The sequence below is a fragment of the Phragmites australis genome, chromosome 13 (genome assembly GCF_958298935.1).
Source record: "Phragmites australis chromosome 13, lpPhrAust1.1, whole genome shotgun sequence".
Lineage (NCBI taxonomy): Eukaryota > Viridiplantae > Streptophyta > Magnoliopsida > Poales > Poaceae > Phragmites > Phragmites australis.
This window is the reverse complement of record NC_084933.1, coordinates 23,208,855-23,279,415: the sequence shown is the minus strand read 5'-3', so window position 1 is coordinate 23,279,415 and position 70,561 is coordinate 23,208,855. Positions and strand designations below refer to the sequence as shown.

At 43.7% G+C, this 70,561-nt stretch overlaps 6 protein-coding genes across 6 annotated transcripts; 2 read left to right on the top strand and 4 right to left on the bottom strand.

The window, feature by feature from the left end:
* Positions 1 to 10,252: 10,252 nt before the first annotated feature.
* LOC133889328 (remorin-like) lies at positions 10,253 to 17,882 on the top strand. Its single transcript, XM_062329846.1, has 5 exons — positions 10,253 to 10,605; positions 16,472 to 16,531; positions 16,612 to 16,699; positions 17,101 to 17,182; positions 17,416 to 17,882. Exons 1-5 carry the CDS (start codon positions 10,398 to 10,400, stop codon positions 17,614 to 17,616), a joined length of 639 nt encoding a protein of 212 aa, XP_062185830.1. The 5' UTR covers positions 10,253 to 10,397; the 3' UTR covers positions 17,617 to 17,882.
* Positions 17,883 to 26,172: 8,290 nt separating this feature from the next.
* LOC133888056 (transcription factor MYB17-like) lies at positions 26,173 to 27,589 on the bottom strand. Its single transcript, XM_062328161.1, has 3 exons — positions 27,256 to 27,589; positions 27,024 to 27,153; positions 26,173 to 26,773 (listed from the first exon to the last, which is right to left on the bottom strand). The coding sequence occupies exons 1-3, from the start codon at positions 27,386 to 27,388 to the stop codon at positions 26,173 to 26,175; spliced, it is 864 nt and encodes a 287-aa protein (XP_062184145.1). The 5' UTR covers positions 27,389 to 27,589.
* A 1,467-nt stretch (positions 27,590 to 29,056) lies between these two features.
* On the bottom strand, positions 29,057 to 35,392 carry LOC133888054 (DEAD-box ATP-dependent RNA helicase 6). The gene is made up of 10 exons (XM_062328159.1): positions 34,865 to 35,392; positions 34,036 to 34,096; positions 33,262 to 33,496; positions 32,930 to 33,168; positions 32,063 to 32,314; positions 31,771 to 31,951; positions 30,660 to 30,748; positions 30,342 to 30,415; positions 30,105 to 30,257; positions 29,057 to 29,617 (listed from the first exon to the last, which is right to left on the bottom strand). Exons 1-9 carry the CDS (start codon positions 35,134 to 35,136, stop codon positions 30,179 to 30,181), a joined length of 1,482 nt encoding a protein of 493 aa, XP_062184143.1. The 5' UTR covers positions 35,137 to 35,392; the 3' UTR covers positions 29,057 to 29,617; positions 30,105 to 30,178.
* A 1,701-nt stretch (positions 35,393 to 37,093) lies between these two features.
* Positions 37,094 to 39,633, bottom strand: LOC133888055 (transcription factor LAF1-like). The gene is made up of 3 exons (XM_062328160.1): positions 39,375 to 39,633; positions 38,957 to 39,086; positions 37,094 to 37,997 (listed from the first exon to the last, which is right to left on the bottom strand). Exons 1-3 carry the CDS (start codon positions 39,508 to 39,510, stop codon positions 37,391 to 37,393), a joined length of 873 nt encoding a protein of 290 aa, XP_062184144.1. The 5' UTR covers positions 39,511 to 39,633; the 3' UTR covers positions 37,094 to 37,390.
* A 25,677-nt stretch (positions 39,634 to 65,310) lies between these two features.
* On the top strand, positions 65,311 to 66,446 carry LOC133889078 (LIM domain-containing protein PLIM2b-like). The gene is made up of 5 exons (XM_062329533.1): positions 65,311 to 65,461; positions 65,647 to 65,755; positions 65,847 to 65,875; positions 65,982 to 66,071; positions 66,194 to 66,446. Exons 1-5 carry the CDS (start codon positions 65,336 to 65,338, stop codon positions 66,443 to 66,445), a joined length of 606 nt encoding a protein of 201 aa, XP_062185517.1. The 5' UTR covers positions 65,311 to 65,335; the 3' UTR covers position 66,446.
* Positions 66,447 to 66,934: 488 nt separating this feature from the next.
* On the bottom strand, positions 66,935 to 68,565 carry LOC133888783 ((+)-neomenthol dehydrogenase-like). Its single transcript, XM_062329147.1, has 4 exons — positions 68,167 to 68,565; positions 68,012 to 68,081; positions 67,585 to 67,778; positions 66,935 to 67,492 (listed from the first exon to the last, which is right to left on the bottom strand). Exons 1-4 carry the CDS (start codon positions 68,515 to 68,517, stop codon positions 67,106 to 67,108), a joined length of 1,002 nt encoding a protein of 333 aa, XP_062185131.1. The 5' UTR covers positions 68,518 to 68,565; the 3' UTR covers positions 66,935 to 67,105.
* Positions 68,566 to 70,561: the final 1,996 nt, after the last annotated feature.

Genomic DNA, 70,561 nt, shown 5'->3' with positions numbered 1-70,561 from the left:
CTCCAGGGCAAATAAGGTCATGACACCTAATTGTTCTATTGAAAATATCATTGACTAGACAATTTACTAAGTTCTCAACTAGTTATTAGAACATGAACAGAGGTCTCAAAAATCAAACAACATCATCCTGGACTATGTTGCTGTACCGAATCAGAGCAAGCACATTTACTGAACAGAACTAGCTCTATGCTGCCAAGACTGAGATAAACAAAATGGACAATAAGATTCAAAAGGAGTACTAACAATAGCAAACAAGCTGAATCAAATTCTATGTCCAGAATCAACTATAGTTAGCAACCTCTGAAGTAGCAGCAACACATTACCCTGTGATCAGAATAATAACAGTTAGCACCCTGAAAATTCAACACAAGAGATGTGTCTCGGTACAGAAATACGGAACAGTGGGAAACACAATGAGAATCACCAAGGGCTATCACAAGTATCAAAGAACTAGATAATCATAGATCTAGACTATTGTACTTAGTAAATTGTCCAGTCTCAGTATACCAATTCATCATCAAGCATCTATGAATATGTAACAGTATTGTCTAGAACAGAAAAGAGGGGAAAAACTCACAAAGTGACTTGTTAAAAAGCACATATGACCGAGGCAAGGCAGTCACTAAATCCATTGTCCCAGAAATCCAATCACCCGCTAGTTGTTGCCGGTGAGAGGGAAGATGGAGATACAACGCCTCAACCACATAGCCACTGCAAGTGCTGATGAGCCTTGGCACACACAGCTCCAAACGGCACCAATACACGGGCTCCTCCACCCAATCCCTATCAGCTCAAAATCACCAAGCCAAAGCCCGAGCTCCACTCAGCTCAAGCACAAGACGTGATTCCTAGAACTGAAAGAGAAAACCAGTGAGAATAAAGAGGATGGAGAGTTTTTCCAATCTCGCACCCACAGAAGAAGGATGCAGTCTACTAATAGTTGCATCCATGTCGTCCAGCACCCCACGAACCCCTGAAGGGATTGGGCATGCGATTACGCTGCCACCACAATCGAAACGGCCATTGCCACCTCTCACGCTAATATCTCCTTTTCCCCACCATTTTCCTAGTTGAACCAAGTCCCAGGTCTTATATGCATCATGGCATGGGCCTAAGCTCAACAAACAAATGGGCTAGCCGGTCCAACAAGGGAAAAAGCCCAAAAATATTAAAATTCATATTTTCCTCAGTAGAAAAAAGGTAGAAATTTTTCGTACATTGAACATTTTTTTCATTAGGGCTCAATGTAAAACATGAGCATAAATGTAACACCCTGTGTTTAGCATATTGTATAATTACAGAATTAGCTCCAAATTAAAACTTTTTGAGGATAACTAAGTAAGCTAGTACATGTACAGGGATGTGTATGTATGCCAGTACATACACCTTCACACATGTTGGAGGTATGGAGTTGACTAGTTGTTCCAAAGTTTACCAGTGCAAATTCTAGCAAGATCACTGCATTAGGTTGACTGTCATGCATTATTGGATTTTATGATTCTTTGTGTGGAGGTTTGAATTGAATGTCTCTCAATTCAAACCTACTCTTAGACTCTGATCAGCTTAAATCAAATTATCTCCAAGCTCGGAGATCCAGATTAAATCAACTCCAAATAAATAATTGAAGTTGATCTTAATCCAAAGTCAAGTTCCAAATTGAATTATTCCAAAGATATGTTTGATTCTTTTTCTCTTTTTCTCTCTTTCTTTTTCTCCTCCAAATTCTCAGTGGGCCGGTTCTATTTTCTTTCTTTCCACAGCCTAAACCGGCCTCTTTCCCTCTTTCTTTTGGGTGCGGCCCACGCCGGCACCCGCGGCCCACCCGGCCGCCCTCCTCCCCTCCCGCGCACCTGGGCCGTCTCACGGCCCAGCTTCGTGCGCGCCCAGCCGAAGGCGCCTCTGGCCATGCCGCCTTCTCTGATGCCGACCCCGCTGCCGCGCGTCGACCATCGCCGCACGCCCCTCTTCCCTCTCCTCTCTCCCTTCTCTCCCCGCCAACGCTGCAGGCCACGTTGCCAACCGCCGCTCTTCGCGGGACAGCTCCGCCCTGAGCCCATGCCTCTCCCTTCTCTCTGCCCCTGCCCCGGCCACTGCGCTGGCGCCGCAGTACACGTGCTGGCGGTAGCCTGCCGCGCGTCGGCCGACCACAAGCCACCGCCACCGCGTCGCGTGCCTCGCTGCACTCCACTGCTCGCCGTCGACCCGCGGTGGACACCCGCGCCCGCTCACATGTCCCTCGCCCTCGCCTTAGTGCCGCCTCCCCTCCCAGCTATAAATAGCAGGCCAGCGCTCCCTCCTTATCCCTTTCACCACATCCACCACCGCCGCCCCGTTTCTCGCCTCGCCACTGCTCGCCGTCGACCATACGCCATCGCCGACGAGCTGCCGAGGAGGACCTTAAGCCGACGCTGCCCGCGTGCCACCATCCGTTGGTCCGGAAAGCTCGACGGGAGCTGCCTTCGCGCGAAGCCCGAGCCGCCGTCATTCGTCGTCCCCACCGCCGATCGCAGCCGCCGCTTGCCGCCGTCCGACCTCACTGGTGAGCCCCGTAGCCTCCCTAGAGTCCCTAGGCTAGCTAGGTAGGCCACCCCATGCGCCAATTTGGCTGATAGCTGCACGCCGACGCGTTTGTGGTTCCGCCACCGCGTCTGGTCGCCGCCGGCGCGTGCGTATGAGTAGTGTGGTCACCGGCCATCGTGCCGTGTGTTAAAGAGGCTCCATGCCTCTTTTTCTTGCAGGTTGGCCCCTTTCCCGTACAGGGGAGGTGCCGCCCGTTTCTCTCCGCGCTTTGTTCCCCCTCCGGCGATGAACTGGCATCGTTTCCGCCACCGGCTGCCGTCGAGGTGCCCCCTGCCGAGTCCGCCAGTTCTCAAAGTTGGCCGGCATGCCTTCGTCATTGTGAAGCTTTGGCCGGAACACTTTTCCGGTGAGCTCTCTGGTGCGCACCGCCGCAAGATTGCTCGCCGCCGGCCAAACTTCTCCCTCTCCACCGTCCGCTCGCGTAGGCACGCGCGCACGCCCGCGCGCACGCCAAACTGGCCAACGGGCCGTGGCCTGGCTTGGCCAGACCGGCCTCGGCTCGGCCCAACGGCCGTCTCGGCCCGTGCACCGCTAGCTCGGCCCAAGCAGCCAACCGCCAGCGGGCCAGGCCTCAGCAGGCCGGCCCAGCTCCAGTAGCCCATTTAGCAGCCAGTCCAAATACTCTGTAGGCCGCACTGCGCGAGCCCATTACTGTAGATCCAGGCTCGGCCCATCCAGGCCCGGGTGGAGCCCAAGTGGGCCCCACCTGGTCACTGTTCATATGGGCCCCTTTCACTGTTCAGTGGGCCCCACATATGAATAGTATCTTTTTCATATTTTCCTGAGTTAAATCTTCCAGGAGCCGTAACTTCTCCGTTCTGGCTCCGATTTTGGCGTTTCTTTCGCCGAAATTCCTTAAAAATCAAGATCTACTCATTGGCCAACTTGTGTTGTCTGTTAGGGCTTGTTTGGCTTTCAATTGGTGTTAATCGATTCTTCTTTAGTTTAGCCGTATTGATCGTAATTGTGAATTGCAGAGGAGCAAGAGCAGGAACAAGGACATTTGTTTTGCGAGATCTGTGCTAGGATTATTCGGGCTGAGGAGGATCCTGACTTTGACCAAAATCAAGAGGAAAACTCCGGAGAAGGCAAGTCCTATTTTCCTTGATCATATTGAACCTATGTTTTCCGATAATCTACATGCTCAACTAAAACTGGGAATACTACTGCATGTGCTATGTATTACGCTTTTACAATTGTTTGTAGTAGTTAATCCTATCAACACTTGCCATGCCATAACTAACTTCACCCAGAATACATATCACCCTAGGATTACCTATTGTTATTTATATTAACGATGGAAAACGTCTTGATATCTAGCATGCTTAGGATTGAATACGTCTCCTCATAGGCGTTGCTTTTAAAACTACATCTCCTCGGGGATGATGAATTATCATTATCCAATGACAAGTCATATACCATGAATCCTTGATGGATATGAATTTCGTGATGGATGTGAGATCCTTGTCGGTGTGTGGAATATGGTGGGTGGTGTGTAAAAATTAGTGAAAACTGTTTTGGCGGGGGCAGGTAGAGTAGTCCTCTGTGGGAAGGGATGCTCTTGGGGGCATGTGGTATTGTGGGAATACTCGTGCTGGGAGATGCCCACCCCGGCCGCTTAAGGACCGAGTCATTGCGGCCCGTCTAGCCTAGCCACTACGTACAACCATGCGTCCTGTATGGGCAGGACTTGACTTTCCTTTCACTGGACTGGGTCGGACATCATACCAGGAGGCTGAGAGCAACGAGCAGGCAAGTACTATCCTGTCCCGCATGCTTGGAGGTTTCTAGTACCGGCCAAGGCTTAAAAAGGGATGCTGGCCTTCGGAAGCATGCAGCTCTGGTACTTGGGCGTGTCTCGTGGAAAAGCCCGGCAGGAAAGGTGTTATGGAGAGTCTCGGTATGATTCGCTCCCCTGCATGCAACCGTGGGAGGCTGAGCATATCGCGTGGGTAAAGTTGTACAACCTCTGCAGAGTGTAAAACTATTCGAATAGCCGTGTCCACGGTTATGGACATGCGAAAGCAGCAATCGCGTTGACTAGACTCAGGGTGCGTGTGTCTTGATGAGTGAGTGTGTGGACTAGATGTCCGTATGTTAATGTTCCTGGCTCGATCCGCCAGAAGCTGTGTGGTACTAGAGGTACACCAGTTGTGATAAAAGGGACTGCGGAGTGAGGTATAGCCCCTCCCAGGACCGAAAACTCCCAGATAAAACTTGTTACTGGTTTTGAACTATTAAAACGGTTTTAAAGTTAATCATTGATGATACAACTGAATACCTGCATAAATTGCTTTACGCTAAAACTATTCCGTAAAGCCTTATCCTTGAAATACTTCATTATGCATCTATCAAACCCTTGAAAGTAGTATAGGGCTTGCTGAGTACCTTTTGTACTCACTCTTGTTGTCATTCAGATGAAGAAGATAATGCCGACTTTGCCGGGGGCGAAGCCGGAGACGAAGAGTAGTCTAAGTGTCGTGTTCGCACCCTCGCTGCTTGTGGCTTGGATCCTTTTTCCGCTGTGCTTTTCATGAAGGCCGCTAGGCCATATTTGTAAGAGACAATATGGTTTGTAACTTAAAGTACACTGTACGTTAATGTATTGTACGAAGTTTGACTGTGATACTACAACTGTTGTACTGTGCGTATCAGCTACGTAATCCAGGGACTGATACAGGAGGCACAGGAGACCCCGGCAACGCGGGTCTTACAATAAAGATCATCACCCATTTGACTAGAAAGTTCTTGTCCAAATCTCATGAAGGAAAAGGAGGCAAAATAAAGCCGAGAAAAGGCTCTTCACCTGATTACAGTAACCAACATCAGGAACGTGAACAAGAAGGCAGTCGTTTCATGACTGCAAATCAAGTGCTATTGACATGGCAAGTGAAGCTGAAAACACAGGCTAGTGTTTTCAACTTACTTGATTACATTGATGCCAATCTCAAAGCTACCATGCAGGCGCCGCTTAAAGAGGCAATGCTGTCCACGCTGGACAAAGGTGCAGCATTAGCAATGACGTTGTCATGCCACCAGCGTCTCTAACGCCACCTTGGCCAAGGCGTCCACAGCCTGCGAGGTAGAGTCCTCGCCGAATTCGAAACATGGCATCTCTGATACCAATCTGTCATGATCCTTGATCATAATAGGGGAGTAAACATCCGTCAAGAGGAGCCAGGTGACGCCAGTTGCTAGGATGAGAAATTTAGACTATAGATGAGGAAGATGAAGATTAAGATGAGACTAGATTAATTCTTCTTACTTGATTATATTGATGCACAATTGCCCCTTTATATAGAGAGGGGAGAATTACAATCCTAAATCAACTCTAAATTCTAATTTACCAAAGTTATCTCTTATTAAATTGGAAACTAAATTAAACTTATCTTCTAACCAAATCAAATTCAACTCCTACTAAACTTATCCCCTAATTAAATGGCAAGCTATGATCTCCTACCATAATATCTACTAAACTCTCACTACAGCAACTCTGGTACTATTAATGTAAGTGAATAGTAATTCTGTATGTGAACAATAATCTATGCACATCACACCTAACTTACTTAACTCTTGCTCATGACATTATGATCTTTGATCATAACAAGGGGTAAACATTCGCTGAAAGGATAGCTGGGCGATCTCAGCTGCAAGGGATGAGATATTTAGATTATAGATGACGGAGACGAATATTAAAGGATGACTAGATTGATCCTGCTTTCTTGATTATAATGATGCACGGCTGTCCCTTTATATAGAGAGGAGATATTACAATCCTAAATCAACTTTAAATCCTAATTTATCAAACTTATCTTCTATTAAATTGAAAACTAAATCAAACTTATCTCCTAACCAAATCAAAATCAACTCATACTAAACTTATCTCCTAATAAAATGGTAAACCATGATTTTCTACCATAACATCTATTAAACTCACGCTACAACAACTATGGTACTGTTCATGTGAGCGAATAATAATTCTTCATGTGAACAGTAATCTCTGCACTTCACGCCTACTTACTTAACTCTTGCCCGTGACATCCCCATTTGTCAAGGCAAGTCTGCCTGTTGGAGACTTCGATCGAACCTAAACCACCGAAGATTGATCTGCTGTCTTTTTTCAGACAACATATAATATGTTCAGTATGCATACAAGTCTACTTTACCCATTTCAGACACTGTTGGATGCAACTAAAAGTTTCTGTTTGGAACGCGTTGTTGTCGGCAGAATCTCCAGCTATGCATAATTAGAAATAGCTGGCACCGGGAACAAAGGAAATCCAGGTGACTTGGCTCATAAAACATTAGTCTCCAGATCATAGCGCCATCTGTAAACCCCTGCCTGAATATAAACAGCACATTCAGAACATCTTTATCAAGGAAAAGCAACGAACAATTCAGCCCAGGCACCGAAATTCACATTTTCTAAACATCGTGCGGTCATCAGAACGGTAGAACAGTTGGGAAGCGAGAAGAAATCTCCAGAAGGCACCACGACAAGTTGGGCCAGGTGGTGCTGGCGCGCAGCTGAAAACAACCCTCCCTTGACTCCAAACTGATTGAATGCCGAAGCAGCCAACAGATATAGGTGAGAGTCTGACGAATTCCAAATGTCCAGGGAGTCAAGGGATGCATGATCTAATAAGAGCCTGATAATTTGTCAAAAAAATAATAAGAGTCTGATGAATTCCAAATGTCCAGGCATGTGGCTGCAACGTTTGCAGCGTATCAACATGGATATGAAGCTTGATTTTTAAATAAAATACACATCAATTTCTAAAGCAATTGCATCAGAGATGGAAAATGGGATTGGTGTCATACCGACACGCGTCGCTTTCGAGCTGCGATGCCCTGCGATGCATCCAACACGCCGTAGGGACCCGCGACGATGTAGATGCAAGATTTTTAAAGCTTCCCTGCACGCAACTTGCCTGCCTTATGTGTTTCAGTATCAGTGGTAAATAAATTCGGGCCTATCAAGCAGTAGCCTTTAAACTGATGCGTGCCAAGCCATATATCTATCTTAGGTCTTGTTTGGACATCTTAGTTTCAAAATCAGAGTCATACAGTAACACTGTTTAAAAAAATGTCATAGGTGGAGTTTCTAAAACTCTAAAATGACCATAGTTTTTGGCAATATTATAGTTTTCGAAACTACAAGATTTGCTATATCCAAACGCTTCTGAGTTTTCCAAAACCAAAGCATTTTGCAAAACCAGTATTTTTCCAAAACTAAAAAAACTTTGTATACAAATAGGACCTTACTGTGTTTTCTTCAGTTTGGTTAAAGAGAAGACAACGGGGCATCACCGTATCAGAACCAAAAGAAGACAGCGAAAGACGATGATACTATAACACAAGGAGACTTTCTTTTATGAAGAAAGTACAATTGTCGATCTCCATACTATGATAGGACGAGACTGTGATGCATACGTAGTCCTGAATCCATGCGTTGGTATGGAAGTCATTAGAAGGAAATACTGATTGTTTAAGTAAGGTTCACTTGCGTGCAACGCATTAATCTGTTTATCTCTGCCGGGTTGGCAATAATTGAACGCATCGCGTAGCTGTGGCCGCACTCACCGGTCACCAGCAAAGCATCTCCTGTTCTTGTCCATTTGTCTGCTAAATGATTTGTTCCAGCACAGTGTTGGAAAGTTGCACAGGACGCCCTTGTTTTTGAACGACAAGATCTAGTTGGCCAGCTATTATTATTTGACTTGGCAACGGTACAGCTACCACCCGGATCAAAACTCCGATAAAGTCCAGTAACAACTGATGTACTGCATTTGTTTTACTGAACCATGGAGCTCGGCCATATTTTTTCATGGATATGATCATCACAGTTCACACAAAAACAATGAGGAACTACTTTTTTTTGTCAATATTCTAATCCAAACGGGCCCAGATTTTTTCTTTTTGCAGAGGCGTCGCGTACTACCAAACAAGTACGCACAAAACATATTCTGACAAACGTTCGTGTTTGTCCTGCTTAGAACACGAGGGTTCTCATCTTGTTCAACCTGGTTACCAGAGGTAACCGAGCCCCGGGCGTGGTCATGGCCCGCGCCGCAAGTGGATGAGCCCGTCCGACTCGCGCGCAGAACCGCGCAATTTGCCGTGCCGAAAGCGCCGCGGAGTACGCTTGTCGGCCGCTGCACCCGGACGTGTGCGCGCACCCCGCTCCTCGGGGAACGGCCAGGTTGGTGTTTGCCGTCGTCCCTGCCCGGCGGTAGCAGCCGTGGGATGGACGCGTTTAGGCGACCAATAGCCGATCGGCGTGGCTACAAGCTACGGAGCGCCCAATGGCGCGCGGCTTTAAAATCACCGATGGTCCTGGCCCCCCAGCCCACGCCGGCATCACCGTCCACATTGATGCCGCCCCGGGTACGTGCGGCGGCACGTTTACCCCGCTAGTTGCAGACCCGGCCGACCGCGTGCTCCGAATCGCAAGGCTGGGTGGCCGTGGGACGATGCGAACGTTGCGTAATGGTGGCGATGCGCGTCGTGCAACGGCCACCAGAATCGCCGCGCTCACGGGATCCGACCTCCCAGCGCCGCGGGGCGCGGTGGGGGCCGCTCGTCACAGTGCAGCTACGCTGGCCGCACCGCTGGGATCCCACGCGATGCGCCCGCGCGGCCACTAGGGTCCATCCATGCACCGGGCCGTGTCGCCGTCACGTATGCGCCCATGGTTTCTTGCCGACTCTTTTTTTACTTTTTCTTGAGAAGGTACGCACGTAACTCATGCATACCAACCTCACACCGCACAAAGCTCGAGTATTTGCATACACACGCGCAAGAGGGAATCGAAGCAACATAAGCCTTCGACTACACGCCTTCAAAGCTCGAGTATTTGCATAAACAAACCACGTCGATAGAGAATTGATCGCAAGTTTTTGATTCAGTAGACTGATTATTTTCCAGAAACACACAAAACATTTAGTTTTTATTTTCCAAAGAGTTAACACCATTTATTTCCCAGTGAAAGCACTAGTAACATTTTTTAACCAAAATTCACTGATATTTTCCAAAAATAAGTTTCTCACGAGTAACTACTCAGTACTTTGGTTTTCGTACTCCGCGGATAATGCGCGTGTTGATCAACACTAACCCAGCCAAAATCCTCCATGCACAAGGACACTGCACGTAGCACCTTACCCACCTTGTCAAAGGCTTACTCCACCATCCAGGCTATAGGGTAAGTACATTTCAAGACAACTTAATTGACAATTTTTATAATAAATTATTTTTTAGCTACTTATAGTAATTTCATAACGTCTTAAATTGTGCTTGAAACAAATGAATATTATGAGTTATGTGATAATAATAACTTATTCAATAGTGCGTGAATAGTCTCGTAATCCTAATTTTTAATTTATGATATTGTTGTTTTACGAAACAACGACATATTATTTTCACCTCTTATCTCTCCTCCACGCCACTTTAAATTTTATCCTACCGAGATATTACATAAGATGACCTATGATACAGCTGATGTAACAACTTACTTCCCTAAAACTATCCTGTAACAACTTACTTCCCTAAAACTGTCCCGGAACCAACGGAAGCTTGAGCCCTACACCCCAATTCCGGAGAATGCGAGGCCCTTTCTGTCAGAAACACACTGCCCACCCTAGCTCCAGCTTCGCCCAGACACGACCAACAGTTAAACCGGTCGGTATTAGTACGCGCCACCACTCTCGCACGCTGCACGCACAGCGCAGCTAGCTCCCACCCCGCACACTCGACAGCAACAGCTAAGCTAAGCTAAGCCCACCACCAAACACCCCGCCGCGAGCTAGAGGGTGCTGAACATGGGTGAGGAGGAGGCCAAGAAGGTGGAGGTCGAGGGCGGGGCGGCAGAGGTGACCCCGGAGCCCGAGGCGGCAGCGGCGACCCCGGCTCCGGCACCCGCGGAGCCGGAGGCTGAGGCGGCCAAGGAGGACGTCGCAGAGGAGAAGGTCGTCATCCCCGCGCCCGAGCCGCCGGCCGACGACTCCAAGGCTCTGGCCATCGTCGAGAGTGAGTACTGCTTGCTCTGCCTGATTTGCTCTTGTTTGGTCAAGGATTGCTATGGAAAGGTGTTGGTGTACGGGTGTGCGCGCCGTGTGCGTGTGCTACGAATTAGGAGCAACTTTTCCTCTATGTGTTTGGTTCGTCTCTGTACTTTCTGGCAGTTGTACACTGTCAGTACTAGGTACTTCTGATCCTTGTACGTTGCCTTGCTTCTCCCTTTCTGGCTTGTTGTTTATCGTTGACATGATAATTTTATTCTTGTTGTGAAACCTCTATCATAATTCGATTATTTTTGTTGGAAAACATATTTCTTCTTAGGAATTCAAAATCCTTTGTGTTGTTTGCAAATATCAACTGTTTTGGGCTGTCCCCTTTGCTCGTGAAAATTCACACGCAAACATCTCTTTGCATGTGAAATTTTATTGGAACCATCTGTAAACTTCTAAATATCTAAGCCAAGTTTGCGTGTGAATTTTCCATCTTGCTAAATGGTAGGACTAGATCAGAAGAAAAAAAGTGGATTTCAGGACGACATAAGTTGCTATTCTGGGGGGTCCAATAGAAGGCTTTAGTTGTTTGATGCTAGACGAGTAGTACTAACTTGCTTACAATTTATCTTTAGTGAAATTTCAGATTGTAACTCAGAAAAGACGGTATTTGGAACTTTCCTGAATTCTTCACTTCCCCCCACATTTGCTTTTTTCTTTATCCGCAGTCTACTCTTCACTTTCTTCTATCTTTATGCATCTCAGTTTCCTTTTAACACTATAAAGTTTTATGCTCGGAGAAAAAAGAATCAATCAGAAACAAAGGCACACAAAGAACAACTTTCCACCGAGCCTTGGTTCTTTCGTATAGATTATCTGACCGTTCTTGCCTATTTCTTCAAATCATGTCGGAATTAGGAATTGTTTCGGTGTTACAAGGGCCAAAATTCTGTTAATTTCTCCTACCTTTTCTATTGAATTTAGATTAGTGCACGCCACTTGTGCAGATATCGTGATTTCTTAAAAAGGTATGATAAAATAAATTTTACTCGTATCCTTCCTCTGAAAAGAGTACAGTTATCATTGAAATGGCACATCGCAGTTGGTTTCTGGCGTACGTCTTCAAAGATTGTTGGATTATGTTTTGAATTCTTGTTGGGCCATATCTTGTAAGCTATAAGGAGAAACGCTCATTGTAATCCCATATCCTATAGTGAAGATAGTCGATTGATGCCCGTGTTTTTTTCCCGCAAGGGTTTTCCACTCCACGTAAAAATCGTGTCATGTGTTTGATCCTTTCGTGCCTTGATTTCTAACAAAGATGTACACCAGTTCGTTGCATAGTTGGGCAAATATTGGAAATTCAATGTACGGCACTAGATTTAAGTGTTGGTTGGCTACTTAAACACAAACAAGCAATCAACGGAATATAATGGGTTGCTAAATATGAGCTGGCAAATCAGGCAACTTTCGGTGTCCTCGTGTTTAAATTACCTCGTTTGTTGTGCCGATCCATCTTTTTGCAATCTTTTATCCAACAAACCCAATTATCCGTGAATAAACAGCACCTTGCAGGATCTATCTTCCTTTTTGAAGGGAAGAATACTCTGCAAGTTGCCCCGATAATTAGAAATTTGATAAACCTTGTGTCCCGCACATACAGTTAATTAACCAATACCAACCCATATTCTGAACATTCTTAATCACAGCACAAATACATAGATGAAGATTAACATCATACAAAATTGCAATAGTTAGTTTTATGAAATTAACTTGCACTAAGTAGCTGGAGACCCGGTCAAGAATCTTCAAAAGATGGGCCATTGGTCACTAGATGCTCAAAGTTGGTATAGTATATCATCATTGGACCATTCCTTGCCCAAAAGAGCTGGAGTAGGTCTCTACTTTCCTTTTTTATGTTAGGAATTTAGCGGAAGTATCACCAGGATCATCAAGCCAAGTACAAGATCAATACACAAGACACGATGTTTTTTAACGAGGTTCGGCCAAGTTGCCTACATCCTCGGGGCATGACTACGGGCGTTCCTCCCCAACTGTTTCTGTCTTGCCATGGTTACAATGGTGGTGCCTTCTATTTAAAGGCCCGGAATTAGAGTTCGACTACAACTCTAATCCTAATCCCACCCAATTACAACTCAAGTCTATCTGTAACCTACCATGTACACATATTCGACACATATTCCAACAAACTCCACCTTGACGAATATGCACGCCAACTTGAGTCTGCCATGTGTGAACCTCCGTGTACCTAGACTTGAGCCGTTTATCTCTACTGCTCATCCTGAACAGTCCGACGAGGATGCCTCGCCGCTAGGAATGTATTTCGCAAAATTTGCAGCTCCCACCTTCATGACTTCACCTTTCAACTTGTATTGATGACCTCCCATCTTCTCACCTATCATCACAGTCTTGCCATCCTGCATCACATTTAAGGTCTTCTTATCTGACATCGCCTGATATAGCCAACCTTCTCCATGCAGAAATCCAAGCGATATTAGATTCTTCCTAAGTCCTGGCACATGCCGCACACCCTCAAGTAGCACTTCTTGTCCATCATACATCTTTAGTTTGATATTGCCGACTCCCATAACACGGTAACCCGTGTCATCTCCTAAGCGAGCAAGACCAAAATCACCTTCAGAGTATGAAGAGAATCACTCCTTGTTTGATGTTGCATGATATGAACTCACCGAATCTAACAGCCATGCTTCACCACAAGACTTTTCACTTGATAGTACGAGAAGATCACCATCGCTATCCGAGTCATCTTTCTTGGAAACCACAATATTTGCCACGCCCTTCTTCAGTTCTGGACAATCTTTCCTTACATGTCCCCAATCCTTGCATTTATAGCACTGTGGTCCCTTCTTCTTCTTTTTCTTGTTAGTCTCCCTGCCTCGATCACCTTTGACGAAAAAAGCATCTCCAGATGAACTCTCACCAGCATTGTTCTTCCTCCTTTGTTCATGAGCAAACAACGCCGCAAGAATATCATCTACTTTGACTGCCTCTTTACCATACGTCAATGTTGTGACCAAGTGCTCATAAGACCTTGGCAAGGAACACAGAAGAATAATCGCCTTGTCTTCATCATCAATTTTCAGCTCCACCTTCATAAGATTAGCGACAACTTGATTAAAGACGTTTACGTGCTCAGCAAGATCTGACCCCTCCTGCATCTTCAGCCCATACAGTTTTTGCTTCAGATACAGCTTCCGAGTCAATGTCTTGGATATGAATTGATCATCTAATTTATCCCAAATCTTCTTAGGTGATGTTTCATCCATGACATGGTACATGATCTGATCGGAGAGACACAACCTTATTGTCGCCACCGCTTGTGCTTGCATCTCTTCCCACTTGTCATCATCTACCGTGACTGGCTTCTTGTCGCTAAGAGCCTTCAGGATCCCCTGCTGCGCCAGCAAGTCCTTCACTCTTGTTTGCCAAAGCCCAAAGTTGCCAGTCCCGTCAAATCTCATCACCTCGAATTTGGAAGCCATCGACGCCATCTGCCTGTTGCCGCAGACCGCCGAATCCCGCTCACGTGTGCTGAACGCGCCTCCGCACGCTCGTACCTGCGCCCCGCGTGGACGCACCGCCACGCCGAACCGCGCGTATGCCCGCCTCGTACACCGCCCGTGCACGATCTGCCGCTCTCAAGCCCCGTCGACTGCCACGCCGCTTGCACACGACGAAGCCGACCCGCTCGATCGCCACCCGCCGTTCGCCGTCAACCGTCACAAGTAACAGTTCACGAACAGCACAATTGCAATTTTTCCACAATCCTATAGACTTCTACTTCCGTTGCCTCTGCGTTCTCTGCGCTTCTTTTGCTGTACTTTGTTGCCTGGACCCCACGCCTCATATTTATGTGCAGCGGAGAGAACATTACGAATCCAACCAGAACTAGACTTCCAACCAACCAACCGTGACCGACTAGTACTGGAAAAGAGTCCGGATTCGATCCCGAACTGTATCGCTCAGCCTCATAAATTGAGTCGTCCGATCCCATCACTACCCGTGACTTCCTTTTTTTTTATGCCGCCGAGAGCACCTCCTGCCCAGCCCGAGTACTCTCCACGTCCTGTGCCCGCACGCCAGCAGCGCCGGCCGACCAATCACATACACCTGCATGCAGCCACAGCTGGCCCGCATCTGACCGAACTGATCTGGACTCCAATTTTTTATTCTCTCACGCATGCATGAACCAGGAGTCAATAGTTTTTCCCTTTTTTATTCTCTCTCACGTGTGACATGGCTCCCAGCATGCAAAGATTCTGTCCCCAGCACATAACGTCAATGACCATGCAACATACATACTTGATTTTTTAATCCAAGTAATCCTAGCATGTATGAGTATGACCGATGCATATGATGCATGCATCTTTTTTTTGAATTACCGTGCCATGCACATCTGACCGCATGCAAAACATGGGACCCACATGTCCACATGCAGCACGTGAACCTCCACCTTTTTCCTGTGTGCTTGTGGACTGCCGCTGCATTTTGCATTAACTCCTGCGTGCTTCAGGATTTGCGCCCGATTCTGCCTTGCTGTGTGGCGCCGTCTCCGACCTGGACTCAGTCCCGTCGCGTCACGTACTGTCCACAGCTGCCCAAGCCAAACACGATTGCCTGGTCCGTCATGGCGCCGAACTCGCCACGCGCCTGGGCCGCGCCAAACTGGCTGGCTGCTGCTGCGCAACCCGTCCACAAGCACCCACGCTGCTTCACAATCCTGAACGTCTTTGCAACCTCCGAAGTCCACCATGGCTTTCGCCACCGCTGTCGCTGCTCCACCTTGAGCAAACAACAGTCGCTCCGATCTAGATTGACCGCCCGTCAATCAAACCGTGAGTCGAAGCCGCCGCCTTGTCCGTAACGTCTTCCCGCCGCACCGTCGAATCTGGTCGTCACGTCTGACCGACCCCTATCGAACAGCAGCCCCCAGCCGCTATCAACATGATCTCCACGTCTGGACGGATCCCCATTGATGCAGCCCATCGGATGGTTCAAGCCGCGCATGCTCGAAGTGTCCGAATCCACCGATCGAGTCGTCGATCGCCGCCATGCTCCACCTTGCGCCGTCCTTCTACAGACCCGTGCAAGCTTTGCGCGGTGTGGAACATATCATCGTGCCTTTCCTTGATCTTTCAACATGGCTCTGATACCACTCGTTAGGAATTTAGCGAAAGTATCACCAGGATCATCAAGCCAAGCACAAGATCAACACACAAGACACGATGTTTTTTAACGAGGTTCGGCCAAGTTGCCTACATCCTCGGGGCATGACTACGGGCGCTCCTCCCCAACTGTTTCTGTCTTGCCATGGTTACAACGGTGGTGCCTTCTATTTAAAGGCCCGGAATTAGAGTTCGACTACAACTCTAATCCTAATCCCACCCAATTACAACTCAAGTCTATCTGTAACCTACCATGTACACATATTCGACACATATTCCAACATTTTAGTTGGTGTAATTTAGAAGAAGATTAATCCTACACAACTCACAAGTAGGGACGTACTAGTCAAATGAAAGCAAGGGAAATGCTGGAACCAGACTCTTGCAGTCTGACTCGCTGCACACGCTAGCTGGGCAGAAGTTACACAAAGAACCTCCATAGAAATATGTTGGATTTGGCAATCTGTCCGATTATCTAACTATTCAGAAGTAGAGCCTGCATGCTCCTGCAAAGATAGTAGCATAGTGGTGTAGATTATGCATTGCTCTGGAATGCTAATGGGTTGCATCAGATAATTGATCGCTACATTGACAGGTGCTAGCTTCTTACTTCAATAAAAAGGATGTTCAGAAAATCTTGTTCACTCATACAGAATTCTCCATTTTTCTGCTTACCAGAGGTTGCCGATGAACCTGCTGCTGAGAAAACTGAGAAGAAAGGGGGTTCCAACGACAGAGGTAAGTATTGAATAATTTCGGTTATGTTCTTGTTACTGAGTACAACTATGCCTACTAACAACCTAAAAATTGGTCTCCAGATATCGCTCTTGCAAGGGTGGAAACAGAGAAGAGGAACTCTTTGATCAGAGCATGGGAGGAGAATGAGAAGACAAAATCTGAGAACAAGTATGTTGCGGACTTCTTCAGTTATAGTAGATGTACATCAGTATGCCTTCTTCAATGGAACCATTATTTATCTGTTATAGTAGATTTACATGTTGTCAAAGCATTCTTCGGTCATTTATAATTCTGTCATCCAGAGAATCAGAAGCTCTGTGCAGTTTGCTGTAAATGATATTTCTAGCACTAAACCCAGGACTGTGTGGATATATAAAACCTATTTAATTCAGACCGTAATGAAAAAAAAAGCTTTAGAGGTAGTAGGATTACAGAGGTTGTAAACTGGGACATTATATGAAAACATTGCACATCTATGTATACTCTTGGAATCCACTGAAAGTTGATATATTTGGTAAGCAATTGATGTGGAAATTCTTAGTTTGAATTAATTGGCACAATTGTGGCAGGGCTGCTAAGAAATTATCTGCTATTCTTGCATGGGAGAACACAAAGAAAGCGAACATTGAAGCTCAACTGAAGAAGATTGAGGTAATTTCATTTTCTCTCTTTTACCTTTTTCTTCGAAGGAAGAATTTTGTTCTCGTCTGGTTCTGTGCAGTGATTAAATTTTTTACATTTCTCATATATGATTAGGGGCTTGACTAACTGACAACAATTGTAACGAAAAGGATAACTTCAGTAGAACTAATCAACTAAATATGCCCTTTTCTCAAATATGACATCCTTTGAATTAAATCTTATACAATTATGCACACATCCAGGAGCAACTGGAAAAGAAGAAAGCTGAATACGCCGAGAAGATGAAGAACAAGGCTGCAATCGTCCACAAGGAAGCCGAAGAGAAGCGAGCGATGGTCGAGGCAAAGCGCGGCGAGGAAGTCCTGAAGGCCGAGGAGATGGCTGCCAAGTACCGCGCCACCGGCAACGCACCCAAGAAACTCATAGGGTGCTTCGGGGCCTAAGAAACGTTCCAAGTCACGAGGGGTAAATATTGAAAATGTCCATCTGCGGTTGCTTGCTTCTTTCACCGTATCAAGTGTGTAGTGTGTCTTCAGCGCAAGGAAGTCGTTCCTGGTGTGTAAAGTCTACTGTTTCTGTATATACACATTACTTCCAAGACAGAAGTTTGGTGGTGTACATCTTGATGCTTGACAAGTAACATTCTTATGTGTAGTTAAGAGGTCACATTGTTGTTGTTGTTGACATTTAAGCAGACATTTTGTTCTTCTCCTGGTGTTTGTTTTGCATCTTCCATTGTTACTGTATTTAATTGTGTATCTATGAGCATCTCTCACGTTCTTTCTATCCATAATTTTTCTAAGGACTTGAATGACTGAACAATCCCCTGTCTCTGACAGTCTGACAACCTCGCTACTGAACTGGGTCAGGTTTGGAAACCAGGTAGGCAAATAGATGAAAATTGATAGCAACAAACAGGCTTCAGTAGATTGTGCGTACCATCATGTTCTTCTGTTTGGTACCCTATCGACGTATCAGATCCGCCTGTCAAAGTCAGGACGCATAGAAGTTCATTGCCCGCTGGCACTTCAGGATCGAATTTTGGGATGATTGTATTAGGGCTAACGGGGGCTCGTCGAATTTGGCTGTTCGGTTTCGTCTCTTATCATCAGCATCCATGTGGCCTAGATGGGCCGAAAAATTGAGCTTGTAAAGCGGGTCTGAATGTGTTGCTGAGCTGCACTGTGATGTGGTACTCGCTCGGGCTGAAAGTTTGATGGGCCTCTCAAGTGTCTGGGCTTGGAAGGAATTTTGTCTAGTGAGATGCGCACTGGGCACTGGCAACTCGGCTCCTGTTTTCTTCGAGATCACCAAGGGTTCACGTACACGCCCATACACTAGTGCCACCACCACGTTACCTTACCGCAAAGCTATGGTCAATTTTTATAGATCCTATTTAAAAAGGTTTTTATGAGATTTTATTTATGTTATTTATTTCGTGGTCTAATGATTAGGCTGAAGAGTAGAGAGAGTGTAAACATATGTCATCAAGGGGAGAGGGTCTTTCATAAGACAGGTCCTATACAATTTGTTTCCTGATCCCTCAATTTACCTTGTTACTTGCACCAGCATACTCTTCGCTCAACTTTATCAATATGTCGTCTTCATCCTTCCTTTTAAGCTTTGTTTGACTTCAATGTGCATATGTAGGATCATCCTTGGCTTTGTCCGACCTCCTCGATTGTTTGGCACCATGCACCTCGCCTAGATCCGATCATCCTGTTGTCGGTTGCCAAGTTGTATCCATTACCTGCATAATATTACATAAGCAAACATATATCTTCAATTCCATTATAGATTGGTTCATAATCAAAATCATCAATTAAATCACACCTCAGATAAATCGTGAATGCAAGATGGTCCGACGTGCACATCTCCTGAACGCGAATCATCCGGCGTGTGCAACTTTTCAGACCACACAACCTGAAATCCTCTCTACATAAAATACTCTGGCGTGCTCATCAACCTATCGCTGGAACATCTGGCGAGCACAACTTTGCCAGACCCAAGTTTTGCAACTTATCTGCAAGAAATGTTCTGATAATCTCTCTAGCGTTCATATCCAGCATCGCAGGACCATCCGATAAGCACTTGGCCCACCATAGCCAACTTGCAGGCTCTCTGCAAGAAATACTCCAATGTATATATCTCTCGATCACCGAATCATCCGGCGTGCACTTGAATTTTTGTTTTGAGTTGCATTACTCTAGCGTGTATTTGGTCTGAACGTCAGACCATCCGATACATTTATTTTCAGAGCACCAAATCATTCGGCGTGTACAATCTTCCTAAACTCAGAACCGCCGACTCCAATTATTTTATTACTTTAGTTAGTTAAGATCATTATTTTGGTTTCATAATTTTCACTGTTTACTAAAAATCATTAAACCAAAACAACATACTCATCAATCACTCATCACAAACCAAGTAAGACATATTTTAACTTGATTTTTTATAAACAGTGTTGTGTATAAACTGTACAGTGCTATATGAATCGCATAATACCTATTCACCGTTTACCACGGCATTTAACAAGTGCGAGCGGGAGAATCATCATATGCACGCAGACAATGATCCTAAAGCAGACCTGCATCCTGCTGATGAAACCGTAGGCAGAGACTGGCCAAATACACATCATGTTTTCCCTTCCGTCAGAGGTAGACGACAGCAGTAAATGTACTCCTCGTCGTGCCGGTCCCAGCTTATCCGGCCGGTGCACCTGCGGCCCTGGACGGCGCGGGAACGAGTCAAAACAGAGCCACCCACTGCTCGTCGTGGACCCTTCGCTGTCGCTTGGTCGTGGACTCACGACCGAAAAGTGAAACGTGAACTCGGCTGAAGTAATAACTTGATCGGTGGAACCATATACCATCGCCGCCATCAGATCCAAATCAGAGTCTATGGTGTGTTTTGTTACTCGCATCAGAGATATTTAATTAGATCCGTATATATATTCTCACTAAGAATGTAGTTTGGTTTTCTGCATATACTATTCTTTCATATATTTGGGGATGCACATACGGTTAGAATCTAGTCCGATGGATACTTTCGGATTGAATTTCTCTATAAAGCTTGACCCAGCATATATATTGCATCCGCTACAGTTTTAAGTACAGGATAACTACATCCACATATATAGATAACTAAATATATTTATATAGTCATTACATCCGTAAGTGTAGGATTATTACATCTATCTTTACATACAAATAAATAATCTTCTTTTTAATAATTGTATCCAGTCAAACTTATTCTACCCTTTTAAAATATGCACTGTAGCTATTAAAAAAAACATACTAATAACCAAACACATCCCTACTAGACGGCACAGATCCTGAATCACCGGGCCACCGGGCGCTGCACGTACGTACGTATGCATGCATATCGACGGCACATGCGTGTTACGTTGGTCCCAGTACGGCACCCAAATCTGCTCGGTTAAAATCGCATCGAGATTTATTTTGCATGCATGGAAATTACTCGTGGATTACTTACTGTTCAGGAATGCATGGTTGATGGTTGTCCAGTGCATAGGTGATTCCACGTCTATCTATTATCTTAATATTTAAGATAAAAAAAGCATCTACATTCGTTCTTAAAATCACGAAATTAATATTTTAATTAAAAAGAAAAAATCGGTTATTAGTGACACGATATGAGTGATCCATCACTAATACCGGTAATCCATCGTTATTAATGACAGGTGATAAACGGTATTAGTGACGAGTTTTGTACCTGTCACTCTTGTCATGTCATTAATGATAGATTACTAGTGATGGATAATGATCTATCGCTAATAAGGTTATTAGTGATAGGTCGTAACCGTACGTTACCAATATTTAATCATTAGTGATAGGTTGTAATCGTGATCCGTCATTATTGACTGAACATTTGTGACGGATTATAATCTTAACCCGTCACTAATGACTGATGAATATTTTTTCGTATTTTTCAGGAAAAAAGTTAAAAAATATTTTGTTCACCTGAGCCATCCTAACGCTGGCCCATCTCATATGACTCACAAGCCACGCTTCTTTCACCTTGTTTTCAAGTTCGTGTTCCATGAGAATCAAATATGTGACCTTCTCCTCGTGTGGGTAGCCATCTTATCACCTCTGCTATCACGTAGTTGTGATAGAAACCGGATAGTTTATCCTTTTAACATTATTTGCCAAAGATTATTAGTAACGCATTATAACTATGACCCGTCATTAATGACTAATTTTACCAAATTTTGTCAAATTTCATTGAGATTTATAATGTTGCTAAATGATCTTAAATGAAAACTTTTTCAACTACAAGGTTGAAAATCTTGCCAAGTTCTACAATGTTCATATAAAGTTTATCTCCATCCGACTCCGTATGAAAAAGTTTATGTCCAACCTGTATAGTGTTCAGTAAAACAGCCATAACTTTTGCATTCGGTGTCTGATTTCAACGTTTAACCTCTACTTTCAAAGCTAACAAGGAGGCATATCCAAAAAATACACATTTTTAGACATGTACCTTTCTTGACCTTAAAAAGGCTCAGAAGACCCTTGACAGAATCTCTGAAGTTTTTCGTCGAAAATTGACCTTCTCCAATTTACTGAAATTTTTTTGAAACATAGTGCTACATCTGAAAATTAGTGCTTCATAGACGTTTCATCAATCCGAGTTACCAAACTCACAATAAAAATCTTCGAATTTACAATTTTCAACTTTGTGACCCTATATATGTCTTTTTCAATGATTCCTACTAGTTTTACACTAGATCCAGCATTTCAGTTTGTGGCACTATGTGTAGTTCTTTCGACAGTCTTTATATATTTATTTGTGCATCTATATGGCTTTAAATAAAAAAAAATGGTCAAATACAAAGTTGTAGACCTCGTCGAGGGCTACAATTTTCATATAAAATTTTTCTCTATCTAAATTAGTATAAAAAGTTATAATTTTTTACCCAACCAGTCACTAATGAGCGTGCCCTATCTACCCATCACTAATGACTGACTCATTAGTGACGGGTCTTTAGGTAACCCATCACTAATAAGTGTGCTCTCTCTACCCGTCCCTAAAGACTACATCATTAATGACGAGTTTTGAGGTCACCCATCACTAATGAGTGTGCTATCTCTACTCGTCACTAATGATTCTATCATTAATGATGAGCTTTGAGGTCACCACTCACTAATGAGTGTGATCTCTCTATCTGTCACTAATGACTCCATTATTAATGATAGATTTTGAGATGACCCGTCACTACTATCTCTAGTGGCGAGTTGTTCCCTCATCGTCACTAATAACTCCTCATTAGTGACGGCTGGCATGCGGCCATGGCGGGCTCTGAAGTGGATTCAGCAACGGCTGGCTCCAGCCACATACATCCTCGATGTCACCAGTCCATTCAATGGTTCAAGGCTTCAAGCAGAGATCGTTCCTGTTGCGGATAACAAACGAAGAGGAGGGAGAAAATAGATCGTCGATTAACGAAGCAGCGGGCTATACTGCAACAATTGATACGGTGGCGACGACTTTATCCCTGTTGTACAAAAGTCATCACCATGTAACGCGGTGTTCGGAACTATCCAAATAATATTCTAATTAATCATTAAATAGATCAATTCTATAATTATGACTATAATAATTAATCAAAATATCAATCTGGTACTCTCGGAATGTGTTTTGTGTCTAAAACCAGAATACACGCCTTTACAACATACGTCATCACAACAAAGCTTAATAGAGAGCGAATAATTAAAACTATATTATAAGTCTTTGAGTATTAACAATTTCTAATAATTTACAACAAAAGAGAGCTATGAGTACAATAAAACATGCATCACCTAGCAAAAAAGAAACTACGCAGCGGAAGAAAACATCCATCAATAACAAAAGATAGGTGGAGCTATATGCTCTTAGGCTCCACCCTGAAATAGTGTCAACCAAGTAGTTTGCACTACTCATCCCCATCACCTACATCGACAGGCGTGAAGTAGCTCAGCACTAACTCCTTCGTATTGGTTGCACATAAAAGAGCAGCGTGAGTACGAAGGTACTTGCAAGAGTTAATTCATAATTTATATATATAAATAACTCGATTCCAAGAATCATGTATTTGGATGTTAGCGAGGAAACAGTCACATGATTAAGTAAATTCAAGAGCAAAAGTTAATTTGAACATAGTAATCTGAGCATCTATACTTAACCATACACATATATCCCTCATATCCTGTAAGCATCAACATCATAAATATCTGTAACAGAACCATCATAAACATATATGTGAATAAAACCATCTCAAATATATCTGTGAGTAGAATAATCTCAACCACATCCCAACATACCATACTACATCATTCTATATTCGTAACTCTACGATCGATGTGGATAGACAGAATCATGCTCATAACCAAGATTGTGACAATCAAATTGTTTTTACACCATGCAGAAGGTACTCTTTTACCCACATGATAAGATGACCATTCGGTTTGTTCGACCCGCTAAAATCCACACAAGGGGTATTCATGACAAACTTTTTCAAATAAGGCCTAACCATTTGAACAGACATCTCTAGGTGTGGGGGTCATCTAGAACTACTCCTAAAGTACACGAGATATCCCTACAAACCTATTATGCTCATAAAACCTAAGATGTGCAACCCAAAGGGTCACTGCTATATAAGGTATCCGACTCATTCTTCTCATAAATGGATATGTTGTTAGTACGAAAAGTGCTAAAGCCAACGACACGAATAAATGATTCTTACACTACGTGAAAAAAGTCATTAGTGACGGGTGAAAACTGGCATTAGTGACAGGTCACGTACCCGTCACTCTTATCGTATCACTAATGATAGGTCATTGAGTGACGGGTGATGATCCGTCACTACTAAGGTCATTATTGACAGGTCATAACCGTGACCCGTAACCGTGACCCATCACTATTGACTGAATATTAGTAACGGGTTATAATCTTGATACGTCACTAATGACCGATGAAAATTTTTCGTATTTTATGGACAAAAAAAGTAAAAAAATATTTTTTTTCACCCGAGCTATCCCAACGCAGGCTCATCCCATATGCCTCACAAGTCATATTTTTTTCACATTATTTTCAAGTTTGCGTTCCATGGGAATCAAACCCGTGACCTCCACCTCGCGTGTGTAGTCACCTTACCACATCTGCTATCATGTAGTTGTGATAGAAACAGGATATTTTATCCTTTTAACCTTCTTTGCTGAAAGTTATTAGTGACGTGTCATAACTATGATCTGTCACTAATGATTAATTTTGTCAAATTTCGTCGAGGGTTATAATTTGATAGGTGATCCGGAGTGAATTCGGTAAAGCCGGCATAACTTTTGCATACAGACTCCGATTTTGATGTTTTTTTACTCCACGGATATCTAAAAAAAGTTACATCCGTTTCTCCCCGACTTTGTCAGGTTCGGAGAATTTTTTGATGCCAGAAACGGCTTGAAATATTGAGTTCTCGCCAAGTTTTTGCACCGTTTTCGAAACACGCGTTTGTGTCCATAGCCACCACACCTTACATCAAACTTGAGCAAAAATGTACAGTAATTCCTATTCTAGTGCTGCTGGAGTGGGAAAAAAATAAGAGAAAATAAAATAAAAATAAAAATATTTGTGAATACCGTCATTAGTGACTGAAGTTGATTATTAGTGATGGATTACAAGTTGACCCATCACTAATGACTGGTATAGGACGACACGTCACTAATAAGTGGATCATTAGTGATGGATCAAGTTGTGATCATATATAAAAGTTATATCCGTTTTACCGAATTCACTCCGGATCACTTATAGATGTCCGTAGAGTAAAAAAAAAACATCAAAATCGTAGTCCATATGAAAAAGTTATATTCATCTTACCGAATTCACTCCGAATCATCTATCAAATTATGACCATCGACGAAATTTAGAAAAATTAATCATTAGTGATGGATCATAGTTATGACACGTCATTAATGACCTTCGGTAAAAAATATTAAAAAGATAAAATATCCGGTTTCTATCACAACTACATGACAGCAGAGGTGGTAAGGTGGCTACATACGCGAGGAGGAGGTCGCGGGTTCAATTCCCATGAAACGCAAACTTAAAAATAATGTGAAAAAAGTATAGGTTGCGAGACATGGGATGAGACAGCGTTGGGATGGCTCGAGTAAAAAAAAACTATTTTTTTTTTTACTTTTTTCATGTCAAAAAATATGAAAAATGTTCATAGATCACTAGTAACGGGTCAAGATTACAACACATCACTAATGTTTAGTCAACAGTGATGGGTCACAGTTTCAACCCATCACTAATGACTGAACATTGGTAATAGATTACGGTTATAACCCATCACCAATGACCTCAGTAATAATAGACATCACACGTCACTAATAACCTATTATTAGTGACGCGATAAGAGTGACGAATACAAGATCCGTCACTAATACCAGTTATCACCTATTACTAATAACTTTTTTTTTTCACGTAGTTTATAACTTCACATATCCTTATACATCCATGTTCTATCTCAACAATCTATTTTCCCTACTTAATATTCATCTATCTCTTAATTCTCTAAATATTTATAATTCTTTTCACCTATACTTTCTATACAAATCTTAACTCAAATACAGTTCAGGATTTTTGAAACTACAGAAGTTAGAGCATGCACACAACACAAACCGCGTCTGTCTACAGACAGAAGTATTCGAAGTCAACATCATTCACTACAGTAATGACACGGCTAGCTCTAGCTAGAGCAGTCGCAAAAACCTCTTGCTCTAGGGTACAGACTACAAAGTACTGTCACGCGCCAACTCCTGCATGCATCTGCCCGTCGCGTACAGGCACGTACATATATACGCTACTGTTCCACAAGACAAACCCTTTGTGATGCATGTAGAGTATGTACGTACGCGTACGCATGCACGTAGAAACGCATGCCCAGTGCGGTCACGTCGTCAGCTACTCTGGTGAGACTGATGAGAGCTAAGCGCTAGTTACTCGAACGGCGTGAACAGGCAGGACGCCTCGGCGAGCACGTCGGCCGGCGGGAACACCGAGAACGCGCCGAGCCGGCCGTGCAACAGCGCGAACTCCTCCACCGCCAGGTCTAGGAACGCCTGGTACTCGTCCGCCGCCTCAGTCGCGATGGTGGACGTCGCAGCCGAGGAGCCATCGCCGGGCGCAGGCAAAGCTGGCAGACCGACTGCACTCGCTGCCGGGTCCGGACCTTGTCCCTGCACAACGGAGCTGCGGAAGGACTCCCCAACCTCGGAGTTCCAGAGGCGCAGGAAGATGTCGGGGGCCGCATGCTCGGCACCCGCGACGGTGGACGATGACGAGGAAGCGGTGGGGCCGGAGGTGATCGTTGTTGTGATCGAGGACGAGAGGATGGAGAGGCGCGCCTCGGCCTCGAGGCGGGCGGTCTCCCACTGGGCCATGTGGCGCGCGGCGGGGCAGGCCGCCGCGGCGAGCCGCGTGGCGGCGGCGTCCTCGCCGAGCGCCTCCTGGCGGAGCTGCTTCTTGAGGTGCGTGTTCCAGTAGTTCTTGATCTCGTTGTCCGTCCGGCCCGGCAGCTGCGCCGCGATCATGGACCACCTGAGATCACAACGATCTAGCGTGAGCGAGGCGTAGCACACACAGTGCACCGATCCATTTACTATTTGCTGGCCTGCGTAGTGCTCTGGATGCTCAATATATGAATGCAGATGAGTGAATACATGCATGATGCATCACTGATCATTGAATGGGTACACAAGATAGCATGCAGTAACTGAAGAGAACCACTTTTAACCCAATTGACCCCACGTACGTATATTGCTTTGAATGTGTGGAGAGTTGGACTCACTTGTTGCCGACGATGGCGTGGAGCTGGAGGATGGAGTTGTGCTCCTCCGGGGTGAAGGGCCCGCGCTTGATGTCCGGGCGCAGGTAGTTCGTCCACCGCAGCCGGCAGCTCTTGCCGCACCGGTTCAGCCCTGCGCGCACGCACGCACAGCCCACTTCGCCTCAGCCCAAAATTGCTCAACCGAAGCCAACACAACGCGGCGCGCGGGCACAAACCGCCCAAGGAAACGTACCCGCGAGCTTGGGGAGTAGGCGCCAGCTGCCGGATCCGTTTGCCTGGACGTAGTCAACGAGCAGCTTGTCCTCCTCGGGCGTCCACGGGCCCTTCTTGATCCCCTTGCTGTCGCAGCACGGAGTCCTCCCCATGGGCGCCGCCTTCGCCTCGTCTGGAACGGATCGGTCTCTTTCCTTCCCCTCGGTGGCGTCGGAGGCCACAGGAGCGAGCGAGTGAGCGAAGTGAGGCTGAGAGGAGCCGTGGCCATAAATGCCGAGACGGATTTATAGGCCGAGGAGGATCCCGGTGGCCATAAATGCCTCGGATTTCCACCTGCTCTGCTGCAACAACGAGAGAGGGGGAAGGCATCAATTATGAGAGATCGACGACGGGCAGAGGCATGCATTTAATAGGGGCGAGGTGCTTTCTTGCAAGTACGCCGAGGGGGTCATGGGACTTTGAATGCGGTAGGGGACGACCGGTTGTCTGTTGTTGCACGTCATACGACTGCCTTCTTGCCTACGAAATTAGTACCAACGCAGTCAGAATAGTCAAATTTACCGACCACCAAAATGCTTGTGCTGGCGCAGTTGGCATGCACAAAAACCGCCAGAAAAACGAGATGACCGGCCGGCTTGAATCGTTTCACCACACGGCTTTAGTTTTGTTGATGATTGATCCAGTGCACAGCGCTGGCGCGCAAGCACAGAGTCTGTACAGCAAGCGAAGCACAGGATTAGAGATGGGCAGGACTGCACTGCAGTTATTTAATACTTGGGGGATCGGTGGATGGGGCCGCGACGTGAAGAAGCGGAGGTAGCGGCCATAAATGAGGTGGTGCGCTCCGCTCGGCGCTCTCCTCCTCTGCCACAGCCACTGCCACTGCCACTGCCACACGGGCGCGGCTCGGATTTTGGTGCGGGCGGGCAAAGGAGCAGGGCGGAGCAGGGGGGCGAACGAAATAAATGCGTCGAGGGGTAGAGCGATCGGGCAACGGGCACGGCCGCCGCCCCAGCTGCACCTGCGCTGCCGTGCCGTGGCGGTGGCAGTGGCAGTGGGAAGGCGTCGTGGTGAAAAGCAGCACGGCAACACGGTGATTTTACGGGACAGGGAATCGTGGAGGGGTGGGCCTGAGCCCTGAAGCAGAGCGTGACATGCGGAGTGCTAAGGTGATGGACTGACTGATGGGACCTTCCGCTTTTCGTCTTTGTCTTGCCTGGTGCCAATATTGCAGCCCCGTTTCGTGAGCGACGGGGTGGCGCCGGCGCGCGTGGGGGAATGTGGGATGAAGTCTTGAGACTGTCGCATGGGGGGAGAGGTGTCACCTGTTATTGCTCTTTCCTTTCATGAGATGTTCTTGTTGTCCAGCGCAAAGATTGCGGATGAGACGGAATCGTCCAACAGCCCAAGAATAAGTCCATGTAAAAAGTCAATCTAATCATATGTAATAGTACAAATCTATACCATTTACCACTTAATATATAAGACCCTAATGGGTCATGAGCTCTCAAGCTCATCCGAGACATCCACTTTCTCATTTCATCCATGTGGTTTCTTTACCCCAACAGCCATCTTTGCGGATGAGACGGAAGAAAGACGCCATTTGAGGGCATGCAAGAATGCTCCCACCATCGGAGCCGGGTAAAAGTGTCAAACAGATTCAAATGTAGAACCTGTCAGACTTCCCACATAAGCCAGCAAGTAGCACCCATAAGAAAGACAGAACATCAAAGCATCTAACAAAAAAATTGGGATTTCTTGTGGGCATGTTTGATTCGGAATTCGAACGGTAGGTACACTCCTGCGTAGCATGATATGAATGCAAAATCCAACCAACTATTCGGGGGCCTACTTTTTTTCATCCCCAAGGAAAACAGAGGATCAGCAGGGAGTACAGAACCACAATAAAAGTCGAAAAAAAAGGAAACGAAAATCCTGATCCGGGTAAACACTCTAGTACATCAACCCAATCTAGATATCACAAGACTGCCATATCAGAATGCATATAGTGATGTAAATACAAAATGTTGGATAATGAAAATCTAATAGTGCGTCCAAGATCTATAGTTTGACACTGCATGTGGACACTGCACGGCTCAGCCGCTCAGGTGGAATGATCCATTTGTTTGCGCCAGGGTAACAATGCAGAAGGTAACACGGTTAAAATGTCCTGTAGAAACGGCCCGCCGATACATTGCCGAACACAAGACATCTGACAAACTTAGAGAAAACAGCCTGGGAACAAGTCTTTTTAGCAACATTAACTAATGTCACATCACTGAGTCGAATATAGATGAGTTTGGCTACATGCCACCAGGTAGTGCCCCACGCACCATGCAACTTTGGGTTAAAATATATCATAAGAGAAAATGGAATGCAACCTGCAACGTGAATAGAGATGAGTCAACCACAGTACCCAAATATATACTACTTTGGAAGACTTCACAAAAAAGACAACCATGTATGAAACGGTCTGTTCAAAACTAAAGAATTCTCAAATGATACAATAATATGATAACTTGATAGGAGATATTCGCACCAATAGCCTGGCAAAATTTAGAGCCATGCGTAAACTTGTAAACAGTTATGTACTACTACTAGTGCTTTCCTTATAAATTTTGGGATATGGTGTGGCACATGATATCCTGACATCATATGCACTACTGTCCATGGACAAAAAAAAATTCTGCATTGAAATGCCCTAACTCCCATCACCAACAACCTAGGTTGTGAAGCGTATGGAGTGGTCCACAGAAGAAAATCAGCAGCCACGATCACTAATAACTGATTTTCTTATGAGACTACAAATGTAACAACTTATACAGGTGACAGAGACATGGAATATAGACAGAGAATAAGCATTTGTACCTGGTGTGCTGATATTTACACAAGCTGTCTTATTACTTCCAGAGAGTGGGATACAAGATGACTCTGTCCAATCACTATTGACAATATATAGCTCGGTCTATCTGAGGAGGTATTGGTTTTATCTCTGTTCCAAGTTCTTGCTCAATCCGATACCTGTACCCAACAAAAAAAAATTATGCTATTGTAAAAAAATGGACACAGACAATATCTTCAACAGTTACAAGAGAGACTGCATACAAGTTGAAGCGATCCTCATAGGTAATCAAATTCACAGCCAGACCAAGGTGGCCAAATCTCCCAGATCTACCAACCTATAAAAGAATACATCGTCAAGGAAACTGTAAACACACACAAAGAAGTGAAGCAATACATCATCCCATGCCAATTTGTTCATTCAACATGGCTAAGGAAAAACAGTAGAAACTATGACATGGATAAAAGGAATTCAGTTCTACTAGGTGACATGCACTGATTTTTTCTACTATGTCCACTCAAATGCCTATGACCATCAAAGTTTGAACATCAAACTCAAATCTCAGTTCATTCAATGCATACCCTGTGAAGATATGTTTCTGAGTTCTTGGGGAAATCAAAGTTGATAACAACATTTACAGCTTGGATATCTATTCCCCTTGTAAAAAGATCTGCAAAGGGAAAAACAATGTTAGAACCAGAGATCAAATAACAATCCACTTTTCTAAAATGAAAAGATATATCCAAAACGAAAATAACAGCCTTGGTATATTGTTGAGAGCAAGACATTCCATGAACTATAACAGTTCATAAGCTAATCTTTAACAAGCAACTAAAAAATCGACCAGCCTAGGAGGAACTAGGTGGCATTGTAAATAAGAATAGACTCGAACTTGGGTGGTCTAGGTGTACATCCACACCCTCAACCAACTGAGCTAAGCTTAACAAAGAGAAGCAATTGCTTTGTTCTTTTCTATTTCATGTCTTAGGAGTGGAAAAATATTCAGGATTTCGAGGCAAGACAATCAGACAACTATATCTCCAAAAAAAGAGCACTCTCACCTCATTTGGTGTAGGCTACAATTTACAGGACTGAAATCTTGTTCATTCACAGGTCATTAACGTTAAGGATGGTGGTTAAGGAGACAAATTAATTCAATGAGGTAGCAAGAACACAACTTTAATAGAGGCATACGTTCAATTTGTGTTTTTTCTTAATATGTGTACTCAAGTCTAAAAACCATAATAAAAAAGGAGGGAAATAAAGAGCAAAGAAAGCATGAAGTCCAATAAATGGATCATCAACGCAAAAAACCGATGATGTAATCTTTAATGGGAATAAACAAATGGATTGGATCTAGAGTCACTCCAAATGGTGTGTTATTTTAAGGCCCAGGAGCATTTCAGTTACAACATTTCAGGTTATCTCTTCATCTGTGAAATGCACGTGAATGAACTGGTGAGCTGCATTAAGGTCGTAACACATTGGTTGGGTGGGCGTGGATGGGGGAATAGAAATCACCAGATCAAATTTGTAATCAAATATTTACAAATATAGTATAGGTTATGAGTGCAGAAGGAAATTATTTAGCCACAAAAATATTGTCATTCAGTCAAAAAGGAAAGAAAGAAAGAAAGAAAGAAAGAAAGAAAGAAAGAAAAAGGCAGAGCCTAAAAGAGGAAAGTATGATACCTGTACACACAAGGTTCCTACATGCACCATTGCGGAAATCATGAAAAACCCTATTACGATGGTCTTGCAGCATTTTAGCATGGATGTAGAAGCAAGAGTAACCAATCTCCGTAATCTTCTTTGCCAACAGTTCAACACGATTTACAGAATTACAGAATATTATTGATTGGTTAATTTGCAGCTGCATCAAAAAGAGCATATACGCATTAGTTACATATTATTGTATTCAAGTTACAAAACATAGACATGCATATAAGTATGAACTAAAGGTGTTTATAGAAGGGGGGGAAACCTTGGAAAAGAGAGTATTAAGACAATGAACTTTCTGCCTTTCTTCAACAAAAGCATAGAACTGAGTAATTCCCTTAAGCGTAAGTTCATCCATAAGGTTAATAACATAAGGTTTAGGCAGAAATTTGTCCTTGAATTCCTTGACAGTCACAGGAAATGTTGCTGAGAACATCAAAACCTGCCGATTCGATGGAAGGTATCGAATCAACTGCTCAATAGAAGGTTGGAATTCAGGAGAAAGAAGCTTGTCTGCCTACAAGGGAAAAAAATCAGCTGTAAGAACACATGCCTATTTATTGACAAATCTCCTACCACAGTACCAATTCAAACTTAACTCCTTAGTATTGTTCCTCACTTTTTTATCAAAGGTTTTTCTAGTCTGCTTTGCAATTTTTATACATAATACAGAATGCAATATGGGCATAGACTCATAGTCCATGCAATCAGATTTTCCCATTTTGGTTCAGTCTTACCATCATAATAGAGTAATTGCTAATACTATCTGTTTGGGAAGGAACTAGGAACAACCAGAAACATAGAAGGCAATTTATGAATCTAATTAGACACGACTGCAAAACTAAATAATTGCATGGCCCATTTAACTGAGAACAAGGCTAAGAAGGCAAATGAAACTGCCAAGAGTACAGAACGCGCTAGTAATTGTCATCAAGTGTTGAAAAACAATGTAAATGTTGTGCTTTCATATTGGTTATGTGCTTATGCTCAAGGATAATAAGCAGAATCATATAACACAATACCCATATAACACAATACCATAAAAAAATTAGAAAGGATTGTGAAAATAAGGTGTCAGTTTATTTAAGAACACAAGCAACCCCACATGACAACAAAACTGACGGTGCGATACCTCATCCATTATAAGCATCGAACAATCCTTCAGAATGCAAATGCCTTTCTTTGTAAGGTCCAAAATGCGACCAGGTGTCCCAACAAGTAAATGAACAGGTTGATAAAGACGAATAATATCATCCTTTAGGCTGGTTCCTCCAGTAGTGACCATTACTTGAATCTTCAAGTGTTTCCCAAGTTCTTTGCAGACTTGTGAAGTTTGTAAAGCCAGCTCCCTTGTGGGAACCAATATGACAACTGAATATGAGAAGAAGAAAAATTAGAACTTAAATGATCACATCAATCATGAACCCCATGCGGGATAAGACAGAATCTTGCATAGAAAAACACCTTGAATAGCATCTTTGTCTTGATCAATTTTTTCTAGTGCAGGTATACAAAATGCAGCTGTTTTGCCAGTTCCATTTTTCGCTCTTGCAAGAATGTCACTACCAGTTAATGCAATAGGAATGCTTTCTTCTTGGATAGGAGAAGGCCTTTCAAATCCTTTCTCATATATCCCCATAAGTAGTTCACGTTTCAGGAAATAGTCTTCGAATTCATTTCCCTTAGTTGCAGTAACATCCTGCACAAAGAATTATTTAGAAAGGAAGAGAGATAGATAAATTCACATGGCGCACCTCACCAAGAAATTGAAAAAACACATTGCATACAATGAGTCAAAAGGAACAAAAAGATAAACTTGACACTTAACTCAGTCAACAATGTATTCTTAAAAAGAATGTAGATGAGTTGAATTATATTAGATGAAAATTCTGAATGGGGTTTCAGCTTTGGACAATAGATAGATGTATACATAGTAGTGTAGAGACCAGATAATCTGTTAAGCAAATATCCTCATTTCATCATCCAATATTTAATCCCACAGTACTGAGATAGCATTGTTTGTAATGAACACAATAACAAGAGATACTTTTAACTGTTAATTTATAATTCATGACTGAAAACGTAGATGGTGCATGAAAAATACAAAGTATCCCTAGGTAAATCTTTACGAGAATGAGATGTTAAAGATGGCAATTACGTCAATAAATCGGCCAGTCCATAGCAATCATTACTATCTAGTACTGACATGGATCGAGAAGAAGAGGGGAGGGGGGTTACCTCTGTCCTGTAACGTGTATCTGTAGGTGGAAGCTTCAGTTGGGCCTTCCAATCTTGTGAACTACAAAAGGATAAACTTTAACATCTGCCCTTCTATTATATAAATTATAGCATATGTCACGAAGGTCCAAAGAAGAACTGAACTGCAGTTGTCGCCAATTCAACATGTAATAGCCTCCAACTATAACTACAACATCATAAGATATTTTCAAATTGCAACTACTAAATTGTAGAATGCATCAGCGTCACCCTAGTTTTAGTTACAACAGGACTAACGGGCTGCATCATGCACAACATGGTGGTCATCACGGACCACAAAACAGCCATTTCTACCCGGCGTCACATAAAGTACTTCCAACTGCTAACTATGTCAATGCGGTGACCCTATATGATATTTCAGCAAAACTAAATTGGAGAGAACAAGAATTACTTCACGAGGCATGCATGAAGCACGCTATCCACATAATATAAGCAGTGAGCAGCCTTATTGACAAAATTACTACATGAGAAGCAATGTCTGGACAATTTGCCAAAAGTTGCTGTGTTTGGAGAAATAAGGTGTGCCCGAAGGCATGCATTGGAGAACGCTATTCACATAAGTCTTGTTTACACTCTGTAGTTCTCCTACCTAGCACCACAAGTCGACTACAAACACTCACAGCTCTATCACCATATTATACTAGCACCTTTGGCCTATCTAACCAAGCCACTCCAAAATGGTAGGCATCGTCCCTCGCACCCAACCAAAATTCGAGTCCACAAATCACATAAACACTGAACCCTCCGTAGCAATAACACGCAAATAGTAGACATTTCCCGTCCCTCTCACCTTGAATCGATGCCGTCAGCGGCAGGCGGCGCCCTCTGCGCGCTGGCTCCCACGGCCGCGCCAGCGATCTGGTTCCGACGAAGCCACTGCTGCTGGTTGTGGTGCTGCGGGGGCTGCGGCTGCTGCTGCACGTACTGCTGGTGGTGCGCATGCGAAGGCGGTGGCGGCTGCTGGTGATGCTGCTGCGGTGGCGGCGGGCCGCGGCCGTAGTAGCTAGGGTTGTCACCGCGGCCGTTCCCGATGCCGGGAGGGTACCTCGCCCGCGGATCCATCGCTGCGAGGAGCGCTCAAATAGATCGAAAGACGGGGCGCGTCGAGGAGACCTCAGGCCGGCGTATAGATCCGACTGGAGGCGACGACTCGGCGGCAGGAATGGAGGAGGATGCTCGAATCGGGAAATTTTTAGGGACGGTTTCCGTAGGTTTTCCCCCTTTTGGCGAGTTCGTCATGGGTGGGGGAGGGGAGGCTGCAAGCGTCGCGGAACGGACGAAGTGAACCAGGCTAGGGCAACGGTGAACTCGGATGATAGAGATGGAAATTACAAGATGACCCTTCCGTTTTCCTCTGCATAACCTGAAATGTAAGGGCCAACTTTGAAACTTAACAAAAATTCACGTGAATTTCATATGAAACAGTTCAAGGCATGTTCTTGTGAATTGTTGGTGTAGGGATACCGAGAAAGTTGATACGTTGAAATCTGAAGAGGAAAGATTAGAAGGGAACTCAACTTATGTAGTTTTTTCTGTGGGAGAAGTGGCTCTTCGGGTCAAGGAAGATTATGATCAATTTTGTTTAGCTTCTGTTGCTATTTCTAGTAGTTAAGCCTTCAGTAGTTTGTAGCCGTTTTTCTTCATTGCTTAGCTTCGGATTTTGAGCTGTTCTGGGCCGGTTTGTAACTGTTGTGCTATCTGTAGCCCCTGTGTGGCGGAGGGGATGGCAATCAGTTTGCTTCCCTCCCGGTTCAGTTTCGATGGTGCCAGCCACTTCATATGACTTTTTTGTTTTCCTGTCCTTTTTATTCCATCTAATATAAAAACGGCAATCCTCTTGCTGTCTATTTTTTTTTAAAAAAAACTCACCTTATGTAGCGTATTGATTATAAATTTAAAGACATGTTAGTTTTTAGTAGATGAAAACTAACATCCTATTAGACGACGTATTGGAGCCATTTGATATCGATCAAACATCCACCAGTTCATTTTCTACCTATGGTTATCTTCTTCCTCTACCTACTTTGTCTCTCCCCCACCAACCTCCTCTGTCTCCAGCAGCGGGGAAGCTGTCGAATCAGCCATCGCCACCCCTCTCTCGCTAACTAATCCATTTTCAAGCTCTTCGCCGCTGACAACGCCCATCGCTGCCTACAGCCCACGGTGCTAGCATTGGCGCCACCATCATTAACTCGTTGCACAACCACTCCGCCATCCACTGCCTCGGACCGCCACTCCGAGCATACCTCTAAGCCTAGGAAACATAACCCGACCCAAAAAAACCCCTTCCATAAACCTGAAGAGGATCTCACCAGCAACGTCACCTCATCAATTTTATGTTTTTAGGAATATGAAGTATAGGAGGGCTACAAATTTAAATGTATACTATTGCTTCGTAATAGAATTTTGTCATGACTACTTTGTCCAACATGCCAATCATTGTTGCTTGTCAATAGTGTCTTATAGCACGGCAGTGCCACTAGCGCTCCACCGCTTGTTCTTATTGACAGTAAGATATCTTCAACTATGAACAGGAGCAACATAGAAGACTTACATGTGTGAATCTCATGGCATATTGTTCTGTTTGCTAACTCATATCTAGCTTTGCTCTTGGCAAGTGAAGTTTAAATTTTGTGACGCGTTCCTTGCTTTTGTAACATGGTTCCCTTGCGCTAATAAGAAGTTTCTCATCAACTCACGAGGTTGGATAAACCAACCAAATACGCTCTCAGTATTAAGTGATTCTAATGATAACCATACACGTTGAAATACTTGGCAATAAATTCTACTCCCATTTGTCACGATCAGTACCCACCATTGTATTTCTCGGATGAAAACTGAAACCACGCAATTCTGACCCTCTTTTGTCATTCTTTTATGTATCGTTCTTTTTAAAAAAAAAAAACATAACACACATTTATACCACCACACACACGTACTCGTACAACGCCTACTAAAAATAGAAAATGTGGAGTTTAGAGATTAACGAATTCACCATAGATATTTCGCTCTCGATAAATACATTAACTATCATAAAAGAAAATTTCATTTTGATAAAATACATAGGGAACAAATATAGGTTTTGATCCCTAATGAACATATGATATATCCATCTCCGCTAACCCTTATATACCGTTCTCTGATACCAGAGCGCAGCGAACTACCATCTTCATGAACACACATTTTTTGTCAGATTTGTACTCAACGCTACATGCTAAGTTTAACCGCATATTGATACACCACACAATTTACACCTTCGCCTATGGGAACAGATTCACAGAATGCTTCGCGACGAACTGGCTGAGAGAACACTCGCCTAGTTGATTCCAAGGAACTCGCTCATGGAGAGCAAATCACAGAACCCTCCTCCCTGCACGTCCATCTGACCCTCCGCCGCGTCGAACTCCCAGAAGATGCCGCCGTTGCCGAGCCCGTGGTGCAGGGAATCAACGGCGCCGCACAGCCCGTCAACCTGCATGGACCCCTGGTGGCTCAGGCCCTGGGCCGGGTTGCGCCCGCTGACGTCGAAGACACCGGCGCCCAGACCTGGCGCCACCAGGCTGCTGATGCCGTAGTCCACGTCGAGCCAGTCTGCGAACATGACCTTGGGGAGCACGGGCGCGTGCGGTCGCACTGCGGTGACCGCGCCCGCGCCCGTATGCTCGGTGATGATGAGGCAGCTCGAGTCGTCGGCCGACGACGACTGGACCGGCTCGGACGAGCTGGAGTTCGCCGGCTGGCTGACGAGTTCCTGGCCATTTTCACTGGGGCTCGGGCTCCCGCGAACGTCGGAGTCGGCGGGTGGCGCGTCCGCCTCGCACTTGGCCTGCGCGCCCTCGACACGCTTCTTGAGGTACGAGTTCCAGTAGTTCTTCACCTCGTTGTCCGTGCGGCCCGGCAGGTGCCGCGCGATCTGAGACCACCTGAGTCACAAAAAAATTTCACCGTGTCAGAGAGGCGGTCAATAAAAAGTTACTCTTAATTTACAGTTCGATGAACCTGTTCTGTCGGCGAGACTTTGGCACACGCATTTTTTACTCTTTGATAACGTGGCAAGTTTTTGGCATCTTGACAATGCCTTGTACAGCTTTTGAATACTACGTAGGGAGAAGAATGGTTGGACGTGACGTATTCGCAAGAACCATGACACCTCTGATTCTTTTTCTTGGGTAAGATTATTAATTGTACAGTTCAATATCGAACCATGACTACTTGCAAGTTGCAAGTCTTCGTTCAGATTGTCAAAGTAGCATGTTTTTATAAAATCGCAGGTGAACTCCAATAGGCTGCATAGTTGACATTTGTATTTATGAATAGTTGTACATTGGCTAATATATACTATTAAGAACGGTATTATGGTTTTTGAGGTATAAAACTAAAGTAGTGGGGCGAAATTGAGCTTTACTTGCACCGGGAAGCAACTGCTACACCGCTCCAAAGAGAAAGTAGCAGACACTAGTTTTGCATGCCATTTTCTTCCCCTTCTTTTTTTTTTCTGTGTCTAGAAAGAGGCTCACCATGACTAAGCACACACTTTTAGTAAACAAATGAAAGAGATGCTTGTTCCCAATCATGAATTGTGCACTACGAAAAGAAGAAATCGAGTGTCTCGATATGGAGCGTAGATGTCAGCATCAACTCCACCACTTAAAGCGGTCTCCATGGCAAACATCAGCATTTCCCCCTTTTCTTCTCACTGGTTAAACCTTTTTTCTACTCTAAAACTGAATTTGCCAGCTTAACCACACTACCGATAGCAGACACTAACTGGCAAGGTAAAAGGCAGCTAGGTAGAAACGAACGTGAATAATTTCTGTCCGATTCAGTCACTTGTCTAAAGGTGAGTTGAGGCGAGGTGAAAAGTCTGCTCTTTTTTGCTTACTTGTTGCCCAGTTTGGCGTGGAGGTTGATGACGGTGTCCTCTTCCTCCCGGGAGAACATGCCGTGCTTCAGCCCGGGCCTCAGGTAGTTGATCCATCTCAGCCTGCAGCTCTTCCCGTTGCGCTGCAGCCCTGCAGGCGCGGTAATAATTCACAGAGGATTCAGACCACAAGCCAAGGTGCATTTCAAAAAGGCTTCGTTAAAATTCAAGCACGCAAGCAGGCGAAATTGGAGAGCGCACTCCACTGTTCTGAAAGCAGAGAGATACTTCGCTGAATTCCCCTCCTTTACTACGCTTCCCAAAAGCCAAGGTGCATTTGAGAAACACTATAACAGGAACAAGGCGCAATGCAATTTGCTCAATTCCACTCGAATTCTTTGGAGAGGAGAGAATTGTGTGAAATGCATGGGGTTCTTACCGGCCTTGACGGGGAGGGCGCTCCAGCAGCCGTGGCCGTAGCGGAGGATGTAGTCGCGGAGCTTCTGGTCCTCCTCCGGCGACCACAGGCCCTTCCGGTAGTTCACCTTGGGCTTCTGGCACGTCTTGCACCCCATCTATTATCGGCGGAGAAATGTCAGAGGCGGGCAGGAAGAAGGAAGCGCTGCTAGCTTGGAAGAGTCGGAGAGGAGGAGATTGGGGTGCGCTTGCACTGTGGTGTCGGTCTGCGTTGGCGTAAGAGCAGAGAGCTAGCCGTGCGCGAGACTTTATAGGCAGGTGTCAATTATGAGTTCAGTTACTTATCGTGAGAGTAAAAAAGGAGATTAGGTCTTTTATATTATTATTTTTTGCTGGCTGTGATTAGTCCGATCAAAACTCTACAAGATGGGATAATATATCTCTTCGTTTCTGCAATTCTGGTTTGCAGAAGTTCAGTAGACAGGCCATACAAGGACATTTAGGAGAACGACTAAGTTATCCCGCGCCGGTTATGCTGGAGTAAATGTATCACGTCTTCCTGCTAAACTTTTTCTCTCCCTCCAGCATCCCTCCCCACCGCCTCCGATCCTGCCCCACGTGTTGCTAGCCCTCACAGCCACCAATGCCTCTATCGGCGCCGTGATTGCTAGTCATGCCATCCCTTTTTCCTTGCACCACCAACAGTCTTGGGCATCCCCATCGCCCTCACATCACCACCTTGACCCCGCCCTCCCCTGACCTCTCACTAGCATGACATCTCGCCCCGACTTGACCCATCACCACCACCGGTGGCTGGTAGCGTCCTACTTGCAACAACTCCAACTACTGCTGAGCCGACCTCTCTCTCGGTTTCTAAGTCCAGGAGTAGAGTGCAGCCCCAAAACCCTAAACCTAGCTTCCTCCGAAAAGCTCTCCGTGCCATCTTCTTCCACTAGACGGATCGTGCGCAAGCCGTATGAGCGATGAGTCGTATCAAATCATTGGGCCTCTATATATCAGTTTAACAGGTAACGTAATGCCCACTTGCAAGCTAAAGGTAATAGTGGATATCTTTTCCAGGAACACCTATGGACAATTCCAGCTTATCTATGTGATGCTCTTGAAACTTTGGCTTAAACTTCGGTTCACTATCAAAGGCGGCATCGTTTCCATTTTGAATCCTTCTGGGTCAAGATGCCCAATTTCTCGGGGCCATCCAAAGAGATTGGACGCTGGCGACGACTGATCGGTTCAAACCGCCCTTTTTACGGCTTCACTTGTTGCTGACGCATGTGGCCAAAGAATTGCAGTGCTAGAGTGCCAAGTCCATTGTCAACTTCAGGGAGCAGATTCTTGTTGCGCAGGAGATCATCACTCGTTTGGATGCCACCCAGGAATGCAGGGCGCTCTCATCGACCGAGTACGAGCTCCGCAAACAACTTAAGGTTCGCTTATTGGGGCTGGCTTCCCTCGAACGCACGATTGCGAGAAGTCGATCTAGAATTGCTTGGCTGCGGGATAGGGATACGGACACCAGGCTTTTTCCACTCCTTTGCAAAATTCCACGCACACAAGAACTTTATCTCGTCTATCTCCACGGCATCAGGCTCAGTGACCTCCCACTCGACCATGGAGGATGCACTATTCTCCCACTTCAACTCCATTATGGGAGTTGCTCATTCCAGGGATATCTCAATCGATCTGCAAGAGCTTGGGCTAAGCTCCTTGGACTTAAGTTCATTGGATGCTCCGTTTAGCGAAATTGAAATTTGGTCAGCTATTAAGAGCATGCCCCTCAAGAAGGCCCCTGGCCCTGATGGATTCACGGTGGAGTTTTACCGTGTTGCGTGGTCCGTCATTTGAGCTAATGTCATGCTCGCCATTAACGCCTTCGTCGATGGCGACCATAGGGGCCTCTCTCGGTTGAACAATGCTCTGATCACTCTTTTGCCAAAGCATGTAGAGGCCTCCTCCGCTTTCGATTTTCGACCCATCAACCTAATTCATAGCATAGGCAAGCTGATTTCCAAGGCTTTGTCCCTCCGGCTAGCTCCACGGCTCAGCTCATTTCCTGCAACCAAAGTGCATTCATCATTGGCCGTTGCATCCACGACACCTCCGCTCGATTGTGACACTACTCAAGAAGATGAAGCGGCCAACGATTATACTTAAGCTTGACATCTCTAAGGCATTTGATTCAGTAAACTGGGCATTCCTATTAGAGATCCTAAGAGCTAGGGGGTTCAGCCCTCGATGGTGTGGATGGATCGAGGCCACACTCAGTTCTTCGTCAACTCGGATTCTTCTAAATTCCATTCCTGGGCCTACCATATTCCACACTAGGGGGCTTCGGTAGGGGGATTCCCTCTCCCCATTCCTTTTCATCATGGTCATGGATGTTCTTCCACGACTGCTGTCTCTGGCCAGTGAAGCGGCTATCATTGGGCATGTGGGGCATAGTCCTATACTTTACCGGTGCTCGCTTTATGTGGATGATGCTGTCGTATTCTTATCGCCAACACAGCGGGACATTCGAGCACACCTTTCCATCCTTGACTTCTTTGGGGTGGCATCGGGCCTTAATACGAATTTGGATAAGTGTGCTGCTCTCCCCATTTGCTGCAGCGAAAATGAGATCAACATTGTCAGGGAGGAGCTCCCTTGCAGATTGGCCTCCTTTCCCACTCAATAACTGGGAATTCCTCTAACAACGGGATGCCTCCGCAAAACACAATTGCATCCATTGGTGGACCAGATTGTAGCTAAACTGCCTACATGGCAGGCTAGGCTCATATCTAAACCTAGGAGAGCCACTCTGGTTCAGTCTGTTCTTTCATCGACCCCGCTTCATACGCTGATATCTTTTGTAGTGCCTTCTTGGATTATCAAGGAAGTGAACAGGATTAGAAAGAGTTTCATGTGGGCGGGCGACAATGCAAGGTCGGGTGGCAAATGTTCTCTCTCTTGGCCTCGTGTTTGCCGGCCATTGTGCTATGGAGGCCTTGGCATCCAAGATCTCAGACTGGCTAGCATTGCCTTTTGCCTCCGCTGGCTTTGGTGGTAGCGAACTGATGCATCTAAACTGTGGTCCGTCCTTCCTTTGCATCATGACAGTCTGGTCTTAGCCTTGTTCCAATCTTCAACCTATTTCATGGTAGGCAACAGTGCTTCCACCTTCTTCTGGTCAGATTCTTGGATCAATGGTCAGTCCATCAAGAACTTGGCACCTGAGTTGTTCAGTTGTATTGCTCCTTTAACAGCCAAGAAGAGCACGGTCAGATATGCTTTGCACAACATGCGATGGGTTAAAGATATCACTGGGCCACTGTCCCCTTCTACACTGGTTCAATACCTGTTGTTTGGAGCCGGCTTGAATCTGTCAACCTGACCAACAACAAGGACCAAATCCTATGGAGATGGGCTTCCTCTGGAAGGTACTCTTCAAAGTCGGCATATCTTACCATGTTCCAAGGTTCCATTCCTTTTGCAGGTGCTAACCTTGTGTGGAAGACGTGGGCACCATACAAAATCAAGTTCTTTGGATGGCTATGTTTGCATGGCCGACTTTGGATGGCCACTCGTAGGCGGTGCCATGGACTCCAATCCGAAGATCCTTGCGCACTCTGCTCACAACTCTGAGAAACTACAGAACACCTGTTTATCCATTGCACCTTGGCTCGAGAAGCCTGGAGCCGGATTCTGGGAGTTCAACCCGTAGCAACGCTGACCTCGCTGGAAGAATGATGGCTGCATCTGCGAGATCGTGAGGGTTCTGAGTTACGCAAAGGGCTTGAATCGCTGATCCTTATCATTTGTTGGAGAATTTGGCTTTCATGTAATGACATCATTTTCAACAATCACCGTGTCCCTTCCAATACCATGCTTGCGCTCATCAGGGACAACATGATTCGTTGGAGTCAAGTCGGGGCAAAGAACCTATCAGTCACGATGGAGCATCTACATAGCTATGGTTCGATTGTCTAATTGTGTCAATCGTGCGTTGTCTAGTTGCTTACAGTCTGTGTAATCGTCTCTTATTTTCTCTAGACAGGCTTTGGCCGCTTTGGTGGTCCTTCAGGAGCGTTGTATTTGAACCTTGTTTCGCTATCATCTTAATAGAAAATATGCAGCTCTCCGACATATTCGAGAAAAAAAAACTTTGACTTGAATACAAAATTATTTGGAATGGGGAGGGGCTTGCCTGCCTACGCACCAGATGTCCAAATCACCCTATGTGCTTACGTGTAACACCCTATCTCCACAATCAGCTTATAGCCTAGTCCACTTATAGGATAGGCTCGTATATGTATAACACATATTTTACATTTTTATTCTCACTTGATATAAAAAAGTTAACCTAAGGGTACTATATTTGAAGAGTAAAAGCTTATAAGCTGGTTCTAACATATCTAAATTATTAATGTTGGACAAATTCTCTCCCCCTTCAGGATTTATTATCGTGTAAGTAACAAACAAATACACAAGATCTTCTCTTTGTGCCACGGTCATACCATGTCCCTTTCACAGGCTGACACGCATGCACTCGTACAGCAAGAGTTGACTCTGATACCATCTATAACATCCCGTCTCTAAAATTCGCTTACAGTCTAGCCCACCTGTAGGGTGAGTCCGTATACACATAACACCTATGTTACATTTTTGTCATCATTTCGTGTAAAAAGATTGACTCGAATATGCTATATTTAGAGTGAAAACTTATAAGCTGTCCTAAACTATCTAGATAAGACTAATTCTACTAAACCGGAATAATTAAGTCACACGAACCAAAATCAGGACACTTAAGTCAAGATATTACATTAAGCAGTCGTGTAGTTACTATTAGCACACGTTGCCATCTAGGCGCTACTGTGCACATTTGTGTCACCCCTGCACATTGACATGCATTCTCTGGAGTTTTTTAAATAATATTATTTTATTAAAAAATTGTAAAAATAATAGTTAAATTCATAAAATTGTAAAAATAGGTATCTGTCGGCACTCGGAGTATCGATAAGGGTTATGTCGGTAATCCATATGCCGACAGACTATGTAGCAGTGGATCCGGGGGCCTATCGATATGAGGCAGTGTGACCGGGATCTGTCGGCATTCCATGTGCTGATAGATCCTATGTCCCGCGGACGATATTTAAAGAAAAATTTATAATTTTTTTTATATTATCTTGTATAGAGATGATCATTGTATAAAAAGTATAGTTATCGACGAGATTTACAACTTTGTAATTGAGCATTTTTTCATTTAAATCCGTTTAGATGCACAAAAGGTGGCTAAAAGTTACCGATCTAATTTTTCAGATCTAAAATTTATAACTATTTTTTGGTATCTTAAAGATTCAAATGGAAAAGTGTTCAACTACAAATTTGTAGATCTCATTGAGAGGAATAATTTTCATATAAAGATCATCTTCATCTGAGATCATATAAAAAGTTATGAATTTTTCTTTGAATATTGTCTACGGGACATAGGACCTATCGTCATTCTGAATGCCGACAGGTCCATAGTCATATTGTCGGTGTGCCGACAGGTCCCGAGCTTACTTCCAAGTAGACTGTCGATACTCCGAGTGCTGACAGATCCCTTGTTGATACTCCGAGTGCCAACATGTACATATTCTTCTAATTTTATAAATTTGACTGTTATTTTTACAATTTTTTAATAAAATAATATTATTTAAAAAATTCCGTTCTCTGCACATCCACAATTCTTTTTTTAAAAAACATGATGTGCATCCACAATTTTTTTTTCTAAAAACATAATGCTTCTGAAGTCAATAGACCAAGTGGCATGTGATGCCTTGATGGATGTGTGGTATTTCTTCCTCCTCTCTATCACCGTTTTCTAAATACTGGTTCATTTTGCAATTGTAAGGTTGAAAATACATATTTTTATGGAGAGAATGTTCTTCTCCAAAGAGGATACCTACTCTATAGTTACAAACTCCCATGTCCATGTCTCCTTGACAATTCGTCCTTCTGTTTAGAAGTCAGATTCCAACAACTTTTTGAACAGTGATAAACACCAAGCACCAATGCCCATCGACTGCAATACATTTTGATTTTTAGTGCTCTTCTTCTAATGCTAGTTTTATTTATGAGAGGACCAATACTAATTTTCTTTAAACCAACGACTTCTTCATAGGAGTACAAACGAAACAGTTTATTGTTTGTCTATTTAGCAGAGAAATTTGCTTCTGATGGAAGCTAAAGAAACTCATACGTACACACGTCCTCCCGTTTACACGTACGCATATAAAATACAGAAAAAGGGAATGATGAAGTAGTATACGCACGGATTTTTTTTAAACACAAGTACAACTTATAGACATATACTTATATCACTATACGCATGCGAGATATTTAATTATTTGTCACTCTTAGAAAGTGAGTGTTAACAAATTTGTCACTTACCATATAGTGTGTGACTTAAGTGACCTCACATATCAGTGAGAGTGTTAATTACCATAAAAAATTCAATGGCACGAGCACTCACACAATAACTAGACTAAAAATATGAATTTTAAAGATTGATGAATCACTATATATATCTCGATATCGATAAATATATCATCTATCACTAAAAAGTTCTATTTTAATAAAGCACACGAGAAACAAATCTAATGGATAAGAGTATAAGTAACTTCAACAACCAATCAAGCCAAAACTGGACTCTGGTATACGCACGGAGTTGAATCAGAACGTAAGACTCGGCACTAATATTCTATTTTATTATTTGTTATGTGTTTTGGTAACCGTACCAATATCTCTTACTTCTTTTTTCCAATTCTTTAGTACTTATTAACGTGTTTCGGTACCAACACATTGATATGTTTTTGGACATTAGGTGGCCTCTGGAATGGCTGCAACTTCTTGACGCCTCGCAAGAGTCAAACCCCTACCGGAAGTTTGGAACTTAAGTTGCAAAGCTTTTCAAGATAATGCACCAGTTCACAGAACCCTGCTTTATGGAACTACCGGCCGAAGTTTTTGCATGTCTGAAAGGACTCCAACATTTTGGAATACTGAAGGCTACCTAGCAGAAGCAGAAGCGAACAAAACGAGCAACGCCCAAGGCCTTGCACGAGCAGCATGCTTCGAGATATACGACTATACGAGTTCAGGTCAGAGCCTCCCTAACCACAAATTAACAGCAGTATGTTCCTGTGTTCCTCCACACGCTGCTCCGGCCAGGCGGCCACTGGATCCAAGTGTCGGTCTCGAACTCTCGACGCCGTGCTGGGCTCTGTCGTTTGAGGGATTGAACAGCGCGCATGGCGTTCTCACGTGCCGCAGAAAACACGGCGATTCCATCCGTGCCGATGCGCCAGAACGGGGTCAATGGGGAGAGGCGGATCGGCATCCGCGGCCCCAACTTCCCGGGTCGTCTCCATGAGCGCGTTGTTCGCAGCCGGCGTCGGCGCTCTATCTGGTTGTCAGGACTCGGGAGACACCGCACGAACCCGACGAGCTTGATCCGCCGGTCGGGCGGAATGCCTGCGTGCGCGCACATGCACCGGCGGCGAGCCGTGTCAGAGTCGACGAGCGAGGGAGCCTAAGAGACGACGTGCCCTCCTGATTTGGCACCGGAGGTAACTGAAGGTTCGCGCGATTCACAGCGTGGAGTCCAGCACTTTGCCTCTGTTTGGCTCTGCATCCACGTCACCTAGGGAACGAAAACAGTTTGCTTTGTCGATGTGTCGTCGTCCCTGCAACAAAAAAGAAGCCAAACCAGCGAGAGCTGTACCGTGATGAAGCCATCCACACGCCCATGGAAACGAGACGACCGTGTTACCGTTCAGGGCCGGAAAGCGGTCGAGACTCGAGACAGCAATGTGGAGTTGTGTATCGTGCAAGGCTTAGCTGAGCTGAACAGCAGCTCGTGCGGCGGCGCTGAGAGGGTAGAAGGGATTAAAAAAAAAAACAAGGACGCGTGCGTGACGAGCGCGTACATGCGCACGAACATGCGGGTCCTGCCATGCTTTTGTTGGCTTCCGTCGATGTGACCCAGGCTCCGTTGCCGTCCTCGCGTTTTGCACGCCGTTTTGTTTGATGTGCACGGAAGATTCGCATGCTTGGATCATCAGCTATTCAAACCCATGACGAAAATCCTCCGCTTTGGAGCGTGACATGTGAAACATATATTAGTGCACAACATCAAGGGGAAAAGAAGCCTCAGAGTGAAACTGTGGCTGCATCTATCTATTATATTATTATTTAGAAAAAAAAAGAGCCATCACAATCACTCTCAATGCCACTCTCTGTTATAAATATCTAAAGATCTAGATTAAATCAAATAGTCCATATCAAATATAATTAATAAATAGTTAACTTCGTAAACCAAAGAGCTCATATAAAACACAATTAATAAATACATAAATTAAAAATTATGAAAAATTAGAAGTTCGCTCCATACAATTTTGGAAGCAAAATATCTAAATAAAGAGTCAGAATAAAATATAATAAATAATAATTCAAATTAGGGTTAGAATAGAAAAAATAAAGATGCATATCAAATATAGTCTTATAAAAAATCAAATTATTATAAAAATCAAATACCTAAATAAAAGAATCAATATAAAATATAATTAATCAATAGCTAAAATTCAAAATAAAAAATAATGTTTTTTTTTAGTTCTTACTAAGGATAATAGATTAAGAAGCACCATATAGCTTAAGATCATCACATCAAGCAAGCAGCAGATAAGACACAACATGTAGGTGAGATAAACAAATTCGGATTCTAGTTGGGCCGGCTACACTTGGCTCACGATTTTGACAGTTGATCAAAATCTATACGAATCAAACCAATACATGTATACAATTCGCATATAAGTTTGGAGCATAAATAATTTTCTTTTTTATTAACATAATTTTTATTTCTTCTTCTGATTATATGTGTTTAGTAACTAAATGACACTGATCTCATAAAAAACTAAAGAGACTAATGTTTAATTAAAGATTATCCTGATAAAATATTACGGTGAAGCTAGCAACGCTATTATTGTGGGCCACCTTGCTGGTTAACTTAATATTTTAGTGGAAAAGAAGCCACAACCTTCATTCTTAAGACTACAAAATTAACATGTTAATCTGAAAAAATAAAATAATCTAGACCACTCATTATTATGAACATCTAACAGTCTAGATTTAACCAAAGAGTATATATCAAATATGATTAATAATTAGGTAAATTCGAAATTGAAATATATAGAAAATGAACAGTTCGATTTCTATACGGTTTGAGAAGCAAAATATCTAAATAAAGAGTTCAAATAAAATAAAATAATAATTGAAATTAGGGCTGGAATATAAAAAAGAAAGATCCATATCAAATATAGTCTTAGAAAAAAATTATTATAAAAATTAAATACCTAAATAAAGATTCCATATAAAATACAATTAATCAATAGCTAAAATCTATCTAGTATCTTAATATTTGATGTGCAAAAGGAGCCTCCATGTTCGATCTCAAGGCCATGATATTACTATGTTAATCTAAAAAAATCTAGACAACTTATTTTTATGAACATCTAATAGTCTAGATTTAATCAAAAAGTCTATATCAAATATGATTAATAATTATGTGATTTCGTAATTAAAATTAAAATGTATGGAAAATTAGCCGTTTGTTTTCCATACAGATTGAAAAAACAGTTGTATTCAAACTCAACTTGTTATCTACCTTAGAATTGCTTCCATCTGGATGGGAGAGGAATAGGAGAAAACACAAACAAAACGAGATGCAGAGATACTATCTCTACGCGCAATTCGATAACCAAGAGATGCGGTCAAGGCTTTTGCACCAAAACCTTCCCCTTATTTTGTACGCAATCAATTTGTGAGGCCAAGCTCCCATGTTGACTAGCAGGCCATTGCGATGGGACGAACCGATGAACTTTGAGATCAAGCGATGGCGATTGGTGTCCAGATGTCCTCTAGATGAAGTAACAATCGGGGATGACGCTCAGGCCAGCTCTGATGGTGAGGGAGGAGAGGGATCTGGCCCAATTTGAACGCCATCGTGTGAGGCGGAAGGAGATGGTTGGCAAGTCAGGAGAGCCCGGGTGAGGAAGAAGCGACGCGAACAGTGCTGCTCCCACCGGCCTTGACCGACCCCGCTAAGGAGCGCGACGCAGGCGCTCCACCTGACTTCACAGCGAGGCGATGTCATCATCGATCGTTGGAGACAAATAGCTGGTGGGTAGGCACTCAAAGTCGAAGCAGGTCCCGTTGAACTCCGGCACGAGTCTCTTCTCATGGTCGCTCTTTGTTGCCGTGCGAGCGTCGTGCCTTCTGTTCTCTTTGATCACGTGTTAACAACTATGCTCGTAGACGTAGCAGAGAGGAACTGTATGTCATGGACAGTGGCAGCAAGAAGACTCTAATCAAGCTGCTCAAGAAGGTACTGACGTTACTTCTGCACATGCATGAGATGCCATGGTATATTATGCGGCACTAATAACAAACGGGTTTTGCGATTTTTGCCGCAGAATTCTGGGGTGTTTGAGACGTGGAGAGGATATCCTTATTGCAATGGCACTTCTGGTCTCGAAGAGGGAGACGACCAAGCCATGGTTTAGCTTTTAGAATGCTTATCAAATTCTTAAGAAGGAAGGGTTGTACCGTACTGGAGTCGTGGTAGCAATTTGTATTAGTAGGAAGCTGTACAGGATCGATGGCACGGCATACAAATCAGAGTACATAATCAGCGATGTAGATGGTGAGGTTGTGGCGGATATGAAGAGCAAGCTGATGGCCTCAGGGGTGCAAGTGCCAGCCTTTCCTACTCTTCACCCTTCATGGACAGAGAAGTAGTTACCTGTTGTCGGTGGAGAGAGAAGTGAGATGAGACACTATTCAATATAGAGACTCATCAACAATCAAACCGTCAAAGTAATCCTTAAGCATAGCATCATAGGAGTGCAATATATGTGTTAACAATGGCCTGAGGAGGGCGTTGCCTAGCTGCCGACATGCCCTACATTTTATCGTAACGTCATACCAAAGAAGGTAATCTTCTATTCCAGTTTTGATAATTTTGTATACTCCATTGTTCAATAATAAAAGTGAAACACGAGCTTAGTAAGATTTATAACGTATGTACATATCGATCCAAATACTTTTGCGGTTGTTGTGTATGTTGCATTATTTTGTATCTTCAAGCATCAATAAATACCGATTGTCTTACAAGTTTTATTGACTAAGGATAAATCTGAAGTACACTATAACACAAATATTCAGACTATAAAATCGTGCAAGATAAAAGAGCTACCACAGTTAATCAAAATATTTTTTGTCTAGCCGTGCAAACTACGCGAGCAATCCGCTAAAGCTAAAAGAAGCCTCCTTCCTCTCACGTTCTAGAAATTAGAACCCAATTGGTAAAAAGAAAAAGAAAAACTGATCAACACCACCAAATCAGTGGACCCACTTATTAAAAAAACTCGGTGGACCCATTTATAATTGTTAGGTGTTTTAAACAAAACAAGAGATATAATATGTCTTATATCATAGTCCTATATGGATACTACAGCATTCAATATAGAAACAAGGGATCTCATCCAATTTTTTTACCAAATTTATAGGCTATATGGATAACCTTAATGTGTTGTCCAAATATGGGGCCATCACAGCCGCGGCTCTTTAAACCAAAAAGCTCATGGCATGTCTAGAAGATAAGAATCTACATATACGTTGTATGTACATTCACATACATACAATGTGCAGAGTTTTGTGTTGAGCCATTGAGGGCTTGAGTTGTTTGGTGCATAGGGTTAGATGTTATACTTTGCACCTCTTTAAACCAATTTTAGCACTTAGTTTGCATAGGCATCCTGATTCATAAAATGTGCAACATGTAATTAAAATAAATTTATTCTTTTGAATTATAGAAGATCACTTAAGAAAAATAAATTTATAGATTAAATTGAATTAAAAGATATTTAGGAGAATAAATAAATTAATTGAAAACAAGATTGCTAGCCGCACAATTTGCGCAGGCCAACATGCTAGTTCAGATAAAAATAATGAGTATGTGTTTGCTCTGTATATGGGTTGTGTTGCAGTGGCAGGAACATCAGTATATGGTGACGGCGACATGTATTCTTATGGTGTGGGCAGTTAAGGAGATTTTTATCCGGTTTGAATGTCAATCGAGACTTCGGATTGAAGATCCACCATAGACCGTGAGATGGTTGTCTTCTTTTGTTTCCTTTCTTTTGCTGTTCTTTCTTTTGGCTGTATGCATCCGTGTGCTATACGGAAGCCGAATGTGAATTCTTTTATATTTATATTATCTTAATGTAACACTAAGGGATGATAAATCTTCCTTTATAAAAAAATAATGTTGTCAGTTGCCAAATGAAGCCAAAATTGGTGTTTGGGGCTTGCCAAGAGGTACATGAGCGGCCTTTGAGAAGCAGGGCCTCCTAAAAGTTAATTTTGCATGAGCAAATGATGAAGCCTTTGTTAATTCACCTGTTGTTGGTACAATGGACTACTGTAGCCAATGGGATAGGAAACTTCCTTATCACTTCGCTTGGAACTAGCAATATTCATATTTAAACGAGATCGTGGACTTGTATGATCGACCAACACAGATAATACTTTTATGTATTTAGGACTGCTCAAATCTTTCATATGATTCTAAGCATATAGTACTACTTTTTAATTTTCCTGAATGCGACTTCTTGTGAAAGTAAATACAAAATCTTTTAGAGGGACGAGCTCAACCTGTCTAAATGTTATCATATCCTAAGGGAAAAATTGGACAGGTATTTTGCTAGGAAAATTTGGGAACTTACAGAACTGTCGGTGGCTCCTTTATGTGACCGTATATGAGCAATGGTCAGTCGTAAGAAGTGGATAAATTAAGGTACTTTAAAATTAATAGTTTTAAAAACTTTATAAGATAAATATATATCAATTTCTATCTAAATATATTATAGGCTTATCTAGTGTGTCCACTCTACCGTTTAAAACGGTTTGCAACCTACTCTAAGAAGATAAATTGTAAGTACGTAAATGTGGAAATTAAGGTAGAGAGAGTAAATTCGACATAAGAGATTTTTATCTTATGGTATCAGTGGCACACAAGCCATCCTTACTTTACGTTGGAGCTCCACAAAGGATATACTCTCGGTCGCCAAGACTCTTTTAATCATGACTCTTGAGTTATCAAGCCACCAAGGCAAGACCTCAAGCACGATGAGCAACCAAGCTACCAAGGTGAGGTCTCACCACTAATATCTCTTCTGGCCACTTGTACGACGTCTTCACTTTGGATTTTTAACCACCAAGATAAGGGCTTCCGCGTCCCCGTACACGTTTCTTGCTGCCACTTCACATCAAGTCGGAGGGTCGACAAACTTGAGCCAACAAGGCTCAAGGTGCCGGTGAGTCACCAAGACTCCAAGGCGTCGACATACCTCTCGATACAAGATCAGATTAATCTTTGATCCACTCTCTAGGTTGCAGTACCTAGCATCACTTCTCTCTAGACCAATAAACACTAATCATCGTCTAATCTTATGCTTAATCACCTTGTATGATCACTTTTAGTACTTTGATGGTTTCAATATCTTCTCAAGTGTATATGGGCTTTTCTGAACTCCAGCACCTTCAAATAACTGAGTGTAGGGGTATTTATAGCCTTAACTCCGATAACTAGCCGTTGCCCCAAAAACTCAAATTCTCTGTATATGCCGGATATTCCAGTGTAGACAGATTGTACCCACCGAAACTTCCGACATGTACACCTTCCAAAAATTAGCCGTTGAAACTCCACTCAAAACCAATGTGAACATCGAATGCTTTAGCATGTCCACCAGCTTCATCGCCTGACCTTTCGGTGTGTTCAACTGAGGCATCCCACGCCTTCCTCAGTGCAAAATACTCCTGCGTTGTTTTGCTTTATCGCCGGACCATCCGACGTGTTAACCTACACTAAACCAGACTTTGACATCTTCTCTACAATAAATACTCCGTGTGCACACTTTAATCGCCGGACCTTTCGGTATATAGTCATTCAGTTCTCCCACTGTCGCAATTCTCTCTGCAAAAGTTTCTCCAACGTGCACGCTACTGATCGCCGGACCTTTCGATATAGTCATTTTTCCTGGTACTTCTCTAATTCAACTAATTTTTGTTCCGATTACGGTGACTTCTTAATGTATTACATCTATAAAATCTACTATATATTTTGATAAATATGTTAATCCCATTAATTATACTATATTAATTATCAAAGTCATAATTATAGTTTAATAGATCTATTTTCGCTACACTGAATCATACAAATGTTGCTGTTGTTCAGTTCAAGATAATGTCGCTGTTCTTGCTGCCTTGCTGCTGCCGCGCTAGGTCCAGCTGACTGCAGTTAAGAACGAAGCCATCTGTTCTTTAAAACCTTCGTAGGTCATTCAATAACACTCACACAACGTCATGCGTTGTACAGAAAGGTACCGTGCCAAGGGATGACATATACTACTGGAGATGCTTCAGTAGCCGGGGATTTTCATTAACTCGCGAGCTGTTCCAAAAGGTACCAAACACTGTGGATTCAACTGCTGCCTCTCACTACGCAGAAACGAACAAAAAAACATGTTGTCCAGTGATGATTGGATCACGGATGTTTGCTACTGACCTCCCTTTTGCTCTCTTCTTTCCCTCCCCTTTTCTGCTGCTTTGACACGGTGGCATCCAGCAGCAGCATCGGGCCCGGATTATACTCTCTATAGCCTTAGATCCATGGCTCTGTCGCCCGAATTTGCTCTCTGCAGCCATGATCTATGCGCCGTCAGGCCTATGAAGCGGGTCTTCACGTCAGCGGTGCCCCGCCGTAGACTCTGCGCTCCAGCGGCGCGTAGCGGCTCCTTACGGTCGGCGCTTCGGTGCTAGGAGACGGGTCTTCATGCTGGCCGTGTCCAGCTGTTGGATCCGCACAATGGGTTTGTGCGTTGGTGGCTGTCTGGCGGCTAGTCTATGCATTGGCTCAGCATCGAGGGCGCCTTACCCCGCGTCTCCTCCGACCTCTTCTCGGTTCCTCCGGCTTCAGACGTTGGCACGTGGATCTACTTGTCGCTGGCAAATTTTGCTCATCGACCGCTTGATCTGCTAGCCGGCGACCGAGCTTGTGCGTCGGTGCATCACTGGTCTTCCCACATGATTACAGGCTTGCGCGTGGCTTCTTAGGTCGGCCGTTGGGTTGGACGTGTGGCCGCGCGTGGTTTTGAACGCCGCCGGGCTCCCTGGTGTCGATGTTGTTGGCCTTGTGGCGCGCAGTGCTCTGGGCTTTCAGCCGTCGAGACGTTGCATGCTCGGGTGGTGCTAGGGAATCAGCGGTAGTGACGCTCGGTGTGGCCATGTTGGCGGCGATCTCTGTTGCTGTGGCTGGGGTCAGTGAGGCCCGGCTGTCTGGTCGGGGATTGGGCAGTGGCCATGTCTAACGAGCTGTCGTGCGCTGCGCTCGATCGTCGCGCTCGCCGCGTGGCGTGCTGTCGTGTGCTACCGCCTCAGCGGCGGTTCTAATCGTGTGTCATGCTACCGTGCTGCCTCTAGGGTTGCCCGTGCGCTCCCTCAGCTTTTCATCTATTTCGATCCTGGCTTTGGTATTTGGCGTTGCTCCTCTCCTTGCCTGGTCTCCTCTCTTCTGCAGGTTTAGACCTGTGAGGAGCTTCGTGGGGCTGGTGGGCCAGGGGGCGACGTGGCTGCTTGGGGGTGCGGCTGCGCGGGACTCCCGTGCCTTTTTTTGTATGCAGGTTTCCAGGGCAGGGAACTGCGAGCGAAAGCTCTGCCTAGCTTGCTGGTGCTAATGTCGTTGATGTTCTCGGGCGCCATTCCCTCCCCGTAGGCAATATTTTCATGGCTCCTCCGCCCTAGAAGCTTTTTCGGCTGAAAACCCTTTTCAGGTGTTCGGATGGGCGACGGTGGCATTGATGCCATTACCTTTCAGAAGGTGTCGCTTCGAGAAGCCCCTGCTTGCTTTTGTAGGGTTATCCCTACGTCCTCGTGTCATGGTGGCTCTTCATTCTATTTGGAGCTTCTTGTTTGCGATGGTTCCAATACGTGCTCCTCAGAAGCGATGCGCTGCTGACTTATGGTGTCAGAGAGGTGCGGCGTGGGTGTAGGGCTTCGCCGACTGAGTTGTGTTTGTGGCGACGTGAGAGTAGGGCTCCGCTGGTTGAGTTATGGTGGCGTGAGAGTAGGGCTCCGCCGTCCGTGTCGTGGGAGAGGCAGGTGTTGGGTTGGTTAGCGTACTAGTTGAGCTGGGGTTGGAGTTGACTTGCAAATGAATCTTGGTCAGATCTAAGTGTCTTGCGATGACCTCACCCATTAGGTAGCTTGATTTTGAGTGTGACGGCTAGAGAGGGGTGGCGACCGGAGGGAATGCAGGCGATGCGAGACGAAGGGGACGAACTGGAGGGACAATTTCGTACCTGCTAAATGGCTTTAACGTGGAAGGTGTGATATGGATAAAAGAAAAAGGAAAGAGTGATGGTATGGATAAAAAAGTGGAAGTTTTGATGGTATTATTGGGCACCACCTTTGGTTTGGTGGTATAGTATTAAACATGTTGTCCGGTGAGGATTTGATCATGGATGCTTGCCACAGACCTCAATTTTTATGGACTTCAGTGTTAACTATGCTCATCCACCGCACCAATATTCGAAATTGACCGGCGAGTTCGGTTCCACTCCTATTCAACTGGTGGCACTAGTAGTTCCCTTGTTGGTATCATCATTATCTTCTGTATTCTATTTTTCTAACTGCATGGTGACCAGCGAGCTAGCCGAGTCTCACGGCGATTCAGGCCTATATACGAACTTGGAGGACGTTGCAGACAATTGACTAGTTTGCAACTAACCATGCAGGACGTTTTAAAGAAAGTAAGAAACGGTCACGCACAGAACAGTAGCAGCATATTTTGGATCAACAAGTTGATGCATTATTTCTTAATCCAGGATGAGTAGTACCGTACTTTATTCCACCATTAGACTGTGTCCAACGGATTCCTTTCAGGGGTCAAAATCCCTTCACGACGGGATTTTCGTTCCCTTCAGCGCTCCAACGGATTCCCTTCACGGTTCCCGTCGCGAAGGGATTCCCAGGGTCATTCCCTTCAGCACGGGTTTCTCTCTCCATTCCCTTCGTGATTTTCCTCGAAGGGAAGCTGTTGGAGATGAGAGGAAATAAAGGGAATGAAAATGGGGAAGGGAATCAGGAAGAGAACGAAATGAAGAGAATATTGTTGGGGACAGTCTTAGGCGCGGACTAGCTTGGTCAAGGTTGACTTGGCAACCATCGCAATCACTAGCAATCTTACCAGCTCAAAAATGGAGCAATGACCTGTGCTTATGAACATAGTCGGCTGCTCTGAACTCACTACATGCAAGTCGCAGTTGATTTGTGAGACTGAACTTTATCAACCATAGTTTCAGCTCTGAACTTTCACTGCAAGATACAAATGGTGGGCACATAAGCAGCCAAGAATTTTGCAGAAGCTGTGCACAGTAGCTAGGCGCCAAGCAGAGACAAGCAGCCAAAAGAATGGAAGGCGCCATGCATCTCTGTGCTGGACCGCCATGCATCTGGAAATTAAGTGAGATCACGACCGTGCCGGAGGAAATTCGAGCACATCGGCATCACCGATAAAGAACACCATGGGGGCATAACATTGCCAGCGAAGAACATGGAAGGCCCAGCCATTGGGTCGCTTTGTTTTCTTCTTCCTCGACGGACATACGTAGGCTAAGCCAGCTAGTGTGCATGCTTAACCAGCTAGCTCGTGGAGTTGTTGAAGCTGGAGAGATAAGCCATTAAAACAAGTTAACAAGCGTTTCGCACGAGCTTTAACTATTTGCGTGACGCAGACGCGTGCGCCATGGCTGGAGCAGAGACTTCTCATCAGGCCAGCTGAGAAGAACGTGCAAATATTTAATACTGTACTGGCTAGAGCAGGCTCTGTCTCCTAGTGGTTTTGTATCACAAGTTGTTGCCGTGGAGAAAAAACAGGATGCAGAAATATGGTCTCTCTGAAGTCTGCGGCTGAGCTACGATGTAGCACCGAGAACGAGGATAGAAAATAGTGAATATGCGCTTCAACCAATTTTAACTGAAATAAATGAGTTTTTTTTTTATTTTCTCATCTAACATATCTCAAAACTAAAAGTAAAAGTAATATAAAAGAGATAAAAAGATCATCATTAAAACTTTTAAAGAAAACATCACTCTCATAGGTGAAATTGAACTCTATTTTTCATACAACATTATTCCTTCAGTCATAGCTATAATACTCGCAACTTGAAACGTGAAGCACTTAGAAATTTAGGCACCGAGTGAAAAAAACTCTTCAAGTTGATAATTTAGAGGCAATATAAGTTTTATGTCTCAAGCAATAAAAAAAACTACTTCACAATGGTGAAAAATTTCCACTCTCGAACCAAAATGAAAATTGCAATAAAACTAAAAAACTTGCGACCAAGCAAGGGAGCCAATAGAATAAAACAAGAAGGACACGAACTCAAGCATAAGAGAAAACATAAACTTCATTTCTTGCAAATACCCTATCTTATGATTTTGACCACCCTATCTTATGATTTTGACCACCGACAAGTCTCTCTTATTCCTGATCCCTCATCCGCCTTGTCTTGCACTGGCATCCACTTCACTTGACTTCGTCAACACGCCATCTTCATCTATCTTCACACGCTTTGTTTGACCTTCATGTGCATAGCTAGGATCACCCTTGAGTTTGTCCGGCCTCCTTGATCGTCCGGCATCAAGCACCCCGGTTAGCACCGATCATCCCGCCATCAACTGTCAAGTTACATCCATTACATGCACAACACTAGACAAGCAAACATGCATCTCCAACACAATTATGGATTAGTCAAAGTCAAAATTTTATGTTAAAGATCTCATCCCAGACAAATCGTGAATTTCGGTTGATCCGGTGTTCACAGAATCTGAGCATCGGACCATCCAGCGTGTACTTCTTCTCTGAACTAGCCATCTTACAACCTCTCTGCATGAAAAAGCTCCGACGAAGCATCCGACGTTCATCCCTTTGAAGCCCGACCATCTGACGAGTACAAGTCCGCAAGAGCCAATTTGTAACATCCCTGCAAGAAAAGCTCTGGTGTCCACCGGCTTGTACACTTTTGCCACAACTCATTTTACAATCTCTCTACCAGAAATAGTCTGGCGTTCTCTTAACTTCATCGCTAGATTATCCGGCGTGTACTTCAAATTTTGCTTCTCAGCTAAAATACTCTAGCGTGTACAAATTGTCCATTACCGGACAATCCGGTGTATGCAATTTTCTTAGACTCAAAGATAAACACGTTAACTTCATTTATCTGTACAACTTTGGTTAGTCATGATCATAATTGCAATACATATACATGCTCGTACAATCCATAAATCAACAAAATAAAATAATAATATTATCAATCATTCATCACATATAAACCAAATCATATTTCAACTTGGATTCTCACTCTTCCTTTTCTATCATCCCCAAATGTGATATACTCATATGACTTCATCGGGATAAGGCTGGAGAACCATGATGCTTATCTAGTCATATGGTGTGAACAACTGGAGTCGATGAGCCACTTGTTCTTCAGACCTTTGTCTACCACCTACATATGAGAAAAATAGTAGGTGGATAGCTCAGTACTTGGGTCAGACAGAAACCTCTTAGGAATCCAGTACTAGATCATCTGTTCTGAAGCAGTAAAAGTAGATGCATACAAATCAATACCAGCGCACTGAGAGCGAGTACACGATGAGAAAATCTTGGTCCACCAAAGCGTTGTGACTCAAAGCCTCTGACACGTGAGTCAAGCATCGGACACCACCTGTAGGAGTAAGTTGAAGAGCATCGGAACATCAAGGAAAAGGGTTATGTACACCAAAAGAGATGCAGTACATTTCTCGAGTACTCCACTCCCACTCACGCTATTCATCCCTCCTACGCCGAAAGCAAAATCGAACTAGGTGACCCTCTCTCTGGCAGTAGATGCAGTGGTAGCGTCTCTCAAGTACTCGATTATCGGTAGTCTATACTCTCTCACAGTAGCTTTTATCTTAGGTTGTGGAACACTTTTGGTTTGTGGTGTGGGTTTTTTCTTAGTGGATTGTGGTGTGGTATTGATCTTAGATTTCTCAGTCTCAAGGGTAGTAGGTATGGTTAAAGCAGTCTTATCATCCCCATTGTAAGCCATCCTCTCAAAACCCATCCCCAAAGCTAAATTCGTCTTATCTACGCACATTTTGGTCTTGACCAACATCAGATTCATTTTTCCTTTCCCTTCTAAGCATTTCTCCACAAGGGAAATAAGATACTCATTATCAGCCATGAGCTTCTAAACCTGCCCTCTAACCCAGTTGAGTTTGTCCTTAAAGACAATGTAGGTAGAACAGTTTGGCTGCACATCTTTAGAACACTCAGCACTCTCCAATCTAAACTCCAGCTCATTAATACGCTTGACTTTCACTTTAACATCCTTTATGAGCAAAGAGCAATTTTTGCAAACGCCTAATAGAGTATATATAGACTCCTCCTCGAGAAACTTCTTCTCAGCAGTCTCAAGCCAACTAACGACTTGAGAATACAGAGTTTGAAGCTCGGCAAGTTCAGTTATGACAACCAAACAGCTCTCACACTCCTCATCTTTTGCTCTAGACCTAAGCAAAGCAAACCTCAATCGACACAGACTTATACCCAGGCCTAAGCTCATTCAACTCACGAACTGCTTTCTTAAGTAACATATCCTGACTAATAAGAGTATCATTCAAGGTATCAATCTGAGTAGAAAACTGGTTGTAGGAAGGCAATACCTTAAAGGAATCAAGCTCGGGTCGATGTCGCTATCCACTATGAACCAAAGGCCGATGAAGTCCTTATCCTTGTTTTTGTTCTTCACGGGCTACTCCTCCTCCTCTAAGCTCTCATCCTCGCTTAAGGAAGTGTTAATGTCGCTGAGAGCCGCCACAAAAGCCTGTGACGCCCCTTTGGTCGCTTTCTTGGCCATATTACCGTGATTCTTGAAGAAGGGCTTCTTGTGCTTATTGTGGTCATGATTGTGATCTTTCTTCTTCTTGAGCTCTGGGTAGTCCATTTTGAAGTGAGTGGTGTCACCATACTCAAAAGAAGCACTAGAATCACCTCTTCTTCGATCTCGACGGTTGTTGTAGAAGCGGGTGAACTTCTTCACAATCAATGCCAGATTTCATCATCAAGTGTGTCCACCTGCTCTTTTGTGATAGAGATCAATGAAGACAAATCAAATCCACTAGGTGAAGTGTTAGCACAAGAAAGACCAACTCCAGCCTGACTACAACCACTAGATCCTAAAACCAACACTATGTTCTGAGTTGGGGGTTTCCTAGACCCATTCTAGCTGTCTTAGCTATTTATGTGGATTTTAGCTTGCTGAAAAGTTCATCATAAGTCAATATATCATAACTAGATGACTCATCAATGCTAAAGACCTTTACTTCCTATATACTACGATCAAGAACGTAGAGAAGCTTGATCCCCCTCTTATGATTAGAGTAAGGTAAAACCCCAATGTATCTAAGATTACTAACAATCTCATCAAATCGAGCAAACATGTCATCCAAAAATTCTCTAGGGCTTTGCACGAACATATGATATTCCTGATTGTACATGTTGTGATGACAAGTCTTGATCTGATTGATTCCCTTACGAAAGACACTAAGAGTATACCAGATCTCTTTAGCAGTATGGAGGTGTTGAACTCTATCAAACTCATTATGACTCAGGCTGGTGAACAATATATTTCTAGCCTTGTTGTTGGCTTCACATTGTTTAATATAGGCTTGAGAAGTGCAAGCGATGGTAATCTCATAGTTGTAGTCTACAACTTCCCATATAGCACTTCCTTGGTTTAAGAGCTAAGCCTCCATATGCACCTTTCAGTATGAAAAACCATGACCTTCAAATAAAGGGATCTTCCCATATCTCTCTATTGTTGCCTACAGATCATAAAATCTGTTAAGACCAACAAATGATCAAACCGGCTCTGATACCAACGGTAGGACCGATAATGATGACTAGAGGGGGTGAATAGGCGCATCAGCCAATTTCAACCGAAACGGATGGATTTTCCCTATTTTCTCACTAACGCACCTCAAAACCAAAAGCGGAAGCAATATAAAGTAGAGAAACAAGTCACAATGAAAATATCCATGGAAAACATGGCTCTCACGGATACAATTGAACTCTAGGTTTCATAGAACATATAGACACCGAGTGAAAAAAAACTCTTCAAGTTGATGATTTAGAGGCAAGGAAATTCAAGACTAATTTAGAATATGAATTTTATACCTCTCGCAACAAGAAGAACCACTTCACAATGGTGAAAAATTTCAGCTCTCAAACCAAAATAAAAATTACTATGAAAAATGAAAAACTTATGACCAAGCAAGTGAGCCAATAGAGGGAAACTAGAAGTAGATAAACTCAAGCATAAGAAGAAACATAAACTTTATTTCTTGCAGAGAAACATCTTATTTTCGACGGATTACAAAATTTTTTTACATACAAAAACTCTCACCTAATATATATATATATATATATATATATATATATATATATATATATATATATATATATATATATATATATATATATATGCTAAACACTCCTCCCTCCTTCTCCTAAAGCCCTAGCACACAACTCTTAAATAGATGACTCAAAGAGCTCAACTAGCCCTCTGCTCTATTTATAGCCTAGGGTCATTAACAGTTAAGTTTTCTAGATTGTTATCAAAATGTTTATCTCTTTCAATACATTCCTAACTACCATTGCGGGTATTTTCGTCCATCTTTTTCATCGTTCATTGGACGGTCGTAGTATCTTCATGACTTAGTTTCACCTTGACGTAAACTTCACAATGGTGCCACGTTCACTCCATCCTTCCACAGATTTAAGGTCAAACCGCAAAACCGTCTTGCACTCTTCTCAAAGCGTGACTTACCGTTACTTGCTTACACCTTAAGCAAGTCTTTCGATGTCGATATGTGTCCCCTGTCTTGTGATCTTGACCATCGATAAGTCTCTCCCGCTCTCGATCCCTCGAGCCGCCTTGTCACTTGTGCCGACATCCCTTTCGCTTGACTTTGTCAACACGCCGTCTTCATCCACTATCTCATGCTTTACTTGACCTCCATGTTACCGACATCCCTTTCGCTTGACTTTGTCAACACGCCATCTCCATCCACCATCTCATGCTTTACTTGACCTCCATGTACACAACAAGGATCACCCTCGACTCCGCCCGAACTCCTTCATCGTTTGGCACCCAGCTCCTCGCTTAGCCCCGATCATCCCGCTGTCGACCGTCAAATTGCATCCACAACCTGCATATCATGAGATAAGCCCACACATATCTTCAAACCATCTCCAATTAGTTCCAAATGAAAATCCTCAATTGAAAAAATTATCTAAAAAACCTGTGAACGCCAGATGATCCAGCGTTGCCAACTCCTTATCATCAACCATCCAGCTTGTACATCCTCACAGGATACACCGTTTTGTAACCTCTTTAAAAAAATTAGTCCGATGTAAATTGATACCCATTACGGGACCATCCGGCGTGTGTATCTCATCAGACACGTCATTTTGCAATCTTTCTGGAAAAATTAGTTCGCCGTGCATAATTTATCATCACCGGACCATCTAGGATATACTTCAAAACTTGCTTCTGTACTGAAATGCGTCGGCATGTACAATGACTCATCGCCAGATCATCTGATGTGTACAAATTCTCTAACATCGGATCATCTAGCGTATGCAATTTTTCTGACTTAGAGATAAAGACGTTAATTCTATTTTTCTTTACAACTTTAATTTATTATGATAATAATTGTAATACATACGGTCTCAAAATTATCAAACCATATTAAAAAACTTACCAACCACTCATCACGTATAAACTAACACATATTTCAATTTATTTTCTCATACGAACAGCGACAGTGCATTTTAATTTGGTTTCTCGTACGAACAGGGACAGTGCATAGAGTATTTAAGGCGCTAATGATTCGTGTCGATTGGCAGCAGGATCGTCGTTGGACGAGTCACATGCTGACCTTCTCGACCGGCCTGTGTTGCGTGCGCAATATCTTTATTCCCCGAGTCCCTGACGATGGAATGTTTGTCTAAGTACCATCAGTTCCCGTACGCACAAGGTCACAATGAACAGAGCCTGCCGAATATTCAGTGTCCGTTCGGCGGTATATGTTGGGATGGATCGACGGCGCGAGCAACAAGGACAGTCGAAAATCTTACTACACCTGCGTGCGTGCCTAAAGATCGATCTGTGATCTGTTAAGCAAGCACTGTTCACTTCACCCGCAGGCATCAACGAGGGACAACTCAAATCAGACACTCCCTCCCCACATCCACCATCCAGCCGCCGGTACAAGACGACGGTGCCCTCCAATTGCACGGGTCCTCAGTTTGCTCCACCCCAATCCAATCAACAATCATGCACTCCTCTAGCCTGTAGGGTCACTGGATTGGATGTGTAGGGTCGAAGAAGAAGAAGCCTTAGCCATGCATTCCAGTTGCCGCTACGTGATTCGTCCTGCCCAGGCCATGTGTCTGTACCTCCAATTATTGCCTGCTTTGGCCTGCTAATACCGGCACCGTTTCCTTCGCCGCCCCGACGCTGGTTTGTGATCAGCGCCATGCCGTTTCTTGGACAAGCAGGACTCTTCTTCTCCGCTACAGTGCTTTGCTGGGTCCTCCAACTCAGAACGGCAACTTGAAGCCCAACGATGCTGTTCCACGAAGACTCGAACTACCCTCTTCCCATTTCTAGCTGTACTACTGTCCTCGGCTGAAGCCCTAATGCATGCAAATTCTTCCAAACCCGGTGGTTGGATTGCATTGAGGTCGGAGGCCACTGGTTGCAGTTGCATGCTTTTTATTTTCCTTACCCCGTTTTGCATCCTGAGGTTTGGTGAGAAGACTTGTAAGACAATGGTCATTGAACTGTTAGTGGTCGTACTGCTGCTAATATGGTACGGCATGTTGTCCATTGGCAAATCCTTAATTGGGCAGAGCTTTCAAAGTTGGCGCCCACGGATCCGTGTTGGATGCAAGTTATTAATACCTTTGGAAGCTTGCATCCGGTAAAGTAGTGGCAATTTGCCGTCTGATATGGTATGGAATAAGGGGAGTGTCACAAATCACAAGTAGGATATGATGCAGAACAGTCTGACAGTACGTAGACCAAAATGTAGTAGCGATATATACCATCGTTTTCTTAGCCCACAGGATGTGGGATGTGCTTGCAGACAGCATCAATTTTTGTGTTCAGACTTGCACCACTAACCTATTTTCCCCCCCTCGTGCATCACAAAGCTGTCCCCTAATGGTCGCTTGTCATGCTGAAAATGCTTAACCAGTAGGATGCTCTTTCCACCTATTCATTGTAATTTGTAAGAATATTATAGTATTTACTCTGTCAGCAAGATGTTGAAAGCTCTCCAGACAATCATCTGTCAAATACAGGAACACGGTCCTTTCACTTGTTGGTATGGAAATCTCACACATGAATCACACAAGAAAAAACAAGAATCACAAGGATGCAGCTATTAGCCTATTTACAGGGTTGCATGGGCCTACCGGGCCATCGGCACGGAGTTGTTGGGCCAAAGACGATGGACCTTCAGCACTCTGCCACGAAAAAATAGCAAGATCATGGGAGCGTGAGCTCAGATCACCAGTTCACCGCCCCTTCTAAATGGAACTTTCGCTTGACGAGGTCTGTGCGGCGCAGAGCCCGCCCGCGCCCTACGTTTGCTCCCGAGCTCTCGTTTCCTGTCTCTGCTTCCCTTAACCATCGTGAGCTCTCACCGCTTCGTCTATTTACTTACTTATCCGAGCCGAGAAGGGAGGCGATTAGGCAGGCGCACGGCGTCGCCACCATGTCTTTCACCGGCACGCAGGACAAGTGCACGGCGTGCGACAAGACCGTCCATTTCATCGACCTCTTGACGGCCGACGGCGTCCCCTACCACAAGACATGCTTCAAGTGCAGCCACTGCAAAGGGATCCTCTCGGTGCGTGCGCCCTTTGATCCTCCTCATGCAAATGGCCTGGACGTAGCATAGTAAAATTTACCATAGCTTCCTTGCTCTTAAATAAAATTGACTACAGCTTCCGTCTGATCTCTGCAAGTTAATGCTGAAGAAATGAGAGTTTCTATTTTCTAACGCGTCAAACTGTATGCATTGACCGCCTGCAGATGTGCAACTATTCTTCCATGGACGGTGTCCTGTACTGCAAGACCCACTTCGAGCAGCTCTTCAAGGAGACCGGGAGCTTCTCCAAGAAGTTCACGCCAGGTAGCACCACGACCTGATCTCCAGTGTTTCCAAAATGTTTCTATCTCTTATGGCAAATGGTTTATTCTGAAAACTTTGTTGTGTAACTCAGGTGGCAAATCTTCGGAGAAGGGCGAGCTGGTACAGCCCTAGAAAACAACCACCCTGATTTCGTTTAGAATGTCTTTGCTTTTATTGCAGTGACGCTGGATAAATTTTTGCAATGCAAATTGGAATCTCTCTGCAGGCAAGGGCTCCAAGCAAGTTATCTTCTGCATTCTCTGGTACTCAGGATAAGTGTGCAGCCTGCCAGAAAACAGTGTACCCGCTGGAGAAGGTACAGAGATGCTGCACATTTTTGTACTCCCTCAACGTAAAAGGAAAATGTTGAATCGCCAAACATGCGGTTAACCTTGGAGAAATGACACCGTAATACTACCATACTGTCCTGTTATTCAGTTAACGTTGGAAGGCGAGTCGTACCACAAGAGCTGCTTCAAATGTTCCCACGGTGGCTGCATCCTGACCACGTCCTCCTACGCCGCGCTCAACGGGGTCTTGTACTGCAAGATCCATTTCTCGCAGCTGTTCATGGAGAAGGGGAGCTACAACCACATGAAGAAGAAGAGCGAGTCCCAGGAGGCGCTGCCGGACGTGGTGGCCGACGAGCAACCGCCGCCACCGCAAGATGAGAAAGTAGGGGACAATTAGGAGCAAACGCATCATATATATTAAGACGCTATCCGGAGTTTCTGTTTGCCATTTTTACAGCGGTTCTTCATTCCCTCCTCATTTTTGTTCTTACTCTGTGAGCTTGGCTTGTCAAGCTGTAAGTGTACCAAATGCCTTCATTACATTTGAGGCTCATGACAATGACAATTTTGGCATGGAGCTGTGTTAATCCCACAGGAAAATTGTAATTTATAAGCAAACTACTGCTTTGAAATTGTAATTTTGTAAGAAAAGGTACTACTTCGAATTTGATCATAGAACTTTTTTACCATCCTTTAGGTACCAGTAATTATAACTTGAGCGGTACTAAAAATTGGTATCTCCATTCTCCGGTACCAAACTTTGGTACATCAGTCCTTAGGTACCAAACTCAAATTATTTTTTTCTATCATCAATCAAAAGGGAATCCTAACATGACATACATAAACAGATTGTACACAAATTATGAGAACAGATGTGTGTGTAATACTTGTACAAACCAGTCACAGGAGCACTGACACACATCATCTGATGCTAAGCTTTACAATCCTGGTTCTGAAGAGAACAGAATGTTCCAATGAGGAGCAGTTGTTCTAGTACTAGCAAACATAATTCAAGTATGATACTAGATTCACTCTATCACTGAGTACCCTTTAAGAGTTACACAAAGGATGCTCCTTCTGTGCGGGAGAAGAACGCACCTGTTGGGCCTCCCTCCGGCAACAGGGCCACCGCAACAATGCAACTGGCACCTTCCTCCGCGGTGTATTCTCCGGTGTCGAAGTTGATGTCAGTCTTGCAGTAGCCAGGGTGCACGCTGTTGATGCGCAATTCGGGGTGCTTCTTCGCCAGTATCCTGGTATAGCCATTGATCAGAGCCTTGGACACCTTGTAGGCCAGGTACTCCGCATCGGCAGGCCATCCATGAGATTTCAGCTGGTCATTCTTGTAGTCCTTGAGGAACGATTCTGACATCTGATCCAGTCTCTCTACGGTCAGTTTGTCGACGTCGTTCAATTCGTTCTTAAGATCTTCGCCACTGAAATACTGGAGTAGAAGTATTAAAGGACAAATATTGAGGATCATTGCACGAGCAAGGCCTGATAACTCTGATGTAATACTAGTTCAGACAGGTATACCCGGAGAAGTCCGTAGTTGGAGGACACGTTGATAAGCCTTCCGTCGGAGGACTGTAACAGAGGGAGGAATGCTTCTGCGACATATTTGGTGCCGAAGTAGTTTATTTTCAGACATTCTTCTGCTTCCTCATAGCTCTCCATGGAGTGCTGCAGCAGCCATTGGAGTCGCTCCATTGTGCTCTTGCCTACGAGCAGTTTGATGCAACCAGTTAAGTTTAGTTTACCACTTATAGTTCAAGAGACCAAGAAAAGAGTTTATGCCATGCTGCAAATCTTGCATTCTTGCAGGCAGTACCGCAGTAGTGCGTAGTGCCTTGAAAGTTCTAGCAGTGCCGCTACTGTTAGGATTTGTTCTGAAGAACTGAACTCATGCATGGCTATGTACTGAATGTGAACAATGATCTTGGAGAAGTCAGTGGGCTTACCACTTCTTGAATTGGTGTTGTAGCGTCAACCTCCGCATTTGCGCTTGCGCCTATAACCCCTGCGTTATTAATCTGCAGAGCTAACGGTATCAGGGTTACTAAGCTGTACATGATACGAAGATATCAGGAGTTCTGGACAGTTAAAAGAGGAGCATACCAGTATATCTAGCCTGCCAAACTTCTCCTTGATAAACTCAGCCAGACAGGCAGCGCTGGATGGATCACTGACATCCAACAGGTGAAACTCGACATCAGATACCCCGGATCCATGAAGCATCTCCACTGCTTTTGCTCTTCTTTTCTCGTCCCTCGCCGTCAAGATGACCATGGCACCATTGGAAGCCAGCTGCCTGCATACTTCCAGCCCAATTCCTTTGTTCCCTCCGGTGACAACGGCAACCCTGAAACAAATCCGCACAAACTGAGATGTGAATATTGATCTGTACACACGAGCAAAGATCTGCAGATGCCTTTTATCAGAAGGGTCGGGGTAGCTGATTCTTTTCATCACCAAGATCAGACTCTCTACACTGCAAGGCAAGAGTGAAGACAGAGATGTGTTGACTGAGCGTGGCGAAGGTTAAGCATACTATATTTATATGGCAAAGCTAGCGTCGGAACGTCCGATATATCAAACATTGTAACTGTTCAACATTGAAGATTAACGTATGTAATATTTGAAATCAACATTCGTAACATAAAAAAATGCATCAAAAAAGCATATACATCTAGAGCCGAAAAAATTATTTATTTGAGTTAATTCCTATATTCTGAGATGCAGCATAAAAAATAACTTCTGCAACAAAATTTTACAATATCTGAAACATTCAATTTGAACATCTGAAACATTAAAGATACGAAAATATAGGAATTAACTCGAATGTATAATTTTTTCGGATCTAGATCTGTACACAAGAGATTCCTGAATGCAACATTCTCGAAGAACTTCTACAACAAATTTTCATAACGTCTAAAACATTAAATTTAAATATCTGAAACATTGAAGATATAAGGAATTAATTCGAATGGATAATTTTTTTGTCTGGATCTATAAGCAAGAGATTTTCGAGATGTAATATATGGAAATAACTACGATAATAAATTAAAATATTAAATTTAAACGTCTAATCATTGAAGATAAAAAATATTTTTAAGCTGACCAATAATACTGTGAACTGAACTAGTCGTCTGTCCGATACATCAGTAGGGTAAAGGGAAGCATTTCCGATATTTATAGCAAGTTGGTGACGGGGGCAGGAACCAAACCAATGCGAGTGCTACTGTCCCGTAATCTCGTATGGTTATCGATAAGCATGGCGCACGCCATCTCTATAGTTGATTGACAAAAAAGAATCCAGAGTCTACACAACAAACAGCACAAGCAAACCGATCTCGCCGTACGTCAGTGGAGACGTGTATATAATATAAGGTTGCAATGTTGCATCATCGCAGCTGGCTGATTTGTTTATGTTAGGATATTATGCCTCAAATACATATAGAGTTCTAGTCCAACATAACTCAGCATTTATATATATAACCTACCCTTTACCAGATTATTTATATCCTAAAAATTCAATAGTGTCTAAAGAAATAATATTTTTTTATTCGGGGAACATGATGACCATTTGTAAGGGTCATAGCAGTGCCATTATGAGTTTTAATATGAACAAGACCAATTTCAGTAATTTTAAGTGAAGACTGTCACCAATCAAAATTTCACTACTACCAACAAAATCATAAATAAAGAATCATTCTTTACATTAACATATATGAAAAGTGCAAACTGAATCAATAATCCAGGCAGTTCGATTCCTCATACTAGCCGTGCTGATTAAGGCATCAACATCAAATTTGTTTTCAACAAAACTAACCTCAGCAGATTTTTCTTTTTGAGATTTTTCCTCTCTTCCTTCTTTCTCAACTTTGTGCATTGAGAAATCTCATGATTATTATGATTTGCACTTAACCAAATTTAACTCATGGAGTTAGTGTGGTTAGCAGATTTATGCATAATCTTGGCAAAGAGCATTGGAATGTATTTAAGTGGATTCGTTATTTAAAAGGTACTTTTAATTTTTGCTTAATGTTTGATAAGACAAGGTGAAGGCAAATAATTTTTTGGTTTTTTTATTCCGATTATACTGGTGTTATTGATAAAAGATTTATTTCTGGATATATTTTCTATTTGTGTGGTTCAGTCATCAGTTGAAAAGCTTTACTTCAGTTTGTTAATGCTCTTTCTACAATTAACATAGAATATATTTTAGCTACTGAAGGTGTCAATGAAGCTATTTGGTTGCGTGGTCGGGTTTCTGGACTTGGTATTCTACATGATATTAATATTATTTAAGTGATAGTCAGAGTGCTATTTGTTTAACCAAGAATGATATGTTTCGTGATAAAATCAAGTACATTATATTAAACATCACTTTATTCGTGATATTGTTGCTCAAGAGCAAGTTATTGTTCGGAAGATATCGAAGAAAATCCCACATATATGCTTACCAAGTCACTCTCAAATACTAAGCTCAATGCTTGGACTTAGTAGGTAT

Bases quoted from the DNA above. Each gene is read 5' to 3' on its own strand.
- LOC133888054 (XM_062328159.1), bottom strand. From the start codon at position 35,136: ATGGATCCGCGGGCGAGGTACCCTCCCGGCATCGGGAACGGCCGCGGT. The intron at 32,315-32,929 runs GTATCGCACCGT...TTTCCCTTGTAG, and splicing joins CGATGCTTATAATGGATGAG to GCAGACAAGCTTCTTTCTCC. The intron at 30,416-30,659 runs GTATGCATTGAA...ATTCTTTTATAG, and splicing joins CAGAAACATATCTTCACAGG to GTTGGTAGATCTGGGAGATT.
- LOC133888055 (XM_062328160.1), bottom strand. From the start codon at position 39,510: ATGGGGTGCAAGACGTGCCAGAAGCCCAAGGTGAACTACCGGAAGGGC. The intron at 39,087-39,374 runs GTAAGAACCCCA...CCGCGCCTGCAG, and splicing joins CGCCCTCCCCGTCAAGGCCG to GGCTGCAGCGCAACGGGAAG. The intron at 37,998-38,956 runs GTAAGCAAAAAA...TTTGTGACTCAG, and splicing joins CACGCCAAACTGGGCAACAA to GTGGTCTCAGATCGCGCGGC.
- LOC133888056 (XM_062328161.1), bottom strand. From the start codon at position 27,388: ATGGGGAGGACTCCGTGCTGCGACAGCAAGGGGATCAAGAAGGGCCCG. The intron at 27,154-27,255 runs GTACGTTTCCTT...GCGTGCGCGCAG, and splicing joins CCTACTCCCCAAGCTCGCGG to GGCTGAACCGGTGCGGCAAG. The intron at 26,774-27,023 runs GTGAGTCCAACT...TTGTGATCTCAG, and splicing joins CACGCCATCGTCGGCAACAA to GTGGTCCATGATCGCGGCGC.
- LOC133889328 (XM_062329846.1), top strand. From the start codon at position 10,398: ATGGGTGAGGAGGAGGCCAAGAAGGTGGAGGTCGAGGGCGGGGCGGCA. The intron at 10,606-16,471 runs GTGAGTACTGCT...TCTGCTTACCAG, and splicing joins GGCTCTGGCCATCGTCGAGA to AGGTTGCCGATGAACCTGCT. The intron at 16,532-16,611 runs GTAAGTATTGAA...ATTGGTCTCCAG, and splicing joins AGGGGGTTCCAACGACAGAG to ATATCGCTCTTGCAAGGGTG.
- LOC133889078 (XM_062329533.1), top strand. From the start codon at position 65,336: ATGTCTTTCACCGGCACGCAGGACAAGTGCACGGCGTGCGACAAGACC. The intron at 65,876-65,981 runs GTACAGCCCTAG...ATCTCTCTGCAG, and splicing joins CTTCGGAGAAGGGCGAGCTG to GCAAGGGCTCCAAGCAAGTT. The intron at 66,072-66,193 runs GTACAGAGATGC...CCTGTTATTCAG, and splicing joins CAGTGTACCCGCTGGAGAAG to TTAACGTTGGAAGGCGAGTC.
- LOC133888783 (XM_062329147.1), bottom strand. From the start codon at position 68,517: ATGAAAAGAATCAGCTACCCCGACCCTTCTGATAAAAGGCATCTGCAG. The intron at 67,779-68,011 runs TGGTAAGCCCAC...GTTGCATCAAAC, and splicing joins TACAACACCAATTCAAGAAG to TGCTCGTAGGCAAGAGCACA. The intron at 67,493-67,584 runs GTATACCTGTCT...CTTCTACTCCAG, and splicing joins CCAACTACGGACTTCTCCGG to TATTTCAGTGGCGAAGATCT.